This window comes from Homo sapiens, chromosome 3 (genome assembly GCF_000001405.40).
Source record: "Homo sapiens chromosome 3, GRCh38.p14 Primary Assembly".
NCBI classification, from domain to species: Eukaryota; Metazoa; Chordata; class Mammalia; order Primates; family Hominidae; genus Homo; species Homo sapiens.
This window is the reverse complement of record NC_000003.12, coordinates 102,892,074-102,964,162: the sequence shown is the minus strand read 5'-3', so window position 1 is coordinate 102,964,162 and position 72,089 is coordinate 102,892,074. Positions and strand designations below refer to the sequence as shown.

General features: G+C 34.7%; 1 long non-coding RNA gene across 2 annotated transcripts; it reads left to right on the top strand.

The window, feature by feature from the left end:
• The first annotated feature begins 38,104 nt into the window (after positions 1–38,104).
• LOC105374018 (uncharacterized) lies at positions 38,105–64,164 on the top strand. Of its 2 annotated transcripts, XR_924298.2 has the most exons (5): positions 38,105–38,146; positions 47,679–47,736; positions 52,081–52,201; positions 52,900–53,169; positions 64,043–64,164. It is a non-coding gene; the product is annotated as an uncharacterized LOC105374018 (long non-coding RNA). The 2 variants fall into 2 exon arrangements; XR_007096268.1 differs by lacking the exons at positions 38,105–38,146; positions 47,679–47,736 and adding an exon at positions 49,364–49,559.
• The last annotated feature ends 7,925 nt before the right edge of the window (positions 64,165–72,089 follow it).

The following is a 72,089-nucleotide window of genomic DNA, read 5'->3' as shown; positions in this document are numbered from 1 at the left end:
CAATCTCTAAAAACAAATAAGCAATACAGAAAATATCATATATTCATAAAAGCAGGATGTGGTGGACAAGAAGAAACACTACTTAGCAGTATCCTGGGCTGCTGGAACCTTGGTGCCAATCATCCAGTGCAATTAGAGGGAGACTAATTCTCCAGTGCCTTGGGTAAGAGCTGGTAACCCAAATTAGATGATGCATAAAAAAAGGAAAATATATTTTGTATCAGTAGATGATACCAGTCCAATTCTGAAAACTAAGTCTATCTCCCTAATAAATCTGTGCATCATTGATAGATAATTGGAGATTTAAAAAATACATAATCTGTATTAATAAAACATCAGATAATTACTGAAATGGACAATGACATAAACACTAATGAGTGGATATCAAAAATCAATAAACCAAGAACAGGAGGATGACCTACCATTAATAAGCATGCATTCAATACTCAAAACTATATTGCAACATGCAACATTTTGGTGCCAAACGGGAAATAAGTACCTGACAATATTTAATATAATTGTTCAGAAGTTGTATTAGTTTTTGTTAGTTTGTTCCTCTTTTTTTTTTTTTTTTTGGTTTGGCTTTTACTTTAAAATCCTTATATATTGTGACACAGCAAAATGTTTAGCAAGACTTTTGCCTTGACAGGGAATGGTGGACATAATAAAAATAATCCTACAGTTTCAGGTAACAGGAGTATAACTAAGGACCTCCTTAGCCTGTCACTACTGATGCACAGGAACTATCAGAAAACCTGACAACAGGTTCAGCCAATATGTCTCTGGTGCCTGAGCACACCATTCAGGGGCCTGGAGACTGACCTGCCATACCCACCACAATATGGATCCATGTGCGTCATCAGTCAGTTTGAGGATAGGCCCATCCCACCTGGTGCTGCGCCTGCCAGTGCCCATGTGCCAATGGGGGCCTGGGGATCACCTTGCTCTGTCCACATCACCGGTGACTGTGCACATTTCCAGGAAGTCTGAAGAGGGGCCCATCCAATCTGCCAGTGCTCCCACACATCATCTGGGGGTCTGGGGGCTAATTCATCCTGCCCAACCCTGCCAGCATCAATGCATTTCCCTCTGGAGCCTGAGGACAGATTTCTTGAGCATGCTGCCACCATCACTGCTGGCACTCACCTGTACATATCATTTGGGGTCCTGGAGACTGGCCCACCCAGTTTGCCATTGCTATGATTGGCACTAGTGCATACCACCAGGAGGATAAAGCTTTGGCCTATGGACACAATTATCATCGACAATGCCACACATATCACTCAAGGTCTTATAGAACTGTCCATCCACCTGTCCCATTGCTACTACTGCCATTACCTGAGCAAGCTACATAAAAGCCCAAGGATCAGCCTGCACTGACTTGCTACCACTGGTGCCTACATACACCATCTGGTGGCCCAAGGAGCAGCAAAGTTGGTCCACTGCTGTAACTACTGAAGCATGAGCACCAACCTGCATGGTGATGCCACTTCTAGCAAAGCTTCACCATAGGCTTCACTAACAACAGCAGTCTAAGCCACTGAGGAACTTGAAGGCACCACTGACACTGATTACAGCTGAAGAAATCATACATGAATACACTACTGCACTCAACCAGAATCAAAGCCAAAGTGCCCTACTCAACCAATACTATAGATATATCTATAGGAAAAAGTATTTCCTTATGAAAACTAAGGAATAAAATTGGAAGAAATTATCAGAGGCACAGATATCAATACAAGGACACAATAAATATAAAGAAGCGAGGAAACATGACATTTCCAAAGCAACACAATAATTTTCTAGCAACAGATTCCAGTGGAAGAAAAACAAATAAAATGCCTGAAAAAAATAAAATAATAATATTAAAGAAGCTCAGTAAGATAAAAACAGATTAGCAATACAAACAAATCATAAATTCAGTTAATGACCTCAATGACATGTTTAACAAAGAGATAGTTATCATAAAAAAAGAACCAGCCACAAATCCTGAGACTAAAGAATTTGATAAATGAAATAAAAAAGATAATCACGATTTTCAACAATATACTAGAGTAACTTTATTCTTAATATGGAAAAGCTAAAAGCCTTTCCTTTAAAAACTGGAAAAATACAAACAAGCCTACTTTCACCACTCTTTTTCTATATAGTTGTAGAATTCTTAACCTGAATAATCAGGCAAGAGAAAATAATGAAAGCCTTCCAAATTGGAAAAAAATAAGTCATATTGTCTCCCTTTGCAGACAACATGATCTTATATCAAGAAAAATGTGGAGACTACACCAAGAAACTCAGAACTGATACACAAATTAAGTAATTTTGCAAAATAAAAAAAAAATCAACATACAAAATTGGTAGTTTTTATACACATCAGGAACAAAGTAGCTGAAAAAGAAATAAAGGAAGTAATCCCATTTAAAATGGCTACAAAAAATGAAATAGCTAGGAATAAATTTAACCAAGGAGGTGAAAGACCTCTACAAGGAAAACTAGAAAAAAACTTATAAAATAAATTGAAGTGGTGGGCACTAACAAATGGAAAGATATTCCATGTTTATAGATCAGAAGTATTAATATTCTTAAAATGACCACACTACCCAAAGCACTCTACAGATTCGATGCAATCCTTATTAAAATAGCAATGATATTCTTTATAAACATAGAAAAAAAATCCTAAAACTTAAATAGAACCACTAGTGACCCCAAACAACCAAAGCACTGCTGAACAGAAGGAGCAAAGCCACAGGCATATTACCTGATTTTTGTTTGTTTGTTTGTTTTTTGTTTTTTGAGACAGAGTCTCGCTCTGTCACCCAGGCTGGAGTGCAGTGGCGTGATCTCGGCTCACTGCAAGCTCCGCCTCCTGGGTTCATGCCATTCTCCTGCCTCAGCTTCCTGAGTAGCTGGGACTACAGGCGCCTGCCACCACACCCAGCTAATTTTTTTGTATTTTTTTAGTAGAGACGGGGTTTCACTGTGTTAGCAAGGATGGCCTCGATCTCCTGACCTCGTGATCCGCCCGCATCAGCCTCTCAAAGTGCTGGGATTACAGGCATGAGCCACCGTGCCCAGCCTACCTGATTTTTAAATATACTGCAAAGCTATTATAACCAAACTGCATGGTATTGGTATAAAAACAAACACATCAACCAGTGGAACTGAATAGAGAACTCAGAAATCATGCCATATTTTACAGCCAACTAGTTTTTGACAAAGGCATTAAGAACATACATTGGAGGGTGAGCATGGTGGCTCACATCTGTAATCCCAGCACTTTGGGAGGCTGAGGCAGGTGGATCACCTGAGGTCAGGAGTTCGAGACCAACCTGACCAACATGGTGAAACCCTGTCTCTACTAAAAAATACAAAAATTAGCTGGTCATGGTGGTGGGTGCCTATACTCCCAGCTACTCGGGAGGCTGAGGCAGAAGAATTTCTTGAACCCAGGAGGTGGAGATTGTAGTGAGCTGAGATTGTGCCACTGCACTCCAGCCTGGACAAGAGAGCAAGGCTCTGTATCAAAAATGAAAAACAAAACAAAACAAAACAAACAAAAAAAAACATACATTGGGGAATGGACACCCTCTTCAATAAATGGTGCTTGGAAAACTGGATATCTGCATGCAAAAAAATGAAACCAGACTCTAGTCTCTCACCATGGATAAAAGTCAACACAATGGATTAAAGACTTAAATGTGAGACCCAAAACTATAAAACTAATAGAAGGAAATAAAGGTGAAATGCTTCAGAACATTGGTCTAGATGAAGATTTTATGACTAAGACTTCAAAGGTATAGACAGCACAAACAAAAATAAACAAATATGACCACAATAAACTAACAGCTTCTGCATGTCTAAGGAAACAGTCAACAGAGTTGAAGAGATACTCTGTATAACGTAAGAAAATATTTTCAAACTATTCATCTGACAAGGAACAATAATCAGAATATACCTAGAACTCAAACAGCTCAACAGCAAAAAACAAATAATGCAATTAGGGCAAAGGATCTAAATAGACATTTATCAAAAGAAGACATACAGGTGGTCAACAGGTATATGAAAAAAATGCCCAACATCACTAATCATCAGGGAAATACAAAATAAAGCTACAAGGAAATCTCATCTTACTCTAGTTGGAATGGTTATTATCAAAAAGACAAAAAATAATAAATGATGGCCAGGATGCAGGCAAAAGGAAACTGTTATACACTGTTAGTGGGAATATAAAGTAGTAAAGCCATTAGGGAAAACAGCATGGAGATTTTTCAGAAAACCTTTTTTTTTTTTTTTTTTTCCAGAGTCTCACTCTGTTGCCCGGGCTGGAGTGCAGGGCGCGATCTCGGCTCACTGCAACTTCCGCCTACCGGGTTCAAGCGATTCTCCTGCCTCAGCCTCCCAAGCAGCTGGCATTACAGGTGCCCACCACCACACCCAGCTAATTTTTGTATTTTTAGTAGAGATGAGGTTTCGCTACCTCAGGTGATCCACCCGCCGCGCCCTCCCAAAGTGCTTGGATTACAGGCGTGAGCCACTGCACCCGGCAGATTTTTCAAAAAACTTAAAATATAACTACCACACGATCTAGCAATACCATTACTACGTATTTATCCACAGGAAAGGCAACCAGTATATCAAAGAAATACATGCACTCCCATATTTTTGCAGTGCTATTAATAGCCAAGATATGGAATCAACCTGAGTATCCACCAGCAGATTAACAGATAAAGAAAATTTGGTGTATACATACCCAATGGAATACTGTTCAGCCATAGAAAATAATGAAATCCTGTCATTTCTAGTAACATGGATGAAAGTGGAGGTCATTATGTTAAGCAAAATAAGCTAGGCACAAAAACACAAATATAACATGTTCTCATTCATATGTGGGGCTAAAAATATTAATTTCATGAGGTAGAGAGTACAGCAATAGTTATCATAGGTTGGAAAGTGTGGAGTGGGGGAATGAAGAGAGTTTGGGTAATGGGCACAAACAAACAGTTAGATGACAAAATAAATTCTAGTGTTTGATAGCACAGTGTGACTACTATAGTTAGCAAAAATATATTGTAAACTTCCAAATAGCTAGAAGATTTTAAATATTCCCAACACACAGAAATGGTAAATGTTCAAGGTGATGGATATTCTAAATATCCTGATTTAATTATTACACATGCATCATGTATCAAAATATTACATGTACGCCATAAATATGTACAATATGTACAATTATTATGTATCGACAAAAACTTTTTTTAAAAAAAAGTATAACTTAGAGCTCTTTGACATAGTACTGTGTTAAACCCCGCATCAGAAGATTATTTGCATTAACCCTCTGTGTCTGTTTTATCTTCTGCAAAAAATAAAATTAGTAAAATCTGGCTTGCCTCATAAAAATATATGAAGGGCTTCGATTTGGACTGAATAAGCAAGCTTGTTGATAGTAATATGGAACACACAAAGGAGGGAGAAAAGATGTTTTTGCATCTTCCGTGGATGCAGGCAGCTTGAGAAGTTGAGGTCTGGATGAAATAAAAGTTAAGGAGTCACAAGGTTAATTCATTGGTTGTTGAAAAGTATCCATTACTGATTCCTGTCCCATGCCTAGTTTTTTCTTCTCAAAACTAAAAAGTGTATCTAAATGGTACTTAGGACCAGTCTGTGCTACCATACAAACTATTGCTTCATTTGGCAGAAACTTAAAAGCAAGGAGGGGTTTCAGGAAACTTTGCAATGAAAAAAGAAAAGATTTCCAGTATGTGCACATGGAGATTTTTGGCAGATAAAAAGTGGAAATGAGCTAACCTAAACTGGGTTATGTTTTGTGATTGGTTTGGGGGAACTTAATTGATTTTTTCGAGTTGGTCCTGAGTTGAAAGCAGTGGCAGAAATTAGAGAAGCTGGCAGTCATTGACTGAGTCCTGACTGTCCTGAAGGCATATTGATTGACTACCTTTGCTGGTTGCTGCAGAGTTTACAGGTGAAAGTTCTATTGTCATATATGATCTGGCCATTGTCTGTATATTCATCCACTCAATACCCCCTTTTTGGTCACTCTCTAACTTGAGAGAGATTGATGAATTCAGGGAAGGCTGCATCCCTAGATTTTCACCATACATGGATTGTTCAGTCATCTCTCTAGTCAACTGTATTGCAAGACTTTCTTGACCTTTTTGTTGTTATATCATCCTTGTGATCATCTAATGAGAGTAGTTGTGCAGAAGCATTTAAAACTGAATAGTGGTCTCTAGTAATTCTGAGCAAAGTAGAGAAATTTTCCTATTTAGGATATCACAATCACAAAGCTCTCCTTATTCTGCTATGAGCAAGAAAGTAGCAAGATTCAGGGTACTCCAGTGATTAACAGTAATGGGAGAGAGAGAATAACATAATCTCAACGGATTAATAAACTGGCTGAAAAAGTTTGTGTTTCAATCAGTAGTAATGTCAATACTGCATGTAGGGCCATAAGGTCAAACAGGGAACTTAGACATAGTTTAACAGAAACATTGTTATTCAGTGTCAGCTATTACCCTAAGACAAAAGGTATAAGCCTTTCCCACAGGTCAAGGGTGAGGATATAATAAGTGATAGGTTTTTAATGGTCCCCATAAAGTTTAGTTAAAATTCCACGGTTTGTCCAGGTCACTCATGCGTAGTTAGTGATACCAAGGAAGGAGTTTGTTGAAGAGTCTTTTTCAAGTTTCAGAAGACTTGTTCATGTTTGGGCCCCCACAGAACTCGGTTTCTTATTGAGGACTTTGTCAACTTATAAAGAGCTATTATAATCTCAGAATAATTTGCTCCCATTGTCTGCGATATTCAGTTAAACCTAGAAATAATCCCAATTTTCATTTTGTAATGAATCTAGGATAAGCCTACATAGTCTTTAGTTTGTCATCAGAGAGTGGCTTTCCCTCCTTAGGTAGGTTATTTCCTAATGCAGAGTATTTCAGCAAAATTGTAATGTATATTTTGAAACTTTATGTCACTTTCTGCCATTGCTAAGAGCAAGCATAGATGTTTTTAAAGATTTTCTTATTCTCTAAATAAAGTAGGAAATATTCTACATATTGTATCAAAACTGAATCACAGCAGAAATCTATCTTTTAAATCTTGAATGAGGGTGTGAGAAAAATAGGAGAGAACTTCGGTGACCCCCTGGGGAATGACTGCTAGGCATCTTCCCCAGGTATAGGCATAAAGGTATTAACTTCTGATCTAGAGGCACACGGAAAAAGGCAGGGTAAAGAAACATTACAATGAAGCAGGTAGCTTTATGTGAAATTTATGACAGGGTGGTATTTGGGTTAGGTACTGCTTAGAAGAATAACAGTTTTGCAGATGGACCTGAAGACTTGAATAAATAAACGTCTTCATCTATTTGGTTTCTTTATTAGAAGAATTAATTCTGTAGCTTTTTGGTCTGCAGGGCCACCTGTCTACCTTGGGTCATGACTTCTTTTTGCTTTAAAGTCGTTTCAAAATGTTCTGCCAGGTGTTGCAGTTCAGGTAAATGGACTATTTTCCACTCTACTCAGTCTTTTAGAATTAGATAATCAATTTCCCATTTAACTTCAAGGACAAAATTATATGAAAAGGCTGCTGTTATATCAGTACCTTCTTTAATTATTGAATGTCGTTGGGAGGTATCTTCTAGTCTATCCTAAAAAAGAAATAGCTTCATATTTTTTTTCCTGTTTTCATGACTCATTTGTGGTCCAATTAATTAGTAATGGAAGGTTTCAAGTATGGCTTTTGAAAGACTGACCGGGCGTGGTGGCAGACGCCTATAATCCCAGCTACTCCGGAGGCTGAGGCAAGAGAATCACTTGAACCCAGGGAGCGGAGGTTGCAGTGAGCCTAGATTGTGCCACTGCACTGCAGCCTGGGCGACAGAGTGAGACTCTGTCTCAATATAAATAAATAAATAAAAGGAAAGACTTTGACCAATTGGGGGGCCTTTTTTCATGGAGAAAAAAAGTTCCTATAGGTCCCTTCAGGGACCACGGTCAGTTTAACTGGCTTTTGTTATCTAGAATCTCGCATCCGACGTTCTGATCAACATGTGCACAAGAAAGGTAGGTTGTGTAACCCTAGATTATATGCATCAAAATAATTATAGGTTCTTCCATAAATAATTGTTGGTCTTATCTCGGTTTATGGAAATTCTTATCATCTCCCTTAATACATCTTGGGTCTAAGGTTTAAATTCTACAGTTGGCTGCACACCTGGCTGATGGAAAAAATGGGTCTTCAGAGCCACTGGCATTTTGGGTCAGAAGAGAGTCATTGGCAAAAAAAAAAAAAAAAAGAGAGAGAGATCTAGAGAAGACAAAAAAGAGGGAGGAGGTGATGGAAGGAGAGGGATTGAAAAGATAAGGGGAAGGCAGAATAATTGGATGTAGGGAAGGAAACTCGAAGAAAATGAGAGAAAGGATTCAGTAAAAAAAAAAAAAGTCTACTGTTTATGAAATTTTCATTATCTTCGAGTAAAGAATCATTTAGTGAAGCAACTTTTGATTCAGAATTTTGTTTGTTGGAATGTGTTTCCCAGAAGCTTATGGGTTAGAAATTTAATTTCCAATGCAACAGGGTTGGGATGTGGGACCTAATAGGAGATGATTGGCTCATGAGGGTAGAGTCCTTCTGTATGAATGATTAAGGTTGTTATCATAGGAATAGGTTCATTATCACAAGAGTGAGTTCTTACAAATTGAGTCCAGCACCTGGTGCCTCTCTGTGTTTCACATGCTCACTTCTACTTTTTCCACTTCAGCCATGGTATGACATTTGTCAGATGCTGACACCATGTTCTTGGACTTCCAGCCTCATGAAATATAAAAATTTCCCTTCTTTATAAAAATTACCCTGTCTGTGGTACTTTGTTATGCAGCAGAACTAAAGCAGGGGCTTATGCCCTTCAGTCAAAAAAATGCTGTCCATTGGGGCTGATGTAATTCCCTTTCTTTGCTAAGGTATGTCTCAAATGAATAATTGTTTTTATGCCAATGTTCCCCAGAGTGATCACTGAGGATCAAAACCATCTTTGGTGGAGTTACGCCATTTAAAGAAATACATGTAAGGACTAGGTTTATAGGAATATATATTAAAAAATCAGAACATCTTTTTTCCTGGAGGAAGAGAGGATTTAAACTTCATGGCCTGATGAGACCTGGAAACAGTTAATAGGAATGTGACATTTTGGTTTTTGAGTTTTCTTCACTCAATCTGATGATCAGCTGCCTCCAAAAGTACAGCCTACAATCTTTCCTCTCCTGGCAGGTAGAAATCTTTCCTCTCCTGGCAGGTAGAAAACCAGAGAGAATGCTCTCTCTGGATCAAAGCCAACTTTTTCCAACAACAAGAAAATCAAGATTATAGGAAAATTTCATCTTGTTTTACTAGTGATCCACAGCAAAATTTGTCCAAATGAAAACCCCAAACTCACCAGTCTGTGAAGCCAGCCTATGCAATAGGTTATAGTCTCTATGCTTGTTATCTACTCTGGGATTTTCCTTCTTATGTCAAACAACACTTTTAGATGGTACAACACAAAAGAAAGCATGAGAACAAAACTGGATGACAAAGAATGATCTCATTCCAGCAAGGATGTCAAAACAAAAATGAAAACTGATGGCAAAACTGAGGTACTAAAACTGAGACTAAGTAGTAAAGAACTCAATGCAAAGAAAGGAGTTTAGACTCAATGCTGACTTACTAAATTGACATGGACTTAACAAGCCATGAGTAGGAAGACACAAGAGGACTTTGTGGGTACCAGACGTGGTCAAAGGCTGGGTTCTATAGTGACAGCAGTGCGATTATATGTTGGTGGAATTTCCAAGAAAACTGTGGAAATGAACAAAGGCACAAAGCACAAAGGAACAAATTAGAACAGAAACTATTCAGAGCTTGTTATAGCAGAGTCAGACACCATTACCTGCTTTTGGAAGAGACTTTAATGCAAGCAGGGGAGGTGGGAAAACTCAGGTATTCTCTGATTGGTGGGTGAAGTGTAGGCAAAGGGAAGATGAAGCCTGGCTACCAAGAAGTAGGAACATTTTATCGATTGGTTTGGGAAGTATCTTAGTCTGTTCAGACTGCTGTAAAAAATACTGCAGACTATTTTATAAATAACAGAAATGTATTGCTCACAATTCTGGAGGCTGAAAAATCCAAGACCAAGGCACCAGCAGACTTGATATACGGTGAGGGCTCTCTATTTCAAAAATGGCTACTTCTGTGTTCTCGCTTGGTGGAGGGGTGGATGGGACTAGGGCCCTCCCTTTAACCACTTTTATAAGGGCACTAATTCCATTCATGAAGTAGGAGTCCTCATGATTTAATCACTTTTCAAGAGGCTCCATGCCTTACTACTATTATATTGGATACTAGGTTTCAACATATGGATTTTAGAGGGATACAAACATTCTGACCATAGCTGGAAGCATATTTGACTTTATCCAGTTGACCTTGAATTAAAAGCAAGGGTTGAAATTAGGGAAGATGCCAGTAATTGATCAAGCCCTGAACCCTTTTGGGCTGATCTCTATAGAGACTGTAGTTTAAATTCCTGGACTGGTTGCTGCGGAAGTCATGAATCAGCGTACCATTGTTATATATGATCTGGCCATTGTCCATTTGTATATTGTCTCTCACTCAGTTATAACATCTGCAAAACATCTCTTATGACTTAAAAATCTTTAACATGTGTTTTTTTTTTTTTAAATACATACATATTTCTGTGGAAGTCATACTTTTGCCTTTTTTGGTAATTCTCTTCTAGAAGATCACTTTCCTAAAGGTGTCTTCCATGACTCCCCAGTATAAATCATACTCTGCATATATACTCTGTGTTTCTGCTCCAAGGCTTAAAAATCTGTCATAGTTTCTTTTGCCTGGAGTGTAAAGTTGAAATACATTTTCATGTTATACAAAATCTTCTGAGATTAAACAATGTTCTCTCTCTGTAATGTCTCTCTCTATATAATTTTATATATATAATTTAACCCTGTTTGCACGCTCTAGGCTTAAGCCAAAGTAAATTATTTGCCAACAATCTTAGAGTGTTTGCTATCTCCAAAATTGGGTTCAAATATTCTTTTTATGTAGAATGTACTCCTCCCTCTACACAGGCATCAGATTCCTCTTTACAGTTTTAAGAATCAAATGTTCTGACCTCTACTCCCTGCTAGAATTAACTACAGTCCAATTTACATATTTGCTTAACATGTGAATACATCTAACAAGACAACCAATAGTTCAGAGCAGGTTTTCTTTTCCATACTTGCCCTTGGGATCTACACAAAGGGCCAGATTCTGAGTCTCAGTAACTCCCAGTGGCAGGCATATGGTAGAAATTTAGTAATTGATTGCTAAAGGAATAAATGGAGGGAGAAATGCTTAGCAGTATTTTGTGTCATGGTGTAAATTGAATTAATTAACTGGACAGCTAACCACTGCCTAAAAATAGCTGCACTTAAAATTTTTTTAAAAAATTGTTAGAAGAAAGGAGTTGGAGAACCAGAAGAAATGAATAATAAAGACCAGAAGGTAGGGGAGAAGTTTTAGAAAGGAAGTGAAATATTAAGAAAACAAAAAATAAAAGTAAAAAAGAAAACAAAAAAGCAAAACAAAATAAACAAAAAATCTTGTTATGCTATGCCACATTCTTAATATTCTAATCTTCTTATAGACTGAAAAAGGCACCTGGCTGTCTTCCTGTCATGCTGATGTGGGGACATTTCCTTTTCTGTAATTGTATATCCACCAAAATTATCTTTCACCTGTGAGCCAAAAGGAATTTCAGCAGCAGTCTTTTTGTATTCTGTCTATGAGAATACTATCATTACTCAGTTCCATTGTGTTTCTGAAGTACCCTGCCAAATGCCTCATCTCAAATATTACATTCATTATACCTAAATTTCACCTTTTTCTATAATTGAATGAGCTATTTATTTGCTTCTAATTTGTTGAAGAGCACTTCTCCATTATGTTAGTTGCTGTTTTCTACGAGAAAGACAGTTCAGCAGTAAACCAAGTAGCGATTGCATTATGCCTTTGCATATAGCCTTTAATTCTGTGAATGGGTTTCAATCGTATTAAATAAAAGTACTGTGTAAATCAATATATATTATTGATAATAGGGTTGAGTAGACAGGCTAGGCAAGGTTTGGAGCTAAAGCAAACATCTAATTTCTAGCATTTAACCAAATACTAATGTTTAAACTGAAACTGAACAAGAAGAAAAACTGTGGCTATAAGTTCTTTTACATAATTAGCAAAGTATTCCATGAAGTAGTACATATTATTCTAGTTCTCTTTGTTTTTGTATCAGTCCTCCTTGTTTAAAAATTTTATGATAAATAATAAGAAAAATATTATTCTCCACTTAATTTTGCCAACTATTCTTTTCCACTTCACGTAACCAACCTGAATTGTTGACGTTAACAAAACGAATGTGGCCAGGCATGGTGGCTTTTGCCTGTAATCATCCCAGCACTTTGAGAGTCGGAGGCGAACAGATCACTTTGAGCTTGGGAGTTCATGACCAGCCTAGATAACACGGTGAAACACTGTCTCTACAAAAAAATCACAACTATAGTCTCAGCTACTCAGGAGGCTGAGGCAGGAGAATCACTTGAGCCCAGAAAGTGGAGGTTGCAATGAGCCAAGATTGTGCCACTCCACTCCAGCCTCGGTAAAAGAGCAGGAGTCTGTCTCAAAAATAAATAAATACATAATAAAAAGAAAAAAAGAATTTTTTTTTTTTTAGAGACAGTCTTCCTCTGTCACCAGGCTGGAATGCAGTGGCATGATCTTGGCTCACTGTAACCTCCACATGCCAGGTTCAATCCATTCTCCTGGCTCAGCCTCCCAAGTAGCTGGGATTACAGGCACCCACCAACACGCCCAGCTAATTTTTGTATTTTTAGTAGAGATGGGGTTTCACCATGTTGACTGGGATGGTCTCAATCTCCTGACCTTGTGATCCGCCCACCTCGGCCTCCCAAAGTGCTGGGATTACGGGCATGAGCCACTGCGCCCGGCCAAAAAAAATAATTTTTTGTCACAAATAGAAAAAATAAAATAAATGTGTCAGATTCCCAGAAAAAAAGGTTTAAAATTAATTATAATATGTAAATATGTAGACCATGCCACCAGTTAGAGGTAAAACAGAATAATAATTTATTAAGCAACGACCTAGCAAGCCTCTTCATTACCTGAGTGAGTATACTTGCCTTGTTTATAAGTAACAGAAGCCAACTTAAAACCCTAAAAAGAAAGAAAGAATACTGTATTGTAATGATGTAGACATAACTCTCGAAATTTAGGGTCAAAAATTAAGTGAAAAGCCAATGGGGTCCTTGGTAATATATTTTGTGTCTCTTCTCTGCCACTATCTACTCATCTCTGGGTTTCTATTATATCCTTACAGATAGATTTTCTCTATTCATAGTATGTACAGCTAAACATGGCTGGTAAGCTCTGATGGTGCATGCCCTGGGCTCAGAAACATGAGATACCTGATTATTTCTCAGGCCCTCTTCTAACAGAAGAAATTTTAATTTGAGAAGGATGAGCGAGGTCCTGCCAATTGTAACTATGGATTTTGGTCATCCTGAAAAAATAAGGCTGCTGTGACCTGCACCTGTTAAATTGAAGGTGTGGTTAGAGAGTCTAGTTAAGAAGGATACTAGAGACATAACAGACACTCCAAATGTATACATTATGTTAGCCCTTCCTTGTGTAATTTCTGCACCTGTTCTTTCTGTATCATAATACAAAAACCTGCCTAAAGATCATCATGTATTATTTTACTTTAAGTGATTTAATACTCCTGTGATGTTTGATATCAACTGACATGTTTCATTCTTTCATTCCAATATTTCTATTCAATTAAATTAAAATGCTCTGCTAAGTATTATAGGGAATCCAAATTTTGATAAGATCCCATTGCTTCTGCTAAGTAGCTGTGATGTGCCAGGAAGATTAAGAAATATACACAGATAAAATTCATTTAAGAGGAATCAAAGTGTGTTAAATGTTACAGAAATGGAAAAGGTACATTTCAACTTGGAGGACAAAAGATGTCTTTCAATTTTCACCATTCTTTATTCCTCAGCCACATTTTTAGTGCTCCTTACTCTTTTTCTCTTTTTTAATCTTCCCCTTCTTCAAATTATACATTCATGTATGGAATAATGGAATTATTTCTCGGGGTGTTAGGTTAAAATTTCACATATATGTATGTTCATTATTTTTCAGATCGTCACACTGGATGGTTTATCCATCACAGATGCCTCTCTGAGGAATTCTCTTGTACATCTAATCTGGGCATTAACATCTTGGAGGACCCGAAGTGCCACATCTGTTAACTCAAAGAGCCTTCCAGAGTGGCCATAAGATTCCCTTATTTTGCATTTTTTTAATAGCAGACAAAGAGTACAGTTTTGGAAAATGAGCACAGAGTGGGAACAAGAACCAAATCTCAATCTCACCTGGCTCTCCCTGGGCTCAGAAAAGAAGGGAGAACAAAGAAAAACTATAAGGACGTTGAAATGTTCTGTTTACTGACAACATTTTTCCAGTGGGTACCTGAATAACCTGAGAGTCTATTTAATTTGAATGAAATTTAATTTAGATATGCATTTCTGTTTGATGCGTACATGAAAAGGGAAGATTTAGTGAATAGACTCTGGATGTGGGGCCTCTGATGCACAACTGTGCCTACCCAGATATTCTCCTCTTATTTTTCACTTAATACATATCTGATGGATCCATTCCTGTTTAATCATAGGACTTCATAGGGTGACAAGCAAAACAATAAATTTTTTAAAGAGCTCATGAGAGCAATGGTCATGAGGATGTGATAACAATGCACTGAGACCTCCAAATGTATTATTTCACTTGGAAATATCTTTGCACAACATTTGGTGTAGATTGGGTTTAGTTGTTCCGTCACTTCCAAATGCACACATGTACCTACCTTTTCTCATTTATCTTTCCATACCTCTGGGTGACCACTGCCTCCTAAAAAATCCTCATCCAATTTTAAATACCCTACTCTACAATTAAGAAGGATAAAAATAAGATCAAAACATGATTTCTTTATCAACCTAAAGGCTTAGTGGAAGAGACACAAAAACATTTAATAAAATGTAATCAGAGGTAGAGAGGGACACTGGAATTTATAGGATCTTTGGAAGTGAATCAAAGTAGGCTTCAACTACCATATATTTTATGGTGTGTGTCCAATATGCAGAAACTTTGCAGACCATAGAAACTATCAATTGTATTGAGCTTCACAAGAGAAAGAGGGCAGAAGCAGGATTTTAGTAAATGTGACATACAGAATTGGTGTAGGCCTTTTTGTAAAATCAATAATCTTATCTTAGAAGATAGAAGAGCACTGCCTAAAAGCTAAATGAGTATGGAAATCAACAGAGAGATCTGTTTTGTTTTAAGATAGGAGTGATTTACTTGTTTATATATGCTGGAAAGAATTGTTAGTAGGGAGGGGAATTTAAAGAAATAGGAGAGGGAGAGGGCCATCTAGGAGAAAAGCATCTCCTTAGAGATAGTTGAAGATAAAATCATTGACCATCTAGAGATTTGCTTTGAGGCATATTTTCCTTTGAATGGAAGAGTGTGAAGATTAAAAAGTGTAATATTAGGAAGGAGAAACTACAAAAATCTCTCTCTAGTATTTTGTGGAAAAGGAAGAAAGTTAAAGATGGAGGCAGGATATTGAAGACAGTATGATTATCATGAAAACAGTCCTATAGTAGATTATGTAGAAATAAAAATTTAAATAATAAGCGGGATGGATATCAAATGAGAAAAAGGAAAAATGGCATTACAAGGAGAAAGAAAAGTTAAATTATAAAGGCATGAACAATTATGATTGTGCAAGGGACTTCAGCAACCCCATGTATGTGTTAGTAGAGAAGAGGAAAGTAGGACATGAGTGTAGAGCAAGAAAAAGACATTTTGGGGTTAAGAGTCCTTTAAAAACCCTCTAATTCACACTCTGAAGAAACTGCCTCCTTCACCTATCGATAAGCTTCACTCTAATGATATGTTCGCTGCTCAGTCTTTTGTTAGTCCCCCTTTAAAGGCTGCATCTAAATTGAGACTCAGCTGTACAATTTCTGGTGATGAAAGGCTCCTATGAGAAGTTGTCTGATGCTTCTTTTAAGCCCAGTTGGGCCCTCTCACTCTTAAAGCTTCCAGATGGCAGTGGAGCATTCTAACGTCTGAGTTTGTGAACTTCTGCTCTTCCCATATGGGCGTTGTGTAGATCTGACATGAGCACAGGTAGAAAGGGCTTTATGAAGGCATTGGCACTCTCTTTTACCTCCCACTTCTGCTGTTTCTGAGGCTTTGTTTAAGCATTCGCTTTCAAAAGATTGTACAATAAGAAATGCAAGTCCCAGGTACTGCTTCTGTCAAAGTGCCAGTGTGAGGTCAGTGTGTTAAAGGACCCACCGCCCCTTCTTAACTGCATTTTCTCATGGCTTTTTACTTTAATACGATAGAAAAAGCATATACAAGCCCTCCATGCTCCAGGTTTACCATAACGTATTTCTTAAGTAGCAAATCCTTTCAAAAGTATTACAATAAAAAACGTTTTCAATGTGAAATAATGGCACACACATCTTTTACCGAATTTTTCTCTTTCATACTACCAAAATGACTTCATGTAGAGGCAGCTGTGCCCTATTCAAGTGAAAGATTTCTGGTAAAGTCTGTATGTTATAACCTCAATTACAAAATCCATTCCACTCTCAATATTTTGGTCTTCGAATTTGGTTGCTTAACACGCAAATTTACTTGCATTTGCTGTCCATGAAATGGCATTTCATTGCAACACAGCTTGGAACCTATATTTTGATGCTGTAACTAGCACTGTGTCTTGCCATCTGCTAGCCAATAAAGTAGTTGCTTATCACTTTATGTATGACACCTACTCAGAAAGAGATATTTAAGGAAAAGCTCTTGTAAGTATAGTATTTTCTCATCTAATTTGTCCAAACGTATAATATATTCAGATATATCTTTTCTTCTATTGGTAAAAGGGAGATCTTACAAATAAATTGAAAACCCATAACCCCAATATCCACTTGAAAGTGATGAGTATGATTTGCATTTTTCACTTTAGGAATCAGAAATTTGCAATGTTACATTCAAGTCTATACAGAGAACTGTAAAAGGATTTATTAAATGCCAGGATTTAGCTGCAAAGAGATATGGGAACAATCAGTAGAGGAGATCTGTGCTGAGAACGAGGACAGATAGAGAGTTCTATCTTAGACCCCAGAAGCGAAACTCTGGATGTTGAGTCAATCACTTTATCAATATGTAAGTAAATAGGCTGGGCGCGGTGGCTCACACCTGTAATCTCAGCACTTTGGGAGGCTGAGACAGGCAGATCACCTGAAGTCAGGAGTTCAAGACCAGCCTGGCCAATATGGCGAAACCCTGTCTCCACTAAAAAAATACAAAAGTTAGCCAGGCATGGTGGTGGGCACCAGCTACTTGAGAGGCTGAGGCAGGGAGAATTGCTTGAACCCGGGAGGTGGAAGTTTCAGTGAGCCGAGATCGCGCCAGATCCAGCCTGGGTGACAGAGCAAGACACTATCTCAAAAAAAAAAAAAAAAAAAAAAAGTAAGCAAATAAATAAATATATAACCGTAGCATTTTTGCCGCCATATTAACTAGTTTTTATGGGCATGGTATCTAAGTGGCTCACAGATACCAGAAGCAAATTCAAGATCGGAGTCTTTACTACTTGATAGGTTTGTTGATGTATTTAGACCAAATTATTCAAAATTCTTTATGTACTCTAAACAAATTACGCAGATTCAACAATTATTTGGATTTTTCTTCATCTAACCTTGCTTATTCCCTCATTTGGAAGTATATAAAACAAATCCCAGAAATCATGTCATTTTATTCTACTTCAGTGTGCCTTTCTAAATAATATACATCTTTCTATTATAATCATTATCGCACCTGACTAAATTAATGATAAATCTGTGGCCAGTTCATATTCAAATTTTCTATTTCTCTTAAAAACAACTTTTTAAAGTTATTTATTCAAGACAAGACACACCTGAAGACCACATATCCCATTTTGTTATTACATATCTTACGTTTTTAAAATTACAGGTGTTTCTCCTTCCTTTTTGTTTTGTCTAGCATTAATTCTTTACAGAAGCAGAATGAGTTACTTTCTGGAATGATGTACATTCTGTATTTGTCCATTTGTTTCTTTGAAATGTTATTAACTTGCTTTTTGACCCCCTACATTTCCCATAAATTTAACCAAGCTATAATAAGGTAAAAGGATTTTGACAAAAATGCCTATAAGGGCATTCCAGCTGCTTTACATTACATAATATTAAGAGAAAGACGATGGGTGGTCGTACAAGTTTTAGGTATACAAAGATTTCGGTGGGTGTAGGTGATGACAGCCAGTCCCTTCCACTGTAAAGTCTCTTATTATTCTTTACCCTCACAGTGTCATCTATTGATGATTATTATGTGAAAAAGTTAAAGGCTATAAAATAATGGCTTGTTAGCTAGAATCCTGCTGTAAAGAAGGAGCTTCCTTTAACATTTATGGCTGAGTAAACCTAAAATATAATTTGCATAAGATATTCAGGATGAATAATTAATAATTTCTTCTAAATATCCAAATACCAGAATATTCTTCAAAAATCAAAATACCAGAAAAAGCTATTATCACCCCACTTAGTTCCAACCGAATCTAAAGAGTTTGGTTTGAGACTTTGTTGTTGTTGTTGCTGGCTTTCTCATTTGATCTGAATAGTATTTTGAACAATTAATTTATTTTCAGTATACTGAAATATATTCTCCATTATTTTTGATATTCTCACTTTTGGCCATTAAAAGCTACTTCTTTTTGACATGGTGCATTGGGTTTCTTTTGTTTGCTTTTGTATTTTTAATATCTTGCTTGCTTTCTGTCACACGTAGAAAGCTGCTCTTGTATTATTATACATATTTCCTGTCTCAGACCTGAAGCTAGCCATTCATTCAAGGAATTCTACTTCTTTTTAGTGGGGAATTGCAGTTAGAGGACATAATCTGAATGTTAGGTGTACATTACTGTTAAATACATCCAATAGAAAATGGACCGTAAATATTATCATGGTTTAATACTTATAATCATCTGTTCAACAACAAATATAAGCAAGTTCTTCCCTAACAGTCTCAATTTTTTTTTTTTGAGATGGAGTCTTGCTCTGTTGCCCAGGATGGAGTGCAGTGCCATGATCTCTGCTCACTGCAACCTCTGTCTCCCGGGTTCATGCCATTCTCCTGCCTCAGCCCCCCGAGTAGCTGGGACTACAGGCGCCCACCACCACGCTCGGCTAAATTTTTGTATTTTTAGTAGAGACAGAGTTTCACAGTGTTAGCTAGGATGGTCTCGATCTCCTGACCTCGTGTTCCATCCGCCTCGGCCTCCCAAAGTGCTGGGATTACAGGCGTGAGCCACCACGCCCGGCCCTAACAGTCTCAAATTTTAAGTCATCTATGTTCTTAAGCTAAAACAGAAAATTTTATCCTAACAAAGTATTTGTTTGCTCTAAAGAGTTTTTATTCACCGCTATAACATATCTCACAAAATAAAAATCCAAATGTCTTTATCATGTTGTATTTGCTTTATCTTGAGTTATTGTTACAGTTATTGCCAGTGCAAAATTATAACTAATATACAACTGGTCAAAACAACAGAATGATAAACTTTGAAAAATAATTATGCAAAAAAGTTATTGTAAATGCACATCTTCAAGATGTAGATGATAGCAGAGCAGTTTTGGTGACTTGATTAAAGACACTATGACACTATTTTATTCAGTGTACCCTCAGGAGGCAATGCACTGTAATAAGTTTCAAGATGGTTTAGAGTAATGTTTCTTTTGTAAAGTGGGAGAAGAGAAATTGGCAAAGGGCAGAAAGGAAAAGTATTAAACCTTTCCTCACAGACTCCTGGCTTCTCAGTCAGATAGATTAGTATTGAAGTTGGGTAAAAATGGTAATATTATTTCCTTAAAATTCTCCAACTTTCCATAGATCTTGAAAAAACTTTAGTGTACCACAGAGGTATGAAAAGTCCGGGCTTAATACTATTGGTCAAAGTCCTAAACATAGGAATAGAATAATAATTAGCAGCCATAAAAAGTGAGAGATTTGTAAGGTAACATTGTTAGTTGTGGATAGGAAAATGTATTATGAATGACAGTATTCTCTATTTCATTTTTAGACTTAATCTTGATATTCATCTTTTCACAGATGTCCATTAATGCTCTGTTTTTCTCCATTTGTCACATATTTAAAAGACAGGGATCCAATAACATGGAGAAGTGTAAAGGAGTATCTACATTCTTAAATACTTCCCTTATTTCTTTTTTTAAGAAAGAATTAGGGAAGAAGTGAAGGGAGAGCTGTCATTTAGGGTTGCAGAGAGGATGCAAAAACATATTTGTTCTTTACTTTTAGATTATATGTTTGGATAAATGTTGGTCCATTTAGTGACTATTGAATATGTGAGCTAAACTGGTTTTATTTCCATAATTCCTTAGTAATCCACAAACACACTGAAGCATTAGTCTTAATTTATTCTGGAAAAAAGTCAGTATGAGATTTTTGATGAAGCAGCCTAAAATAAATGGCATTGATTATTCCTCCTTTCTTTGCTCTCTCTCTCTCTTTCTCTTCCAGAGCTTATTCTTTTTAAAAGATCATTCTCCATTGATCTCATTTAACGAAGTCTGTCGTTCTAATAAGAAAAAAATACACTATATCTTTGGAGGGAAAAACTCCCAAACAAAATGCAATCATAACAAAAGTTGGAATTTCCCTTAAATGAACTACTGCTTTGATACTTACAATAGCGAACTGGCTGACAATACATTCTAAAATATCAGGTTTGAACTGATTACAAATCCAAGAGGACTCCTAAGATACGAGAGAATAGCTTGAGTTGGGCATTGCAAGAGGGTTTCAGGGAGGAAGAGGCTTGAGCAATCCTTGAAAAACAAATGAGTTTTGAATCAACAGAGAAATGTACAAATCTTGCCTTACCATTGCATTGTCAGAATCAGATCACAGGTTAACAAATGGCCTATAAAGATTCTTCAGCACACTATACAATGTGCCAGTGAATATTTTGTATTTCTTGTTCTTAGATACAGTCTCTGAGAGAAAATTAGTTTATATATAGTGTCATATCTTTTTCATCACTTGCCTTGAGCTCCTTCAAAGAGATGTACTATGGAAATACAAATTATTCCTAGTCTGCTTCCCTCATAAATTTATCTATTTCTTTTTCCGCTCAACTTGTCATTGAATATATCAAACTAAAGTTTAGCTACTTCATGGTCTGTGGCTAGATTTTTAAGAATAATACATTATGTGAGGCTGTTGAAATAAATAATGGCATTTTTTTCTTCCCTTTCCTTGGCTTCTGATGAATTCATATATAACCATAAAAATAAATTTCAGTAAAAAATGGACCTGAGAACACAGAATGTGGCTGACTGATACACCCTTGAGTGATCTATTTTAATATATTGAAAAGGTCATTATCTGAAAAGTTTTTATCTTGACTTTTCAAGGTCAAAGGGGAGTTCATGACTTTTTAGAGTAAACATATGTCAAGCATCTGAAATATCATAAATGTAAATCATGTACATAGGTCATAAATGTAAGCCTTTGTATTTCCTATGTTCCATTATATAAAACTAGTTAATGAAGATCAATGAATTTTCATATCATTTCTATAATTTAATGCGTATAACAATTTTGCCAATTTTAAAGAACACAGAATAACCAAAGATGACACATATATTAATTAGCAGCTAGTAGTCATTTTTCATTACTTTTTGTCATCAGTTTTATGGAATCTTAAACTCATAGAAAGAAAAGATAAGCTGAATGCATCAGCTTAACTAAACAGAATACACAGAGTGATTTTTCTAATCAAGTTTGAGTCTATTTCTTGAGAGTTTAGTTACTCTTTTTATTATTTTTGTTTTTGAACAAGTGATGGCATTTCCACTGGTGTGTATTAAGTATAAAAAATTCTTGAGCACATATAAGCCAATTAAAGAATGCAGGAGGAATTTAACTGAATGATCCTAGGCAAGATAAATAAACAATATTAGCTTTGATATGTATGACTAAGACAACCTTAAAGGCTAGAGATAAATGGGGATAAAGGATACCGAGACCTAAAGCTGAATTCTTTATTACTTCAGCAGTCAGAATGCTGAGTAAGTAAAGGAATTGAAAGACAGAATTTTAGGAGCTCACCATCCTAACTTTTCATAGAAGCAAATCTAAACCATTGTAACCACCAGATAAACACAGTATCTTAAAAAGACTAACTCTTAAGGCAAACACACAAACTCTGAGAGTTACCCTTGCCAGTGTTGCCGTCTTTGGAAAGATAACCTGAAATAAAATTCACAGTTTTTGAGTTTATGCTGCCATCTCCTATATCCTTCATGAACATTGACAAGAGTTAATAAGCAGCTAAAAATAACTAAAAGTACTATACTAATCAACACTCTATATCCCTTCCTTTCCTCAGTGGTCCAACAGTCTCCAACTGGATGAATAAATCAATGTGGGTGTATCTTTAGGTGGTTTCTGGAGTCGACATTCTTTAATCATTGTTTTCATCTTCCTGGTTTAGTGTATCTGTGAATTGTAGTGCAGAGAGTACAGATTTGAAGGAAATACAGGCTACATTTAAATACCCAAGTGATCAATTTTTTAATTGTCTTATCTGGGGAAAATTAATAACTTTTATTCACCTCAGTTAATTCACACGCAAAACTAGAATAATGCAAAGGCCTGAGAATATTGTTCAAAATTTAATGTTACTGCTGTATCCCTTTAACAGTGCTTCTTTCACACTCATTTATACCATAGTTCATTTAAGAAGTCATTTTTTATATTCTTAGATTTTTCCTTAAAATAGTTTATCTTCATGCAACCATTTTGGCTGCCTCATGTATTTTATATTTTTTCAATTATTCTCAAAACACGTTTTGATCTCCTATGATGTGCCAAACAGTCCCAAGTTCTGAAAATATAATACAAACAGAATAAGATACCACCCCTGCTGCCATGCAGTTTGCAGTATATTAAGGGAAAGTTTAAGAAAAGAAGGATTATAAGTGCTATAATAGATATATGATTAGAGTTCTTAAGAAAGACCAAAGGAAGAGGCTAAATATACTAGAGGTGTCTGTTTACATTTTAAAAAATAATATTCGGACCAGGCCTTAGTGAATGAGTAGCATTACTCAAAGAGAAAAACAGAAAACAGAAGAGAAGGAAATTGCTTGCACAACGGACAGCCTATGCAAGGGCACAGAAATGTGAATTATCAAGCATATGAATCTTAGCAACCATACTCTTCAGTCAATTGTAAATCTACTGCTACTTACCATATCCTTGTTTCCTCAATACACATTCTATGTATAATTTATAAAGTAACCATTTTACACGGGTATCAATGTTGATTTTACATCTACAGAGGACAATTATTTGGAAATAAGAATACCTCAGCTAATTTAATTGCATCTCTATGCTGTTTTTAAATTTTAATTTCATAACACATTTTTGCATAGATAGTGTATTAGTCTGTTCTCATGCAGCTAATAAAGACATACCTGAGCCTGGGTAATTTATAAAGGAAAATGGTTTAATGGACTCACAGTTCAGCATGGCTGGGGAGGCCTCACAATCATGGTGGAAGGCAAAGGAGAAGCAAAGGCACATCTTACATGGTGGCAGGCAAGAGAGCTTGTGCAGGGGAACTCCCATTTATAAAACCATCAGATCTTGTAAGTCTTACTTTCTACCATGGAAGATTATGGGGGAAATCGCCCCCATAATTCAATTATATCCACCTGGTCCTGCCCTTGACATGTGGGGATTATTACAATTCAAGGTGAGATTAGGGTGGGGACACAGCCACACCAAATCAGATAGTACAGTCACATGATTCCAAAATTGAAAGGTAAACAAAGCTATACATTGGAAACTTTTTGGTTGCAGTCACCCATTTGTCTACTAACAACACAGGTAACCATTGTTATTAATTTCTCTTATGCATCCATAGTTATTTTGTAGACATACTAGTAAGTACTATTATATGTTCTTTTACACTCTACAATAAATTTTGAGATCTTTCTATGACAGCACAAAAGTTTATTTTTCTTATTACTGTACTATATTTAAGTAGTCTAATGACAGATATGTAGGTGGTTATCAATCTGTAGTATTTGAACAATACTAAAATGAATATCTATTTACATATGTTTTTTCACTTGTGTGAAATGTATCTGTAGACTACATCTAAAGAAATAAAGTTATGGAATCAAAGAACCAAATTTGTTTATAGTTGTGTTTAATATAGCCACACTTTGTGTGTGTATGTGTGTGTGTATATATAAACATATATATGTATATATACACTCAAACACCATATATGTGTGTATAGAAATATATATACTTAAACACCATAAACTGTGCATACATATAGTTTTGTTTTGCATTTTTGGGGGTATCATATGTAAGAATTAGCCTAGTTCTGTTACTTTAAGGGTTATTTTTTATTCCTTTTTTATGAGATGCTTATTCCCAAATGTTCTCTTTTTATTTTAGGTGTTGGTCTTTTACTAATGTAATTGTAGGTTTTTTTTTTTTTTTTTTTTTTTTTTTTTGAGATGGAGTTTCTCTCTTGTTGCCCAGCCTGGAGTGCAATGGCGCAATCTTGGCTCACCGCAACATCCGCCTCCTGGGTTCAAACAATTCTCTTGCCTCAGCCTCCAGAGCAGCTGGGATTACAGGCATGCACCACCATGCCTGGCTAATTTTATATTTTTAGTAGAGATGGGGTTTCTCTGTGTTGTTCAGGCTGGTCTTCTTCATATGTTAAAGTTAACCACATAGTTTTGCTAAATCCACATAGCAGAATCTACTGTAAGTTGTCAAAATATAAATTTAAAATATGGAAAAATATTTTGTTAAAATTCCAAAGGTCTATTTTCCTTCTATTTCTAATTTTTGGAGTACTCTGCAGTCAAGAAAGATTTTCCTTAACACCAATACCCATACTCATAATTTCCATATGTGAAATTCTAACAGTAAATAAGTGGAAATAGCAAGAAAATATGGTATAAATCCTTAAACCCAAACCTGAAATTAGTGTTATTAATTTTTTACTACCTAAAAGAAAAAAATTAATGAGTGTCAGTTTTCATGTAATTGATGCTATATTTATATAGATTTCAGTTTTAAGAAATGACATTTTAATGAGAAGTGTGTGTGAATCAGAAAAAATATACATTTATCATGAGTACATGAAATGACAACTCTTTTGCAGAGCCTTTTTGGAGGTGGGGGCCAGGGCAATAAAAATTTTAGTGTGCTGATCATTATCTTTATAATATTTTGTGAAAGCATCCTCCTCATCTTCAGATGATATGCAAGAAGAACATGTCAATTTAGGCAAAAAAAATTTTTGATATTTTTCAGAGTACTTACCTCTACCAGACACTGTGGTCATAATGGGCAAAACAGGTGATAGCAGCATGAATACCAGAATGAAAGATGACCTCACAAAATTAATATAGTTACTTTAGATCCTACTGTGAAACACTAAGCAGTATGATGGTGTAGTATTCTTTCCACATCAAGTCTCATTGAACTCAATGGTGCAGCCATCTCGTTCATTTCCTTAAGACATCTTTACTGATTTAATTTTAAATGTAAATACTCCACATAACCAATTTTACTGCATAATAAAAATGTTTTAATACAGCACTGAAAACTCAAATATGCTTTAACAACTTATTTTTAAAGTATCCTAAATTGATAACATGAAGAAACCAAAAAGTTTTAAGAGGACATGATTTGAAACAGACACGGCATGACACCATTTGAAAATAATAAAATACGGGGCATAGAAATGCCATTAAGTAAATCATAAGGTTTTTACATGGTACTAATGATATACCCCGAGCATGCTGTTCAGTCATTCTTTACTGGATGCCAAGAGCAAGTGGACGCCACCCTGCTGGATGTCAAATCCTTGGCCAAAGCAGCTTCCAAACACAGCGAGAAATTAAAAGCTTTACTGATTGGATTACTAAAATACATAATGGTCAGAATGCACTACAAAATGGAACTATTGCAGAAATACACAGTTTTTCTGAACACAAAACTAAGAAAAATAAAATACATTAGACAATCAGGCCATTGAAAACAGTCAATTCTTTTAAATACACATACATAACACAGCAATTATTTCTGTGTTTGCCTTGAGTCTTTTCTATAAAGAAAAGCAACAGCAATAGTAATATTTCTATTATTTTCTTGCTTTACTCAAAGGTGTCAAGAGTTGTTACCTACATGCTTTCATCTGTAGCACAAAAACGAGAGGTAAAATGGAATAACAACAAAAAAGACAACTATCATTGTCCAGTATTGATAAACAGGTTAGAAAAATCCAGTAACTTGTTCACTTATCACTTGCTCAGCCATTATCCTTGTGAATCCTACATGAGCATATATTTTATCATGTTTCAAAAGTGAATAATTTTTGAAAATATAATTATAATTATTCTTATAGTAATTCTGTGAGGCAAAGACTATTTTCACCCTCTTTTACGGATAAAGAAATTGAACCGTGGAGAGAATAAATTGCCCTGCTCAGACTGGCCAAATGTTAACAGGCAGTGCAAAAAGTAAAATCCAAAGCATGTATGATCCCAGAGTTCTGACTTTAAACTTGTTTTTCTCCTTCTCTGGTAGATTCTAAACATCTATATTAGTGATCACGCATGCCTTCAAAGGTAAAATAACTATATTTTGTTCCCTGTACTCTACAATTAATGTGGGGTTTTTTAAAAATGTAAATTAGTAGACTGGGTAAATTAAAATCTACTCATATACCAATGATAACTCCATGTGAAACCTTTCAAAAATATAATTATAAACTTTGGCAGGCTTCCTGAAATGTAATGTAGGTTGAAAACAAATAAAATAAAACTTCTGGAGGTTATTTGAATATGAAACTTTTTCAAATTCATCACATGAACAGGTGTTTTGTACAAAAATGACATTCACCCCCAGAAGTAAAAGTACTATATAAATAAAAAATACACTTAAACTCCAGTTTCTTTTTTTTTCTTTTTGCTTCTAAGTTTGTACCAGACTATATTTACTGCCAAAAATTAAACTTGAGATATTACAATGGTAATAAAACTGTCATGTAGGATTTGCTTATGCACTTTTAAATGATATTAAAAGTGAATTGTAAACCGGACTGTATAAAAGAAAAAATGTGTACAGCTATTGATCTTCCTTAAATGAGAACGTTTTGCTGTTGCTGTGGTAGGAAGGCTTGCCACAGGAATGTAGACAACTCATTAATGTCCAAACTTAAAGATGAAGTGACCTATTTTTAGACAATTAGAGAGTTGAAATACTACATGTTTTCTCATCTTATAATTCTACAGAATAATATTACAAGGGCCATTACACATAATTAAGTAAATCTTTGCCCTTAAAATTTCAGTCAAATTTATACAAAGAAAGCAAAGAATAGGGTTGGGTATATATCTAAGAAATTTCCCTAGTAAGGTGAAATATGTAGAGACCACAATGCCCAAATCTATGCTTTACTCAAGTGTCATAATACTATTTTAAAAAAAACCTTCAAATTATCCCAACTTTCCATTTTCATTTACCTATGTAGACATAACCCAAGAACTATTGGTCAATTTCATGTAGTTTACAAAAGCATGGCAGTGAATATACTTCCAAAAGTTAATTTTGCCATGATGTAGGTGAAGAAAATGGTTTTTATGTGATAAATTACTCCTAGATTTGTTTTATCATTTCGTTGTAAATAAGTCATCATGATCTTTCTTTATATAAAATTATCATTCCCAGAATATGTAGAGAAAATATTTTATAAAACGATGTGTTTAATTAATTAATTTAATTTTTGAGACAGGCTCTCACTCTGTCACTCAGGCTGGAGTGCAATGGCACAATCACACACAGCTCACTCAGCCTCAACCTGCTGGGCTCAAGCGATCCTCCTGCCTCAGACTCCCAAGTAGCTGGGACTACAGGCACATGCCACTACACCCAGATAATTTTTAAAATTTTTTAGTAGAGGCAAGGTCTCACTATGTTTCCCAGGCTGGTCTTCAACTCCTGAGCTCAAGCAATCCTCAACTTCAACCTCCCAAAGTGCTATGATTACAAGAATGAGCCACTATGCCCAGGCTTGTGTCTAATTTTAAATGAAGAAGTATAATGTGTGTTCCAAGCAAGTAATGCAAATCTCCCAAAATTCTCAAAAGAATAATACCACAAGTGTCTGATTTTATTGCTGAAGCTTAGAACAATTTCTGCCATTACACATGCCAGTTCTGAGGTTGGTTTATTGTGTTGTTTCTTTGTGAAAGATGACCTCATGGTGATTCTCAATATTTTATACTTCTGTTTGAATTATAGTTCTGATATTAATCATTTGAATTTTATTATAAACACAATAAAATGAGTTTAGTAATATTTATATTTATGAGATTACTATACAGGCATACCTCAGAGATAATGCATGTTCGATTCTAGGCTACCAAAATCAAGCAAATATCAACAGAAACTGAGTCACATGAACTTTTTAGTTTCCCAGTGCAGGTAGAAGTTATGTTTACACTATACCGTAATCTATTAAGTGAGCAATAGCAATAGAACAATGTCTAAAATATAATGCACATACCCTAAAAAATAATTTATTGTTAAATGCTAACAATCATCTGAGCCTTCAGCAAGTTGCAATCTTTTTGCTGATGAAAGATTGGATGTTGATGGCTCCTGACTGATAAGAATGGTAGTTGCTGAAGGTGGAGGTGACTGTGGCAATTCCTTGTAATAAGATAACAGTAAAATTAACTTCAACGATTGACTCTTCCTTTCATGAAAGATTTCTTATAGCATGGATGCTGTTTGATCAAATTTTACAATGAACTTCTTTCAAAATCGTGATTAATTATCTCAAACCCTTCTGCTGCCTTATCAATTAAGTTTATGCAATATTCTAAATATTTCGTTATCATTTCAACAATTTCTACAGCATCTTTATGAGGAGCAGATTCCATCTCAGGAAACCACTTTATTTGCTCATCCTTATGAAGTAACTCCTCACCTGCTCAAGTTTTATCATGAGATTGCAGCAATTCAGTCACATCTTCAGCCTCCACTTCTAATTCTAGTTCTCTTGTAATTTCCACCATATCTGCAGTTATTTCCTCTACTGAAGGCTTGAACCCCTTGAAGTCATCCATGAGGGTTGGAATCAACTTCCTCCAAACTCCTATTAATGTTAATTTTTTACCACTCCCCCACCAACCCATGAATCACAAATATTCTTAATGGCATCTAGAATGGTAAATCTTTTCCAGAATGTTGTCAATTTACTTTGCCAAGATCGATCACAAGAATAATGATCTATGGAAGTTATAACCTTACAAAATGTAGTTCAGAAATAATAAAACTTGAAATTTGAAATTACTCTTTGATTCATGAGCTACCAAGTGGATGTTGTTCTAGCAAGCACTAAAACACCATAAATTTTCTTGTATGTCTCCATGAGAGCTCTTAGGTAACAAGATGCATTGTCAATGAGGAGTAATATTTGAAAGGAATATTTTATGCTGAGCAGTAGGTCTCAACAGTGGGCTTCAAATTTTCAGTAAGCCATGCAACAGATATACTGTCATCCAGGCTTTGTTGTTTCATTTCTAGAGCACAGGCAGTGGATATTTTGCCCATTTTAAGGGCTCTATGATTTTGAATATGGTAAATTATAATTGGAGTTAACTTAAGTTGCCAGCTCTATTAGACCATAACAACAGAGTCAGCCCATCATTTGAAACCAGACATTAACTTCTCTGCTCTAGCTATGAAAGTCCTAGGTGGCATCTTCTTCCAGTACAAGGCTGTTTGGTCTACATTTAAAATCTGTTGTTTAATGTAGCCACCTTCATCAATGATCTTAGCTATGTCTTCTGGATAACTTCCTGCAGCTTCTACATCAGCACTTGCTACTTCACATTGCACTTTTAAGATTTGGAGATAGTTTCTTTCCTTAAACCTCATAAACTAACTTCCACTAGCTTTAAACTTTTCTTCTGCAGCTTTCTCACTTCTCCCCACCTTCACAGAATTGAAGACAGTTAGAACCTTGCTCAGGATTAAGCTTTGGCTTAAGAGAATGTTGTGACTGGTTTGATCTTTTATGCAGACCATTAAAATTTTCTCTATATCAAAAGTAAGGCTGCTTTGCTTTCTTATTATCCGTGTGTTCAATAGAGTAGCACTTTTAATTTCCAAGAACTTTCCCTTTGCATTCACAATTTAACTAACTGTTGCAAAAGACCTAGATTTTAGCCTATTCTGGTCTTCGATATGGCTTCCTCCCTAAGCTTAATCATTTCTAGCTTTCAGTTTAAAGTGAGTGACATGTGACTCTTCCTTTTACTTGAACACTTAGAGGCCTTGTATGGTGACTGACTGGCCTAATTTCAATATTGCTCTGTCTCAAAATAGAGAGGTCAGGAAGAGGGAGAGAGACAGGGGATCATCTGATCAGCACAGCATTCACACATAAACAACATTTATCAATTAAGTTTGCTGTCATATGAGTATAGTTCATGACACACCAAAACATTCAAATAGTAACATCAAAGACTGCTGATCTACAGATCGCCATAAAATATGTAATAATAAAGAAAAAGTCTGAAGTATTTTGAGAATTACCAAAATGTGACACAGCATCACAAAGTGAGCAGATGCTGTTGCAAAAATTGTGCCAATAGCCTCACTTGATGCAGGGTTGCCACAAATTTTCAATTTGTAAAATATTCAATAAACTGAAGCACAATAAAATGAGCTATGTCTGTACACTCTCCCCAGTATTTATAAATGATAAGACTCACGGCTTCTATTCTCAGAGTCCTCTGAATCGTGCTGCAGTTTGGGAAATTCTTCCTCTGGTCCCACATTTGGGATAAAGATAGGATCTTATTCTCTCACTCTTTGACCCTCATTAGTCTCTACCCTCCATTCTTCCTGGTTCCAGAAAAGAATCTCCTCTCATCCTTTTCATCTTCAGTGGGTGGCCTGTTCTTCATGCTAAATGGGTGCTGTTTTTTAGTGGGTGCTGTTCTTTAATTTGGCCACTTCAGTATGGCTCACAAAGACCTTTAGAGCATTACTGAGAAAAGACTCCGTTCTTTCTTGCATTCATGCCTCCAGGACTCATGCACTAATTTGATCGACATAACATACATTTTCATCACTTTCTACTTCTCAGAGTTAGTCTTCTTTCTGAATTCCATGCCAGACAAATCCAATCTGGAAATGCCCACCATCTAGGCTTTACTCTGCTTATATCCACATGCATGACACAGGAGAAGTCCCCTCATCTCTTTAGACTGCATTTTCCATCTATAAGACAATGAGATTATCATGGGACAAATTTTGTAGCTCATGGGCCTTAAGTGTTCACCTGACCATAGATTACTTATCGTCTCTCTCTCTATTTAATATCGTGGCTTAACTCAGCCTATTGGATTTATTTGTGGAATAATTGCTATATTTTAAATAGATATTTAAAAAATAGCAATTGACATAAAAATAGCAAATCCAGTTACTTAAATATGAAAGTAAATATTAGTCCTTAGTTGAACAGGTAAACCAGGGAATGCTTTGATCAGTGAAAGTAAAATAAAACTCAACCAAGCATTTGCCGATAATAAATGTTGGCTCTATTATTGGAAAGAAGGCTTTTCTATCATTGTGTTACAAGTTCTCTTGCTTGAACTTCTGAAAAACCTCTCTAATTGATAGCCTTACTTGCTAGATGACTTATCAAATCAGAGAAAGTCAAGTCACATGCTAGAGAAGTAGCTCCCAAATCCTATATACAGATTTGCTATAACAAAAATACCTACAATGTTAACTTACACAAGATATTTCTGATTACTTTTCATGGCTTGTGGAAATAGTATGAGCAAATAAGAAAAACAATCATCTATAATTTAACAAATACCTCCAGAATGCAAGAAATGTTATCTCAAAGAATATTATATAAAAATTCTTACTTCCCGTATCTTTAAAGAGTCATATATTCCATGGCCCATAAATTGTCAGATAATAGATATTTCAATAATTTTCATGAATTTAAATCCAGTAGACCAATAATCTGAAAGAGCATCTCTTGCCAAATAGCCTTTATGCATACTTGACAGATTAATTAAAGAAATGCAATCTTCTGTATTCTGTTTTATGAAATGAAGATAATACGTTTTCAAATTAATATTATTTGCAAAAACATACCATGGAATATATTTACAAATCTACATAAACTATGCTTATTTTAAACATTAAAATTAAATATTTTAATATTTAATTAGAAATTCTAAGACTCTTATTTGGATTCTACAGAAGTCAGGTTTTTAAATATTCTTGGATAAGTAGTTGTTGCACCTGGCTTTCTTACTATACATAGCACATGCCACAATGTCAAAAATCATATAAGTAAGAATTATGGCTGCAAACTCTGTGACATAAATGTTACTAATGATATATACTCTAAAAATCTTAGATGGAGTTGAACTACTCATCTTTGATTGAAAAGTGAAAAATATCAATCCATGATTGTCTTATCTACAAAGAACAACATTAAAAAATTGGCTTTCACCTGTTTTATTATAAACTTGATCTGTTGTTTCAAAGTCATAACAACTCATATAATTATGTTATTGTATACATTTAATCTAAGAATTATGTGTCAAAATAGAAATATGCTAAATTCAAAGGTCTTCCTAAACAATTATTTCCACAATATTTAATTGATATTAAAGAAACTGTAAAGTAGATATTAAAACTCTCCCTCACAAGAAAGTTAGACCCAGAATTGGTAAACAATTCATCCTACACTGCATTGCAAACTAAGAAAATTGAGAAAATAAGATTCACATCTGACCCAATTTGCTCCACAGTCAATGCTATTTGGACTACAATATGCTCTTATGATATAAAGACAATTCCAACAGGAATCCTATTTTCAAATGCATATTGTTCCCTTGTATAGGAAAGATTCCTCCTCAGGCTGTGTCATCTACTGCTTGTGGTTCAGATTTATCTGGGCATGTGTTTCAAATTGATGGCTGAGAGCCTATTAGAAACCTGTCTATATGTGTGTCTCTGCTAGATAATCTACCTTGCCCATGAAAAGAAATCTCAGTTCCCAGGATTGAACTGAAGCCACAAAAGAAAGTCTTAGTTGTTTATTGCAGACTGATTCTGAGTTCAAGGATGTGTCTGCTTTTCAAATCCATTTTTATCCCTAATTCCTGGTCCCATATTCAAGTCCAAGGGAGAAAGAATGTAATAACTAAAAATAAAGCAGTTGTTTCTTGTCAGGTATAGACAATGCTACCGTATGATCCTTATCTTGGGATGTATACAAATAGGCAGGAGCTGTTTTTTGTCACATTGATATAGACCAGAATTCAACTTGGCCTTTCTGAAAGACAGAGACAGTCAAGGGAGTCTGGCTCTGACCAGGACAAGAATTCTGCGAAATCATCTGGTAAAATAGCACCAATTAGCAGCAGCTGTCACCATATTTAAAAGACCAGTGGTGACCACACACTAGATGATAGCCACCTACAGAAAGAGGTACTCCTCAGAGGAGCATGAGTCCTGTGGGAAACCGGTTATAATAAGGAAATACATGCCAGTCTCCTCTGAGAACTCTCAGAAATATTCTTTGTGGGTGACAAGCAGAGGAATTCAGTTATTATTGAAGTATATTAACTTATCCTCTTTTGAATCTACAGTTCAGTAAGATCTGGTGACACTGGGCCTAACTGGTCTTGTAGCTATCTATTTACATAAACCTTTCCCATATTAACCTACTCTCTGATTGACTCTTCCCTTCAACTTTAAGAGACATGTAGTAGGCCCATTTTAAATTCTAAGAGAAAATCCCAAAGCTAGTATCCAGTGAGTGGTAGAACTAACATTGGAACCAAGAATTGTGTCACCTCAAAACAGTATTGTTTCTTCTACACTGGTGCATACAGAAAAGCTAAATTGGTAGCAACAATTGTTGTTTTTGAAACATCCTTGGGAATTACATTAGGATGCTCTCTGATCACATTAAGTATTGTATAAAAAAGGATTTAAAATAATATAAAGAATAAAACTCTCAGCTTTTCTGTTCTCCATTGTATTGCCAGTGTGATAAAATAAGAAAAACAAATTAAATATAAAATGATTGGAAAGGAGGAAATCAATTGGTCATCATTTTCAAATGATAGAAACATCTACACAGAGAAGCAAAATATTTTGAAAATTATTATAAATAATAGCAGTATGTGCAAAATATTAAGTAAAAATCAATGTACAAAATTCAATTGAATTTCCATGTACCAGCAAAGATTTAAAAAAAAAATTCTAAAAAACATTTAAAATAGTTTCAACATTTTTTTAAATCCATAAAAAATACAGAAAAAATGCCAGATCTACCTTCAGAACATTATGAAACATCAATGAAAATCAATATAATAGGGATAAATTAATGGATATATTACATGGGCATGGGTAGGAGGACTTTATAATGTTAAGATGGCAATGCTACCCAAATAGATGCAAGGATTTACTGAAATGTCAGTCGGAACCATTTAGCAGGGTTTTAATTATATTCAATATGTTCTAAAGTTTATATGGAAGAGTAAATAAACCATTTACAAAGATGATTATAAAACTATATTAAATACAATGCATGGCAGAGCATAGATAAATTAATAAATGGAACAGAATAGGCTAGTTAATGAAAACATATGCATACAGATTTCTGGTATCTGACCAAGATAGAATGGCAGATCAGAGAGAAAAAGTGCCAGAAAAAAATGTTCTTTCACATGAAAAATTAAAATTGAATTTGTAAGTCCTCTGTGTAATAAAAAAGAAAGAATGAATGAAAGATAAGAAAAAGAAAGAAAATCAATTCTAGATACATTCAGAATTTAAATGTGAAAGCTAACTTTTGAAACTTTAAAACATATAAGTGAAATTTTCTAATCTCAGGGTAAGAAAGGATTTCCTAACCAAGACAATAAAATCTCTAAGTTAAAAGTTAATAACTGATATATTGGTTTGCATAAAGATTAAGAATGTCTCTTTATCAGTTCCCATCTTAAAAGTCAAAAACTACACTACAAGCTTGAAGTAAATATTTGCAACACAAATTGACAAAATATTTTATAAAATATAAAATGACTAAAAACTAGTAAGGAAAAAAGAGGCAAATAACCCAATAGTTCAGAAAGCTATTTCATAAAAGAAAAAAAAATACATGGACAGCAAATATATGAAATGAGTTCAAAATAAATAATTTGAAAATGTAAATCAATACTAAAATGAGACATAAAATTAATTATTTCAAATAGCAGACAGTACAGATCAATGTAGTAATATAATAACTGATACATTGTGAAGGCAACTTCCAGTTAGTTAAAATACACTTAGGAAAACTATTTGATGTTATCTTTTAAAGTTTAACCCTCATACACTGTGATAGATTATTTAGTGGCCTCTAATCCCTCCCTTCCGTCTGTATACTCTGCTTTCTCCTATCATGCACTGGAATTAATTTTGCTAGTCTTGCAGCTATGTTTGTTCACGCAACTATGTGATTTGTTTTGACCACTGGGACACTGACAACCATGGTGCAAGCAAGAAACTTAAAAAGCAGATATGCACTAGGGCTTGACATCACTTGTTATTCCAATACCACTATTTAAAACACCTTGTCTGTTCTTCTTGGGGATGAAAGATCACATAGAGAGAGACCCAAACAACTAGAGCCCTAAACACCAGGATGAGGGATCTTCTTAATATATCCAGCCTAAGTTGCAACACTAGGTGTCAGAGGAGCAAAACAGCTGAACAGCTGAGTTCAAGCCAATTGCAGACCCGTAAAATCATAAGCAAATAAAATAGCTGCTATTTTAAACTATTATATTTTGATTAGAACTGATACACTTAAATAGGTAAATGAAGAAAAAAAGCCTTGCAACTGGAATGACCATATAGTCAAGTTAGTGTGGGACAGTCTAGGTACATGTTTATACTAATAACATTTTTCACTCTCAAAAATGTTGTGGTATAGAATAAAATTATGTCATACCTGTAACCCCACAATATCCCTCTTAAGCTATCTGAGATATATATTCAAGAGAAATGCTTGAACACGTATAACAAGATGTATGTACAAAATGTTAATGGCAGGCCTGTTCATAATAGCAAATACCAGGAAACATGCTGAATGTTTATACACAAGTGAATAGATGTTTCATATGTGATATCTGTACACAATGAATATTATACATCAGTGAAAACAACAGCATAGTTTGATTTCATTAACTTAATATTCAGTGAAGAATGCAAACTCCAAAATATTACACATGGGTTTTGAAAATATTTTACTAAAATGTAGATTCTGAGACAGATATTAATGGCAAGATGTTTAATAAGAAAATAGCTTTGGGAACAAATGTTTTAGAAGGAAGAGGAAGAAAACAATTGTGCAAAGGGATAAGTTAATGTGTGATGCAGGTCAAGTCAAACTTTCAATGGTGAATCTAAAATGCTTCTCAGAGAAGTTCTAAGGGGCCAAGAGAGATTTTTATCCTACATAATTAAATAGCTATTAGATGTCACTGGATATTGGATGTCACTGGTCATCTTCTGTGCTGCTGAAGCAATCCTTGAAGCTCTTACAGATTATGATTACCTATTGACAACACTCTAGCAGCTTGGCCAACTTATTATTTAATGGATAAGGGGTTTGCCTTGTACAATACAGTGTCCACCAATTGGAGATTAAGCTTAATATTTTTCTGTACTTCCTATCACCATCAAAGCAGATGCTGATGATCTCCAGAACTCAAAGGAAATCCCCCAAATGAAAGTGTAAGATACAGTGAATTTCTCTAAATTTCTCTTCAAAGGTTTAGCTCGTTAACTTCCTTGTTGTTTGTTCTCAAACTCAGCTTTCTTGTTCTCCATGCCTCCTTGCCTCTAGTTACTGTAAACAACCTTCCTGTCAGCTCTAATCAACAACTCACATCTGTTCCCTTGGCTACCCACTCTGCACTATACCACCCTTTGAAACCACACGTCCCACCATTGTGACTCACACATCCCCCTTTCCTTCCTTATTTGGGAACATATTCACCAATAGCCAATTGGGTCAGTTTATGTTGTGCGGTCTGACCCCAGCCCATGGGGGAGTGACACAGAGGTGGAGACTCTGCATTAGAAATAAAAACCCTTTCCCTCCTTTATTCAGTGTGCTATTTAGGTTGTGATTGACATGAGCAGCATTCTTCTGCAGAAGTAAATTGCCTTGCTGAGAAAATTTTTGCCTGAGTGCTGGTTTCACTTTGCAGCACTGAGCATTTACTTCCAACAAAAGCTAGGCTGGTCACCCAAGTTCCAATTTTTTTTTAATTTCATGTTGGCGATTATTTCCTTTTATATCAGCTCAGCAATTCATTTATAATAAATTTTTGCAGATATTTTACAATAATTTAAATTCTTTGATTTTGGAAGGACATTAAGATACATGGTATTTCTAAAACCAAAAGTTCAGAATGCTATTGCCCTTTCTATAGTCAACGAGAAAAAGTGATGTTATGAATAAATTACTGTTCATTTTTTAAGAGTACTTGCTTTGGATGATTTATGTTTTTCTAATAATAATATATGAGAAATATGTTTAAAAATCATTCTAACATTACTATTTAGAATGGGAATGACAGTTAAGCACATAATTATGCTATACTGAGGTCATGACAATTGATGGTGTATCTCACAATTTTACTTACTATCTAATTGTGACTTCACAGTGTTTAAATGGAAAAAAAACAAAAACCAAAATCAAATACTTCTGGCTTCAGATCCAACATGTAAAGAGCTTAGAAGTCATCACTACCATCTTACAGTAAGTGAAAGCTAAAGAAAATAAAAATCAACAACTTTTATGTATCAAAGAACCAAGGTAACACAGTAAACTATTATTCTGAAATCTAGAGAGACAGATGTATCTAGAGAAATAAAACTGCTAATATTTGCTTACCTAGAGCAGAAGCCACCGGAATCCTTAAGCTGGTAGGAATATTCAGATGGTTGTTTTATAAATTGCTTCAGACTGAGTGTAGAATTGCTTGAGAGTGAGGAATTCATGGGGGCTGCATTAGAAAGGGCCCTCCTACATTTACAAAGGCATTCACTCTAGGAATCCCACTGTAATCTTACAGTGCAAATCTGTTGAAGATTCGTAAATCTAACTTGGAGAAAGGAAGACTAGCTTTGTGAATCTCACCCAGACTCATTTTCCGAGCAAACGCCTGGACTTTAGGGGAAAGAGCAATTCTAAAACTTTATCTCAGGTAGGGGAAGGAAATTCTACTCCAACTCCACCCTTTTTGTCTAAGGTATTGTTAAGGTAAATAATAACAACATTAATAACAAAGTGAACAAGGGCAGGCAGTCAGGGGAATAGATAAGCAAAGCTGCACACAGTGAATGAAATAAGGGACAGAAGGAGGAAAGCTATAACCGTGGGGTAGGGACAGAAACATTTATAAATGCCCTACCCATAAGATGCAGACTTTCTAAAAGACTGAGACATAATCAGAAGATTGCACAGCAGTACCCCTCCAATACCCACTAGCACCACACCAGTAAGTCCCAAATGTAATGTTAAAGCAAACTAAATATGGCCTGAGAAGGACTCTGTACTTCTATTTTTGAGTCCTTGTGGATGAACTGCAACCTAACTTAATAGATAGACAAGATTGAAAACCTAATTTAGGAGTATGTGCCTGTAACAATCGCTGAGTCTTACCCAATCCCAGCAACCTTACTTCAACCAGTCATACACTGCTGAGGGTTCACAGCGTTCAAATAAGTCAAATGTGGAGCTATAACAAATCCAACTGTTTCTTTACCTCACTTCCAGTTTCAGTACATCAATTTACTTTTTTTTTTTTTTTTTTTTTTTTGGGCTATAAATTTGTTCTGACCATGAGGCAACCCTGGAATCCTTCTGAATCTGCTGTGATTCTGGGGGCTGCGTGATTCACAAATTATTCATTGCTCAATAAAACTCTTTTAAATTTAATTTGGCTGTTTTTCTTTTAAAAATAATAACAATGGATTAAAGCTGGAAAGCTGCAAGACACAGACTCTTTCTGAGGAGCAATACAAACAGAAGTCCCAAAGACTAGACAGGAGACAAAAATGAAGACACTAGAGGAATTTCTTCTGATTCCTAGAGCTATAACAATTTATAAAAACAGCCAAAATCCTAGCCAGATTGACTTAAATCTTCACACTGAAGGCCTATTTACCTGACATAATATTATTGGCTTTGAACAAAAATTACAAGTCATTCTAAAGCCAGGAAAAAGCAGAGTCTGAAGAGACAACAGAAACATCATATCTAGACTCAGATATGACACAGATGTTGAAATTATCAAATAGGAACAATAGGCAACATGTAAGACCAGATGTATAATGTTATTAGAGAGATGGAAACTCTATAACAGACTCAAAAAATAAATGCTAAAACTAAACACACAGTTAAATAAATGAAGAATAGATTGATGGGCTCATCACTAAACTCTACATAACTGAGGAAAGAATAAAATCAATAACTTGAAGACGGATAAATGGAAACTCCCCAAACTAAAACACAGAGAAAAGAAAAATAATTTAAAAAAAGAACAGAATATTTAAGACCCTGGGAAAATATTAAATAGTATAATATATGTGTAACTGGAATATAAAAAGGAGAAAAAAGGCAAAAAAAAACCACATGATTAATATTTGAAACAAAAATGGCCAAAATTAACGACACACAACAAACTACACACCCAAGAAACTCAGAAAACACCAAACAAGATAGTTTTTTAATGACATATTATATTCAAACTACAGAGAAACTTAAAAGAGAATACCTTTATAAATACCAGAGCAGGGGGAAAATTTATGTATAGAAAATCGAGGGTAAGAATTGCAATAAACTCATCAAAAACCATGCAAACACAAAGGGAGTAGAGTGAAATATTTTTTAAAAGCATATATTACAGTTAAAGAAAAGAGGTAAAATGGACCACTTATGATGCCAAATTCATTACAAGAAGGCAAAAAATGATGGAAAAAATTACAAAGTATTAATGAAATGAATACTGTTTTAAAAAAATAAAAAATAAAAAAATAAAAGAAGTCTCACTCTGTTGGTGTTATCCAGGCTGGAACGCAGTGGCATGATCTCAGCTCACCACAACCTCTGCCTCCCGGGTTCAAGTGATTATCCTGCCTCAGCCTCCTGAGTAGCTGGGACTACAGGCATGCACCACCATGCCTGGCTAATTTTTGTATTTTTAGTAGAGACGGGGTTTCACTATGTTGGACAGACTGGTCTCGAACTCCTGACCTCATGATCTGCCCTCCTTGGCCTCCCAAAGTGCTGGGATTACAGGCATTAGCAACTGCACCCGGCCTGAAATGAATACTTTTATTAAAAGTGTAGATATTAATTTATTGTATCAGTAATCACTCTTAATGCACATGGTTTAAGTACATTAGTTAAGAGGCAGATGATCAGATTGAATGAAAACTTAACCTAACTATATGCTGTCCAAAAGAAACACAACACACCTTAAATACAAAGTTTCACGTAAGTTAAAATAAAGAGATGGAGAAACATACACTATACTAATAATAATCAAAAGAAACCTGTAGTAGCTATTTTAATTTAAGGAAAAGCAAACTTCAGTACAACAAATATTTTCCCAGATAAAGATAATATAAATAATAAAGGGGTCCATTTTATAAGAAGTCATAACAATTCTAAACCTTTATGTGCCTATAAACAAGGCATCAAAATAACTGAAACCAAAAATAACAAAATAAAAATAACTAAATTCACTACCATAGTTGGAGACATAAACATTTCTATGCAAGTAATTGGTAGACAAAGCAGGCAGAAAATTAATAAGAATTATATGACATAGCTCTGCGAAGCATACACAAGTTTCAGTACTCAAATTGATCAAGTGGAAGAAGGGATATCAGAGATTGAAGAACAACTTAATGAAATAAGTGGAAATAAATAAGTTATTCAAAAACAATGACAACAAAGACACAATGTACCAGAATCTCTGGGACATAGCTAAAGCAGTGTTTAGAGGGAAATTTATAGCACTTAATGCCCACAGGAGAAAGCAGGAAGGATCTAAAATCGACACCCCAACATGACAATTAAAAGAACTAGAGAAGCAAGAGCAAACAAATTTAAAAGCTAGCAGAAGACAAGAAATAACTAAGATTAAGGAAGAACTGAAAGAGAGACACAAAAAAATCCTTCAAAAAATCAATGAAATCAGGAGCTAGTTTTTTGAAAAGATTAACAAAATAGACCACTAGCTGGACTAATAAAGAAGAAAAGAGAGAAGAATCAAATAGACACAATAAAAAATGATAAAAGGGGTATCACCACTGATCCCACAGAAATACAAACTACCACCAGAGAATACTCTAAACACCTCTATGCAAATAAACTAGAATATCTAGAAGAAATGGATAAATTCCTGGACACATAACACTCCCAAGACTAAACCAGGAAGAAGTTGAATCCCTGAATAGACCAATAACAAGTTCTGAAATTGAGGCAGTAATTAATAGCCTACCAACCAAAAAAGGTCCAGGACCAGATGGATTCACAGCCAAATTCTACCAGAGGTACAAAGAGGAGCTGATATCATTCCTTCTGAAACTATTCCAAACAAGAGAAAAAGAGAGACTCCTCCCCAACTCATTTTATGAGGCCAGCATCATCCTGATACCAAAACCTGGCAGAGACACAACAAAAAAAGGAAATATCAGGCCAATATCCCTGATGAACATTGATGCAAAAATCCTCAATAAAATACTGGTAAACCGAATCCAGCAGCACACTAAAAAGCTTATCCAACAAGATCAAGTCGGCTTCATCCCTGGAATTCAAGTCTGGTTCAACATACACAAATCAATAAACGTAATCCATCACATAAGCAGAACTAATGAGAAAAATCTCATGACTAACTCAATAGATGCACAAAAGGCCTTTGATAAGATTCAGCACCCCTTCAGGCTAAAAACTCTCAATAAAGTAGGTATTGATAGAATGTATCTCAAAATAATAAGAGCTATTGATGACAAACCCACAACAAATATCATACCGAATGGGCAAAAGCTGGAAGCATTCCCTTTGAAAACTGCCATAAGACAAAGATGCCCTCTCTCACCACTCTTATTCAACAAAATATTGGAAGTTCTGCCCAGGACAATCAGACAAGGTAAAGAAATAAAGGGTATTCAAATAGGAAAAGAGGAAGTCAAATTGCCCCTGTTTGCAGATGACATGATTGTATACTTAGAAAACCCCATTGTCTCAGCCCAAAATCTCCTTAATCTGATAAGCAACTTCAACCATATATCAAGATACAAAATCAATGTGCAAAAATCAAAAGCATTGCTATACACCAATAATAGACAGAGAGCCAAATCATGAGTGAACTCTCATTCACAATTGCTGCAAAGGGAATAAAATACCTAGGAATCCAACTTACAAGGGATGTGAAGGACCTCTTCAAGAACTACAAACCACTGCTCAAGGAAATAAGAGAGGACACAAACAAATGGAAAAACATTCAATGCTCATAGATAGGTAGAATCAATATCGTGAAAATGGCCATACTGCCCAAAGTTATTTATAGATTCAAGGCTATCCCCATCAAGCTACCATTGGCTTTCTTCACAGAATTGGAAAAAACTACTTTCAATTTCATATGGAACAAAAAAAGAGCCCACATAGCCAAGACAATCCTAAGCAAAAAGAACAAAGCTGAAGGCATCACACTATCTGACTTCAAACTATACTACATGGCTACAGTAATCAAAACAGCATGGTACTGGTACCAAAACAGATATATAGACCAATGGAACAGAACAGAGGTCTCAGAAATAACACCACACATCTACAACCATCTGATCTTTGACAAACCTGAGAAAAACAAGCAATGGGGAAAGTATTTTCTATTTAATAAATGGTGTTGGGAAAATTGGCTAGCCATATGCAGAAAACTGAAATTGGATCCCTTCCTTACACCTTATACAAAAAATAACTCAAGATGAATTAAAGACTTAAATGTTAGACCTAAAACCATAAAAACCCTAGAAGAAAACCTAGGAAATACCATTCATGACATAGGCATGGGCACAGACTTCATGACTGAAACACCAAAAGCAATTGCAACAAAAGCCAAAATTGAATTGACAAATGAGATCTAATTAAACTAAAGAGCTTCTGCACAGCAAAAGAAACTATCATCAGAGGGAACAGGCAACCTACAGAATGGGAGAAAAATTTGCAAACTATCTATCTAACAAAGGGCTAATATCCAGAATCTACAAAAACTTAAACAAATTTACAAGAAAACAAACCACCCCATCAAAAAGTGGGCGAAGGATATGAACAGACACTTCTCAAAAGAAGACATTTATATGACCAACAAACATATGAGAAAAAGTTCATCATCACTGGTCACTAGAGAAATGCAAATCAAAACCACAATGACATACCTTCTCATGCCAGTTGGAATGGCGATTATTAACAAGTCTGGAAATAACAGATGCTGGAGAGGATGTGGAGAAATAGGAATACTTTTACAGTGTTGGTGGGAGTATAAATTAGTTCAATCATTGTGGAAGATGGTGTGGTGATACCTCCAGGATCTAGAACTAGAAATACCATTTGACCCAGCAATCCCATTACTGGGTATATACTCAAATGATTATAAATCATTCTACTATAAAGACACATGCACACATATGTTTATTGCAGCACTAGTCACAATAGCAAAAGCTTGGAACCAAGCCAAATGCTCATCAATGATAGACTGGATAAAAAAATGTGGCACATATACACCATGGAATATGATGCAGCCATAAAAAAGAATGAGTTTATGTCCTTTGCAGGAACATAGTTGAAGCCAGAAACCATCATACCCAGCAAACACAGGAACAGAGAAACAAACACTGCATGTTCTCACTCATAAGTGGGAGTTGAACAATGAGAACATATGGGCACATGGAGGAAAACATCACACAGCAGGGCCTGTCGGGGGTGGGGGGCAAGGGGAGGGATAGCGTTAGGAGAAATACCTAATGTATATGACAGGTTGATGGGTGCAGCAAGCCACCATGGTACATGTATACCTATGTATGAAAGATGCATATTCTGCACGTGTATCCCAGAACTTAAAGTATAATAAAAAAAAGTATTTAAAGATTTTACTGGTCAAAAAAAGTATTAAATAATTATGTTTCAATTGGTTATGCTACTTCAATCTGACATATATATATGTCAAACCAGATTCAAGTAGCATATATATATATATATATATATACATATATATATATATGCTATATGTGTGCTATATATATACGTATTTTTTTCAGTTGTTTACAGTGGTGGGGATTGTAGCAGATATTATGAGAAATTTATCATTAAAATGAATAAAATATTTCCTTTAACTCTTTTGGGGGCTTCTGATTAAACTAAAATGTCTTCAACTAGTTGAATTAAGGTGCTGTCTCTTGTAATCATAGAATTGATACAATGCCTTACAGATTGTAAGTTAATAAATGCTCAACAGAGATTGCATTGACTTGATACGAGCCTCTAGTATGCATGAATAAAGAGTACAGCTCATCACAAGATTTTCAGTTTATTGAGTAAATTTTAATGCATTTTAGAAAGTTTACTTAGCACCTTGTAAGTGCATAACATTAAGCAATATATCCTCTAGACATATAAAACTGTAATAATTTTTGTACCTTAAGGAAGTTTATAACTTCCCTGTGAAAAAAAATACTAAGATAAGACAGACCAAACAAGAGAAGCCACTCCTGGGACAGTACACAAAATCCTGCAATATTTAATATATATATGTCAAATTGTGCCTGCACTAGCAGTATAGTAAGGAAAATGGAAGCCACAAAGAGAAGAAAGTGTAATTAAAAAAGAATAATGTAGCACTAATGTCAGGATTTGTCTGGAAGTTGTCTATCTTCAAAGTCCATACACTAGGGGTTAAAAGGGCCACATACAAGAAAAATGGATAAAAATTAAGCAGGAGAAGAAAGAGTATCAGCTCAGAATTCTCCACATAAGGCCAATATTCCTAAAGGATAACATACTCAGTAGGTGAATTAGGAAAACAAACAAACAATCACCAAATACATACTACAGTAGTATAGGTGACTGATTTGGCCTTGAATTGGGGCTGAGTAGAACGAAAGTTAAAAAGAAAAAAATATTTTTAAAGCATAAACTCGTAATCACACAACCTTGTGTCCTGAAATCATATAACTTGTTGCCTTAAAAGCCTAAAAAAAAATTAGTCTAATGCAGCCCCATATTGGTCTGTCCATAGGGATTTGGAGAAAAAATAAATAAATGGAAAATATTTTAAACAAAGTCCTCAAATTCTTTCTATTAATAAAATTCTAAATAGCAACCTGCATTCAAAATAAAACCATCAAGAATCACAAAACAATGAATAAGCACAAGCAAGAGTAAAACTAAAGCATCAGATTCCCAAACTGTAGACAATGGAATCATCACATAAAAATATCAAATAAATACATTTACATGTAAAGAAATAAAGAAGGTAATTGAAGTTATGTTAAACAATAAAACATCAATTTTTTTCTGAATTTTGAAATTAGCACAAACTTCCAAAAATGAAAAATATACTATATATATTAAAATTTTTATACAAATAATATTGACATAAAATAAAAATATACTACTACTAAAATATTTAATTTTAGTAATTAAAACTTCACATTAAAAGCAATTAAACACAGCTTCAGAAAGCATTAGTGAAGTAGAACATAGTTCTATAGATAATTATTCAGGAAGACAGAGATAAAAACTATAATCAGGAAGGATAGAGTGAATTTGCCCAAACTCTCTCTAATCATATTTTCAAAAGTGGAGAATCAGAAGATTAGGGAAAGGCCATAGTCAGAGACATAACAGTAAATAATATACCATGTTTTATAGAATATAACATTCTTCAGATTCAGAAAACTTAAAGAATCTCAAGCAGAATAAATAAAAAGAAAATACACAGCCATGCCAGGGCAAAATAGCAGAGCAGATGAATAAACAAAACACAAAGAAAAGGCCTTCAAAGCAATCCAAGAACAAGATCAGTTGACCTACAGAAAAATAACAGTCAGACTATTTATTTCTCAACGGCAAAAAGGGAAGCCAAAAAGAATGAAATATCTCCATAGTGATAAGAAAAAATATCTACCGAAGTATAACTATTTTTGATATGACTTTGTTTTCTTCATTCTTTTTATTTTTTAATTAAAATAAATTACTAGTTTTAATGTAGTTAAAATGTTTTATATTTTTCTTTATGGTACGTGCTTTTATGTCTTGTTTAAAAACAAACCTTTTTTATCCAGAGGATGTGAAGATAGCTTCATATATTTTCTTCTAAAGAGGTTTTGTTTTATTTAAGTCACGTAGAGAAGATTTTGCAACACACTTCTGAGGAAGGATTATATATAATCTCCTAAAATTAACTCCTACAAATAAATAAAAATAAGACAATGTAACAGAAACTGAGGAAAAGCCATAAGGAGATATTGCACACAAGAGCTTTAAAATTAATGGTGATGATTATATTTAAACTATAATGGATATTAATTTTTTCCTACTCTTTATTGGCACATACAAATATTTTTCTGCCTATGATAAACTTCATAAAGAAAATATTTATGATAATTAATATGAAATCAGTATAAAGTGAAGTATAATTAAACATCTTTATAATTGCCATAGGAATTTCAAGGAAAGACAGAGCACAGTGAACTTAGAAGAGTTGTCACATGCTTTTAGGAGCAAGGGGTTGTATTGGAAAATTTCCCTGAGGAAATAAAATGAAAGGAAGGAAGGGAGGGAGGAAGAGAAGACAGGGCCAACACAATGCATAGAAAAAGCTAGTATTCGAGGGTTGGTCAACCAATCTAAGTAAACCAATGTATAGCTGTAGCAACTGTTTTCTGTTACTAAATAGGCGTTTTTTAAGCTGTTCAGTTTGCCCTTGAAATATGTCAAATGACTCATTTCAGGTTTACCTAGAGAGTATTGTCTTTGTGTAACTCCATCCTCTTATCCCAGAAACAATCATTCTTGCATGTCATGGTTACCTCATTTAGTGCCCTTTGAGAGCTTTTGCAGGTGGGCAATATTTCACATGCAGTTTGGTTTGTATGCTGTAAACATCACTGAACAAAAACAAAACCATCAGAAAAATAACACTGGAAAGATTGGAAGCTGCTAAGGGTAGAATCATTCTCAGTTATGGGGTGGTCTAAAGGTTTGCTTTCTTGGAATCCCAAAGGGAAGCTGTTTTATGAGTGACATAAGGAGAGCACACACAGGAATGAGCTGAGGCAGAGGTAAGTTCGTATTTATGCACATTTAAGAATTGTGATTAAACGTTGATTATATTGTGTTTTACTGTAATTTTATAGAAAACAAATGGCTTTGTTAGGTGTACCTGTATACTGTAAACCATGCATATCAAATCAACCATTTACAGGCTAATTTCACTTTTTAAAAATATCAGTTAATTCTCAACAGATTGCCACAAAATTAACAAAATTAGATTATTCCTATATCAAAATAACCAATAGTTATTTCAGTACTGCATTATTCACCTGGCCTGACAAATAGCCACACAATTGACTTGGAGGGTAATACTGTGGAACACCAGTTTGCAATGAGAACAATAAATGTGTCTAATAAAGCTTCCTCCTAGCTAGATGGGCAATTAAGGAATACTGCTCTGCCAGAAAACTGTCACAGATGCAACACCTGAGCCATGTCTCTGGCTTCCTCAAACCTCTATCTGGAGAGGAAAAGAGATGATTCTTCCAAATGAAGCCTTGTCTTAGTAATCTTCTTTTCTAATGAGATCTGATAACAGCCATTGAGTCCAGCTTTTTGGCCATATTGAAGCAGTTAAATTGGCTGTCTACTTAGGCTTGAAAAAATCATGTAAATCAAGTCAACCAAAAAGATGTAGTATGCATTCTCGCACTTTGCTATGAACACTAAAACTAGGGAAAGACAATGGATAATCCAGAAAAGTCCCAATCAGCTCTGACAAAAAAGCAGCACCAAAAAAGCATTAGTTGTAGGACTAGCATTTATTAAGATAGTTAAAACTAGTTATTAGGAGAGCCATCCCATAAGAATTCATAACTCCTTTTGTTTACCTGATATGGCTTTCTCAGTCAATAGATTTTATAGATTTTTTTTGCTTCAAATTCCATCTAGACTAAGGAAAAATTATGGCCTATATTTTCTAGTAACAGAAAAAAATTGTTAATTTAAAACTTTATCCTATGTAATAGATATTTTATTCCTAAACAGGAATACTGCAGTACACACAACTAAATGTAGATTTTAACTATGTACAAATTGCATCAGATGTGTTTTTTAAAGTGTCATCATTTTATTATCCATAAGAGTACCTTCTGTTCCCTCTCCCTTTCTTCTATCTCTTTCCTTTCTCCAAAATCACTCTTGTTATCACACATACAGACTGTAATATGGGTGGGTGTTAGGATTGTGAGGACAGAGGTGCTTTATAACAATACATCACAACACACTTATGAGTTTTATCAACAGCAAGTTGGAACAGACATCCACTGTCTTCAATATCCACTGGCCCACAACACTCACTTTCATTCATTTGATTCAAAACTTTGTTTTATGAGCTGGAGGTTATAGAGAAAAGAATACGAAAGAAAGTGGTGTCACATACATTTTAGGTTTTATGATGTCATCAGTAAGTTATTGTTATGTTAATAGAAAATTCTACCATTATAGTATTTAGAACTTGAAGTTAAAAATTTAAAAGTTAATATATGAAATTTCTGAAAATAATATGTGATGAAGAATAACCTAATAATCCTAAGACACTATACTAATTCTGTTTTTTTTTTTTCATTACTCAAGTATAGTGAAATTGGTACATGAAATAATGAAGAAAAGATGCACTCATTGGTGGGAATTGAATCTAGTTGCCCTCTGTAGGCCCAATTTCTCTGCTGCAAAGAAGGCTCCTGGTATTTACAGCCATTTAAAAGAAAGGCAAGGAAATGTCCATAAAGGATTTTAATGGATTCCTAATAACATTAACTTAGCTCGATACTCTCTGCTCCTCTTAGACTGATTTTTAAAAGTTTTCCTAGAATGTGAGCAGTTCCTCAGTGTAAGTAATGATAATAATAATAAAAGTTACAATTCTCTTCCAGGAAGAAATCTAATATGGCAGTTTTTAGACAACAATGACTTACCTGACATATAATATCTAGTTTGTAGTGTATACAATGAAAAACTCTAAGAATACAATAAAGGATTTTTTTCATATTAAAAATCAATTTTACTCAAAGATTATAATAAAACTTTGGAATTTTGATAGCAAAATTTATTTTCAGACTGTTGTATAAGTCTCCTGACCTGCATATTTATAGGTTTAGTAAGGTATGTTTGTCAGAGTTACCATTCCTTTTCCATTTGTACTTATTTTTCTGGAGTAAGTCTCTCTCTCTCACTCCTTCCCTCCCTCCTTTTATGTATTCACACATATTTCTTATTAATCAGTAAACTGCATGCACACACACACACACACACACACCCAAATCCACTATCAAAATAAATAATTTCATGGTTTTATAAAACTAAATTATCTAAAGGAGGAAAGGTAAGTCAAATTGTGGTCTCATGAGCTTGTCCGAGTCCTCCAGGTACTATTATTATGTGGTGCCTGAAGATACATTTGTTACACTCTTTGCAATGTCTAAAATTTTAATTTTCCGCTATGAAGCATCTAAGGTCTGTCTGGGATAGTCGGAAATGTGTTTCTAATTGCTTTTTCCATGCAAAAAAGATACAATAGATTACCAACAACAGGACTATTAATCATCCATCTAAGTGCAGCTTCTCTTCTGCATGCAATATTTATAAGTGTTTATATACTCGTGGCTAATGCTAACAATCAATGCCTACTTGATGAGCCAACCTATATAATTGTCAAATGGCTGAAACTCACCAGAAGATTAAGTTTATCGTTGGCTTCTGTTCCAGATTGGATTTGTGATTAAAAGAAAGAGAGAGAAAGAAAAGATATCTTTTCGAAGTTTCTATTAGGAATGGAAAAGTAATCTAGCTGCATTTTTCTTGTAGATAGTAGAATCCTTTTCACCGTGTATTTTCATATATCAACTATAATAACAAAATAAGTAGAGATAATTCTTCCTGACTCTGTATTTGTGAAAGACATCTCAATGTACAGTTTCTGTGATGCTGAGATTAAACACAAAATCCAATTACTTTAATAGTTTAATTGAGAACTTTTAGGCCTTAGAAAAGTTATGCTTAGCTTTCATCGATGTGCAAATATGGTTGTGCTGCATGCCTTTTGTTATTTTTGCTATTTTGTTATTTTTGTGAGGAATATAATTCACACTCTCATAGTGATGTTCATTAACTGCTAGTCAACTTATTTTTTTCTTTTACTTTTTTTGTGTTAGTAGTAAAACTTTTACAGAGTAATGCAATTCAACCTAGGGTATTAAATTTTTTTCTTTTGTCTACTTAAATATCAAACAAGATATACAATTACAAATTTATAGTTATATTTTACATTTGATATTTTGTCAATTATTTTATTTTATTTTATGTATTTAATTTTTTGAGACGGAGTCTCGCACTGTTGCAAGGGCTGGAGTGCAATAGCGCCATCTCGATTCACTGAAAACTCTGCCTCCCAGGTTCACGCAATTCTCCTGCCTCCGCCTCCCAAGTATCTGGGATTACAGGCACACACCACCACACCTGGTTAATTTTTCGTATTTTTAGTAGAGATGGGGTTTCACTATGTTGGCCAGATTGGTCTCGAACTCCTGACCTTGTGATCCGCCGGCCTCGGCCTCCCAAAGTGCTGGGATTACAGGCGTGAGCCCTGTGCCCGGCCATCAATTATTTTACCTTATTGTGTAGAGCAACTCATAAATATGTTTATAAACTAGCATAATTTTAGTACTTATTGAACTCTTAATATGCAATTGCTTGGTTATTCAACTTAATTTTTTTATCCTAAATATTTATCTTCAAGACTCAAACCAAAAGAGTTTTGAAGTCTGTACTCAATCAATAATTTATATTTTATGTATAGCATGCCATGCCAGATTCTACAAATGATAAAAAGAAGACTCTAAGTTAAGATCATTTATCTCAAAATGTATGTTTCTTTAGGGAAAAAAGACACCTATGGCAGATTCAATACCAATATGCAAACACTACATAACTGGTCATTGAGGAAGGGCAATGGAAACTTACAAAATTATTACTGAACAGTATATTAGGAAGATAGGATCTCAGAGAAGATGGGATACACATTGCATCCAAAAAAGTTGATAGGATTTGAATGGGCCAAGGGAAGAAGAGGGCTCAGATGAGAGGGATACTGTAAAGAAAGGCTCAGAGTGGAAATGATTAGCATGGCTCAGTAGGCAGATCAAAGAGGGGGGAAAAAAGCATTTCTTTTGGAATTGCTGAAATAGCTGGAGATACGTTTGCAAAGGCAGTCAGTGAATAGATTGTATAGAGAGGATATAGAATTTCAGACTGCAGAGTTTGTGTTTTACCTTGTAATTGAAATCCATTTTAAAGTAACCCACAGAAGGTGACAGGTCAGAATCAGAATTTTACAAACATTTTTCTAAACACAGTTACAGGTTAAAAGAAAGAGTTGCCCTCCCAGAGACAAGTTAGACTACCCTCTAAAGAGTGCTGTCAAACCAATACTGTGCCAGGCCACAGGAGAGACATCCTGATGAATGCTGGAACTTGGTGAGGATTGGAGAATTTTGTTTTCCTTTTCTACTTCATCATTGTTGGAATGAGGGAACACTGCAAGGAGAAAAATTAGACTAACTAGAGCTTGGGGAAGTTACTTATTACTTGAGGAGCCTCTCGTAGGATTCTGTGCTCTCAAATCCCCAGAGCCTATTACCGACACAGATTTGTATCATTTTTCAGGACTAACATATGTGTGTTTGTACACACACACACATATGTATGCTTATATATATGACACATAGATCACACACTGGTGATGTATGGTGCTCTTAGAGTGGAGGCAAGGAAAATAGCATAAGATCACACATGTGGCCATTTCTTTTATACCCCTTAGAAATTCCACATTGTTCTCTTTCCTTCTGCTTATTGTCTACCCTCATGTCTGCCCCCAAACTCTTCTTTGCTTCTCTATTTCTCATTTTATCATCAGTTTTTATCTTTTGCCTATCTTCTCCACTTTGCTTTTGGTAAAAGGTTCAATAGAGATTAACAAGAACAGAAACAGCAAGGTAATAGTGAGTTACTTACTTCTAGAAACCTTGGAGCACTTGTGGAATATATGGATGCCTGAGAATTTACAGACTTAATTAGAACAATTAGTGAGGAAAAGTGGTAATTACAAAAAACAAAGAATGGCATTTCCTGAATAAAAATTTTCCTCTTTCTTTATGCTGTCTCTCCATGTGCAGGCTATTGCTATCATGGTTTATAAGCATAACAGATAGCCTAGACACTATGGATGGAAGCTTGGAATATCATCGGATAGAGTGGCACCATCAGAGGAATTCCTGGTATTACCAAATGAAGTAGGCATGGGAACAGTTTTTGTGACAAATATTTTGGATGTCTTCACTCTACCCCTCACCCACTGTAGGGAAGTGAAGGCATGAGAATTTGAACAGAAGAGACACCCTACTACCTGTACTTCCTACACAAGACCCAGTGACCACAGGCTCCCAGTGAGTATGATACAATCTGTTACCATTTCTTCTTACACCTGACCCCAAATTTTATGTATTCTGTAACTCTTCTGTAAATCTTTCTGGAATAGACAAATTTAAATACTACTAATAAAATACACACTGCTACATGCTATACATTCTTAATATGCACGAATGTTTACACAGATATTTTCATTTTTCTCAGGTGGCTATTTATTTTGGGTGTATTTCTAAGACATTTTGTTTCCTAAATTCATCTGATAACCTTGCAGCATAGACCATTGTTTACATATACTATAAAAAAACTAGACTCAATTTAAATTTTAAGGAGAGAAAATATGATCCCGTGAAGAAAGACTCCAAGATTTATCTTTCCATGCAAAACTTAGAATGTTTGCCACAATTTTTAAAAGTAGTACATCCTCTAGCAAGAGGTTGTACTTACCGACTGAGCAAAATCTTCAGAGATTTTTCAGCAAAAGAGTCTCCTACAGTATTTATACATCTGTTCACTATTGTTGCCAGGTATGTAGCCTTACTGATGGATAATAGAAGTTAATTAAACCTAGCACATGTTATATTTACAATATTTTAAGAATAGTGTTTGGCACAATTCTGCTGGCATTTCTTCTTCAAAAATATTTACAATTTCCATTTTGGTGGGCTGTTTAAGTATTAAAATCAGAGTTCTACTCTCTCATTAAAGTGTAAAGGCATTACCCCAGAAAGTTCTCATTGCTTAAATGACATATAAAACATCTTGGGTGGAAATAAACTTGTCCCAAGCTCTCAAAGGCAATTATGCCCATTAGTTGCAATGCTCCTTTAAGAGAGAGAGAATAATCTAATTGAATGGCCATATGCACTATTTTATTATGTTGATGCTTTGCATTTTAGCATAGTTGGCATTTGTGAAAGGAATTCTTTTGCATGGAGAAACTTTAAAATGCCCAAAACAGACAATATATCATCTTGATATGCCCTTGCTGACTTTTCATATTATGAAAAGATTTAAAGCAAGAATGCTGCTATTTGAGTAGTGAGCAATTTTTTTAAGTATAGATTTCTATCACATAGTTTCACATGCTGAAACCGAGTTGTGGCAATAGGAGATTATCAAGAGTACTGAAAAAATCATTCAGCAGTAAACAAAGCTTAGGTTAGGATAGGACAAAACTAAGTTAAATACCACCTAATGTCAGATCAAGAGGCTGATTTTCATAGAGATTATCTATAAATTTTATAAGAACTATGAAAGTGAGAATATCAAAAGGGAAAGAAGGAGGCACAGCTATTTTAATTTATTTTATGTACTATAAATCAGTTGTGGTCCCTCTGATAAAGTGATTTCACAGTTAAATTTCAGGACATAGCTAGGATGTTTAGCATAGTAATATAATATCATAATCTAATTTGTACAATAGATCCCTGAATAAATCAGTGAGCTTACACTTATTGTCTGATATTTAACCAATACAGTTTCACCAGCAAAGGTCCATGATATTGGGAAGAGAAAAGCAGTTATGAGCTATGTTTGTATACATTTTTGAAAATTAGCCATGATTATAGGAAAAGTGTGAAGTTTCTGGTTAGGATTTCTATTCACTATGAAAAATTCATAGACGTATACTTTTCTGAAACATTTCATAATAACCTTTTTTTCCACAACTTAAAATGTAATTTTAAGAGCCTTGAGAGAGAAATGTAGTAAATGATTTTTCTAGGGAGTAAAGGACTCCAGTTCAGAGTTCTCTTAAATAAATTTCTAGAGAGTTTTAAAATACCTTTTTATTTTGTGAGCTGAATTGTGTCTTCCCAAAATGTAAACACTGAAGCCCTAATTCCTAATGCCTCAGAATGTGACTTTGTTTGGAAATAAGGACTTTAGGGAACTAAGGTAAAATGGGTAACTAGGGTAGGCCTTAATCTAATATGATTGGGTTCCTTATAAAAAGAGTTTGGAACATAGACACACAAAGAAAAGACGACGTGAAGACACAGGAAGAAGACTGCATCTGCAAGCCAAAGTGGTAAGGCCTCAGAGGAAATCAGCCTCAGCATTACCTTGATCTTGGACTTCTAGCTTCCAGACTGTGAGAAAATAAATTTCTATTGCTTAAGCCACCCAGTCTGTGGTACTTCATTATGGCAGCAATAGCAGACTCATGTAATCATCAATACTGCACATTCAGTTTTCCTTGGCAAGATTCCATACTTGACTAGAAACTAGACTAAAAGAAGAGGATCATCTTCATAAAAAACTTTTTAAGAAGAACACAAATTTCTCTAGAATACGGATCCTGAAAAAAATTAGTAAGGAAGACAAAATAAAACTATTGTACTCTGATGAAATAGTATCCATTCACTTTATCCTCTATATGTTTACTTGCTCATTTTATAATGCATTTGAGCATTCCATCCACCACTGTGTGTGCTCACCAAATTTTTGTTTATTGATTGATGGAAGCCAATGGAAATATTACCTTCAGGAAAATAAAAAAGCTTCCTTGGCATCTTTTAGATAGATAACACTTTTCTAAGTACGTTAAGGAGAGTGAAACAATTATTTTGATTAATAATTCTTCTTCCTGCCTGAAAAAATGTAGAATATACTTGATAGAAGTCAGTCAACCTTTCTATAATAATAAAAATAACAATAATATGTTACTGTGTTAACGATAAATTATATAATAGTTATGAAATAATATATTTATAGTGGCATATATTTATAGTGGCAATCATCTATTAATAATTGACTATGTCAGGCACTTGCAAAGTATTCTAATATGTTGTAGCTAATTCTGTATAACTGTTTGAGGAAGGTAAAATTTTTTCCATTGAAAGATACTAAATCTGAGGATCAGAGGAGAGTAAGATGTCCCAGATCACAAAACATTCAAGAGAGAGAGCCAGGATTCAAACTATGGTCAGAATGATGGGGTTGGGAGATTCTTTATCAATATCCAATCTGCATTCCCCAATTCCCAACACATTTATTTTCTGTTTTGCTGTTGTTGTAATTTACTTTTTTCCTAGTGGGGGCAGTCATTTTTGAAAAATATGTATTAGTAGATGATTCAATGTCACTTATCTTCAGTTTATAAAGGCAGAATTATATGTTTGGAAGAGTTTCGTAGAGTTTTGTTTGTTTACAGTCCTCAATATCTGCTCATCATCCTAATTGTATTTGGTTTCCTTTTGAAAACAGTAGCTCCATCTTTCCTGCTGCCATTTCTGGTGATTGGTGCTTTCATTTCAGATCTTTCTCTCTGTACTTTGGAAGAAGTGAAGTGATCTTAACATGGCTAATTGGATTTTCTTTCTGTGACTTTGTATCTTAGACTGAAAGAAGTATAGAATAAATGACAGAATCCACTTATTTTCCATCAGGAAACTTGGGCATGACTCTCAAACTGTTCCACCTACCAAGAGTATCAGGAATAGCCTGGATTCCATTGTTTTCAAATTTGTTGTTTCAGTTTTGCTTTGTGTGTGCTGTTTTTATTGTTTTGTGTGTGTGTGTCACAAAATTCCTGTTATGATGGATTTTTTCTGTTTCTCATAATGGCATAAGTCAGTGAAAACAGAAAAAGACAAGCAATAGTCGGAAGTGGGTGTGTGTGTGTGTTGTGTGTATGTGTGTGAGAGAGAGAAAAGGAATGAAAAAGTGGAAGCAAGAGAAATAGCTTCCAACTCTTGACTGCTTAAAGTCAACTGATCATTTGTATCAACCACATATCTTCTTGATTCCAATTCAGGTATTTATAAAGGACCTTCTCCCTCAACTTTCTTATGCATTTTTAAAGTTTCTATAAAATTAGTTTAATACAGGATATTACTTTTTGTCTGGCAGGGTATTATCTCTTCCACTTATCGACATGAATTATTATGATAGGTGACTGGGATACAGCTTTTATTCCCTTATAAGTAAGCCCAGATAGCACTTTAATATCATTTCCATTGCCAGAGACACCACAAGAGCCAAAGTAAATAGGGCCCAGGAAATCTGTGAGAATGTGTTCTAATGCTGTCAAGGCATGGCAAATGTATTCCTGGAATCTAAATTAGAGCTTGAAATTATTTTCACTATAGTCCCAATATTAGACACAGTATTACAGGGTGATTTTTTTTCCAACCCAGACATCTTATGATTTTATTATGCATCAATGTATGATGATACACAGATCCAGGGTTTGGCCTGACAAGCAGACGCATTTAATGTATGTTAAACATATTCAAATAACTCATATCCACATAAACTTTTTGGGAAAAAAATGTGTATTAACATAAGGCCATCTACTTTTCATGTTTGTCCTAGAAATGAATAATCATTGAAGTAGTAGTTTTGCAATGACAATAATGTACTTATTCTGTAAAAATTTTCTTTCTACACAAATACTGTGTAGTAACTTTTTCTAGATTATTGGAAGTTTCAAGAAACAAATATATATAATAAAGACACAAAAATGGTTTGCTTACAAGTTTATTTTAGTTTGTCTATGCTATCGAGTTAACCAAAGAGCATCACAAAGCATTTTTTTTCAAGCTAATAGAAAAACTTAGCTGCCCTGCTTGTCAACTGCAATAATAATCCTGACATTCATCCCCACCCACACCACCAGACACTGTAACTTCTTAAAAACTAATTGTAAAGAAAAGTAAGGAAGTAAGCTTTGGATTTTATAAGAGAAGGTCATTTTACTTTCTGTAGTTGTGTATATGTGTGGGCCATATGCAAAATGCTTGTATTTATCTATCTTTATCAGGGAGCATTAAAGTCCAATCAGATATTAATATTTTCCTCTAACACTGTGGCAGGGATTAATAATGATATTTTTCCTGGCTCAGGCTTTATCGGTAGACTTTCTAAAATTCTGACTGTGCTCAATCCCTACTAGTCAAAGACATCTTTAAGGCTGTCTCACATGTGCACTCAAATAGTCATTACTGTCACACTCTTCCACTTTAGAAAATCTGTCCGTTCATGCATGTCTATACCTGACATTATGAGTGAGTTTATTTATGAAGAATGTTTTGGTAATAACTTCAGCCATTGTTAAGAACCATTTCACCATGTGATCTAATATGAAATGCTGTAGAAAGATGTTTGACTTTACCCTCATTTCAATTGCATTACACTCTTGTATAAGTCAGAGTGAAGGGCTATTTGTGTTCTTATTGCTTAGGTATTCTTCAAAAAGTTCTGCGCAGTTTCTGAGAGAAAGAGGAAAATATGAGTGACATACAGAGGTTGGAACTCTTACACATTGCTGATGAGACTGTAGAGTGGCACAACTCTGGAAAACTCATTGGCAGTTTCTTACCTTATCTCCCGGCAATTCCATTCCTAGGTATTTACCTGAGAAAAGTAGGAGTGAGGAGAATGTGTCCTCAAAAAACCTGTGAAAGAATAATCACAGCAGCCTTACATATAATAGCCAAAACCTGGAAACAACCCAAATGCCCACAAAAGGAGATTAGATAAACAAATTGTGGTATATTCATACAATAGATACTACCCAGAAATAAAAAGGTATGAACTGCAGCTATAAAAAACAACATGAATGAATTTCTAAAACACTCTGTTGAGAAAAATAAATCAGACACAAAAAGTACAAAATGTAACCTCTTAATGAAGCAGTCACATATCTTCAATATAGAAAGAAAGATATCTCAATTAAAGAAAGGCTTTAAAATTATTTTTACTTTATTCTCTAGGACAAATAAAAATATATAATTTCAGACAAAAATACAATGAGGTTTTTTTGGAAAATAATAGGATTATCATATAGTGGCTAAAAACATAGGTCTTGGACATAAATAGATCAAAAAGTTTGACCTACCATTTAGTAGCTGTGTGTTATCTAGAAAGTAACAACTCTAAACGTCTCATTTTCTCAGGATAGGGTTGTGATGACAGTCAAGATATTTATTCCCTCTTGAGGTAGGAGTTATTAAGAAATTATTTTAGGCAGAGAGAGGAAAAAAGGGGTCCTTGGAAGATTTTTCGCAGCTCTTGTCTAGTATGAAAGCCTTGGGTCTTAGACCCCGGCAGGCAACCTCTGATTAGCAAATACCAGCCATTGGAAACTGGGTCCACCCAACATGGCGATTCCCACCGTTGTCCTCTTGCCCTTGCTCCCACATGTGCCTGGCGACAAGCCCGCCTCCACACATCCCCACGTGTGTGGAACATCATAGTGCTCTACATTTGCATATTAAAAGGCCAGGGTGGGAGGGCCAGCTTTTTCGCGGGCTACGTGAATGACATGCCTGGTCAAACCAATCCCCTGAGCCCTATGCAAAGCAGGCAACATCTCCTCCAGCCATCAGATATAGGTAGTTAATATTACCTGAAGGCGGGGTTCCCTCTGTTAGATATGAGTTCTAAATTTCTTTTCAAAGAATTAATGTCATTATGTTCAATTCTTTGCCTTCTACTTTTAAACTTCCTCCTAAAGTAACCTTTTTCAGTTACCTACTCCACCCTGACTCATCCCAATTACCTACTCCACCCTGATTCATTCTGATCACCTGCTCCACCCTACATTGCAATCACCTGCTCCACCCTACATTGCAATCACCTGCTCCACCCTACATTGCAATCACCTGCTCCACCCTAACTTATTCCAATTACCTGCTACCTGCTCTGCCCTGACTCTCGCCAAAGCACTCACCCCATTATTCTCTTTAAATTAGCCAACTGGAATTAGTTTAGCCTATGCGGTCTAACCCTAGCCCATAGGGGAACCACACAGCAGTAGGGGCCATGTGCGTAAGGGATAAGAACCCCTTCCCCTCCGTTCTCCAAGTGTGCGCTCACCATTGCTCCATCTGTAAGGGTGCACCCTTCTATAGAAGTAACTTGCCTTGCTGAGAATTAAAAAGAAAATTTTATATTCGAGTGCTATTTCCTTTGCGGCACCGAAACTTTATATATAACACCTCTCGGCTTTGGAGCCACCCTCCCTCTGTCTCTGTACAGGGGAGCTTCTTTCTTTCTTCCCCCTTCTTTCTTGCCTATTAAACTCCCTGCTCCTTAAAACTGCTCCACGTGTGTCCATGTCGTTTCTTCTAATTCAACTGGAGATGAAGAACCCTGTTGTCTCTCCACTCATCGGAGCCCTATTACTATGAGGAGGAAGGCATTTTCTTTTTCTGTAATTTTCGTCTTTACACATCTTTAAATATAACTTCGTTGGTTTTTTTTCCTTCTATATGTGATGCACATCATTCCAATGAAAACAATTTCAAGAAATATTAAATAAAATTTAAATATAAGTTTTCTATTTTTCAACTCCCTTCTCCTGAAATAACCACAGTTAATGACGCTACATTTATTAATCCACAGTCTTTCACACAGCACAGAAATACATATATTCATATGTAATTGTTTTCCCAAAAGATGAGTTCCAAAACTTCCTTTTTCTATTTAATTCTGAGTATTCAAATAGACATGCTTCTAATTCTATCAATAATTTCCAAATTTAGTTCACAAAATATTTTGGGCAATTGCAGAAAAACGGAAATAAATGCACAACATCTTGGATAATAAAACTGAGTGAAACAGTGCTAATGTGATAGATAATATTCTGACATGTTTAGTTTAAATTCAATTATGTTAGTATTTAGCCAGAAACTGTTTTTAGTATTTAATAGAGGATTTGAGTATTTTGATAGGTAGAATGGAATATGTCAAATAAATGCCTTTGACAGATAGAAATTTTTAGACCCAATATATTTTTGTTCATTTATAACCAATGTTTCTGTGTTAAAAACGTAGATAACTCACTGTCTGTATTAATACACAAAATTCAGTAGATAATGTTGGCCAATCGACAACCAAAGAGTGAGATAGTTTCACATTCAATCTAACACAGTGATCTTTCTCTTTGAAATAAATGAATAATCTAAATGCCTCCTTAACAATCTAGTTCGTAGTACAGCTCTGAAAAAATGGAATTAATTTTTCATTCTATAATCTAAAAGTATACTGCTCAATATTATGAAGTCACTCCGTCTAATGTCTCCATTATTTCAAAATTTAAAATAATGCTGGAATTCAGGCCCTGAACAGCATAGAGATTATAGCAACAACTGCATTAATCTAGCGTTCATTGTCCTGTATGAGAAGGCTTATTTTAAGCTGCATGAAGTTTACTAGTTTATCGGTTTTTAATTACATTTTATTAAAATATGACTCTGGGGCTTCTTTTATAACCATAGAAGAACATTTGATCTTCATTTAAAAATAAAACTCTCATTTCAAAATCCCAATGCTTATGGGAAGCAGAATTAAATGCTCTTATTTTTTTCAAGTTTTTATTATAATTGGGATTAAATACCAATAAATTTATGTCTGAATTTTATAATCTCCTCATGCAATATAGAACGCAAGCTGAACTCTTTGTGTCTACTGTTAAAATTACTTCTTAAAGTTAATTCCATATCCATTATTCTTTTTCTTCTAATTGAGTTGCCTTAACTTCAGTAAATTGCCCTGATGACCAGATTTCATTAGCATGTGCATAAATTCTCAGCTGCGTGTCTTGGCAATTTATCTATACTAGTAATTTCTGATTTCTAATAGCCCAAGAGAATACAATATGGTTGTTGTCTTCTTTGTGTTCTAAGTGATCATAAAATAAGACTCATGGTTCAGCCAATGGATTAGAGGTTGGAACTAATAAGGATTGCTTCCAATTTTGAGTTTCTTGAGATAAGAGACTCTTAGTTAGATGTGTATTTTTCCATAGTGCCTATATAGTGCATTATACTCAGACAACTAATACACTTTGAATACTTGAATTGAAACATAGTTAATGGAAAAATATAGAGTATTATTTAGTGTAATATGTATCTAAAACCTTATATTCCCAAATGGTAAGCAGTCATGTGGTTAAGGGAGCAAAGAAACACCCACAGGTAACTAACATCTTTGAGCTTTGATACCTTATTTTTCTCCCCTATAAACAAGAATAATAGAAATCATAGAAACTACTTCATAAAAGCATGGTGAGGATTAAAAGCAACACCATAAATGAAGCCATTCAATATTTTCTGATACATAATATGCACTCAGTAAGAGTAAGGTATTAATAAAGTATAATGACTCTAGGACTTGGGAGAAGAGGAGTAACATAATATTTTTTGAATCCCTGTTATAAATGTAAAGCATTATGATAAGTGCTTTCTTAGGTAACTTATTTTTTCCTCATTAAATAATCAAGGATTCATATTATAAATAGAAATTAGAATTCACTAGAGTTATTGTTGCTTACTGAGATGTGGTTAATAGTATAAAGTTGATGAGGTTCCAGACATGCTACTCCAAAATATGGTATTTTCGCATTTCAGAAAATAACAAAAGCAGGAAAGCCACTCTCATCTTTTTCTGGTCCTTCTCTTCTGAAGCAGTTTATAAAATCTTCATTCCAGAGGTGCCCACTCCATACCCAAGGAAAAACAATATCCTAATCTCTGAAGATAACAGAGAAGAATCTGAACAAATAGGCCCTTCTATGTTCCCTCCAGTTTATTACCATTTGATTGGACCTCATTTGTCTAATCACACTTCTCTACAACTATCCATTTCTTCACCAAACTAAATGTAAAAAAACACAGGTTTCCCTGTTTATTTGGGTCTTGATTTCTGAAGCCTCCCAAATTACATAAAACTTATATAAAATAAATGTCTATGCTTGTTAATCTGTCTTTTGTTATAGGTGCCTTAGCTATGAACCTAGTAATGAGTAGGGAAAGAAATCTTTCCTCCTCTACAGAGTTCAAACCCAGATCCTCTGAGACCAGAGAACTTGCTCTTTCCTTGATACCTTGAACCTAAATGCTGACACTTGAGGGCATGAAGACATAGAGTAAAAGGGAAAGAGGTGATGATGCATGAGTCACTAGCTTCTATTTTCAAATTCATGGTGGATTGTCTGGGATGTTCATTTTTAGACAAATTTCATTTGTAGGTGGTGGGAAAAATCATTACAAGTTCAGATGCTGGCTTAAATATCAAACAGTATCTATTTATACACACCATGGTAAGCACTTCACATTAACTATTGCTACTATTTATAATGATGTGATTGAAATGTAATTATTTATTTTATAATTCTGAAAAAACCGTGAAATGGTTACAGACTGTTGAGGTCAGTCGTCTCACTATAGTGCCTTTGTACCTTCCTTCCCTTCCACTGTTGCTCATGATAATGGCAAACCCAGCTGACTAAAGTCACAGATGAAAAAAGGCACTGACAATTAATAATAGTAAGAACTCTGAAAATATTACATTTTATGAAAATTCTAAATTGAACAGTCAAACCTTTATGGTTGAGTACAATAGACAGGATACTCTCACCACCTAATGTAGTCTCTAATCTAGTAAAAAACAAAAATTTCAGCTATTTATAAAAATTACTTACAGCACTTTAATTTTAAAGCTTTCAAAATGCAGAGACCCACTAACAAGAATCATTTTTACTTTAGAGTGTTCAATGTTATATCATTTAATGCGACTCCTGGGTTTTTATATTTCCTTTTCGAGTTCCTAACATGTGAGAATCTTATGACAAAAATATCATTCTCACACTTCTAGTCAGCATGTTTTTTATATGAGTTTACAGTAACACAACAGCAAAGGTTAAATTTCACATTAAACTTTCTTTGCTAGTAGTTTTTTTAAGAACTTAATCTTATGTCTACTTAGAGCATTACATTTCCTTATAGAGAAAGATACAGAAGACACAAAGTTTTAAGTGAATATTTAGAAAGTTTTAGATTAGGAAACTCTTTTTCCAGAGATACTCCTAATGTTCTTTGAGGATCCTCAGTAACCTAACACATTCAAGATTTTGATTCTCATAATGTTGTCTTAATTCCACAGACAAATGAGCCAGGCCTCTGCTTATTCTTCAACACGCATATCACATCACCCTAGCAAGAAATGGATTTCCTCTGCATTATTGTTTATCTGGAGAGAATAACAGTTCACAAAGTCCAATCAGATCAAAGCAACTTCATGATCGAATTAAGCCTCACATGGATTCAAAAACACTTCTATTGAGTACCTGTGACATTGCATAAAATGACTACAGCTTCAAGCACAATGTCAATGAAATAAAAGTTATACCTTGTGAAATAGATTGTAATCTAGGTACAGATATTCATCTTTCTTTTATGTTCAATGGCCTTTGTGCATCTGTGTGTGTGTTCAGTTAATACATATTTATAAATGATGAAAAGGGAAACAAGTCATCATTATTTTTATCAACTTTTGTTAAAAATACATATCGGTTAACGTTGCCAGGTAACATACAAGATGCTCTGCTGAATTTGAATTTCCAATAAAAAAATAAGTAAATTTTTTAGCACAAGTGTGTGCCAAATATGGCATAGAGCATATTTATACTAAATAGTGATTATTTGTCTAAAAATCTAATTTAACTGAGTGTCATATTTCCTTTATCTTTTTCTAGCTTTATTGAGATATAATTATCAGAAATTATATATACAGCCGTGTGTTCTTTAACAAAAGAGATGCCTTCTGAGAAACACATCATTAGGTGATGTCATTGTGGGAACACTATAGATTATAAACCTAGATAATATAGCCAACTACACACCTAAGTTATATGGTATAGCCTATTGCTCCTAGGCTAAAACCTGCACAGCATATTACTGTACTAAATACTATAGGCCATTGTAACACAAAGATAAGTATTTGTATATCTAAATATATCTAAACATAGAAAAGGTATAGTAAAAAATACTGTATGATAATATTATGGGACCACTATTGTATATGTGGTCCACTGTCAACCAAAATATGTTAATGTGGCACATGACCGTATTTAGGAGTACAATGTGACATTTCGATGTATGTACACATTGTGAAATGATTGCCAGCCCCAAGCTATTATAACTGGCATACCTGTCACCTTATATCATTATCATTTTTTCTCTTTGTGATGAGAATACTTAAGATCTGCTCTCCTCACAAATTTCAAGTATACACTATTATTAAGTATAGTCACAATGCTATACATTAGGTCTCCAAAACTTATGAATCTTGTATCTGAATGTTCATACCCTTTGACCAACATCTGCCTATTTTCCTCAGTCTCTGACCTCTGATAACCAGTCTTCTATTCTCTGTTTCTCTGAGTTTTACTTTTTTAGATTCCACATATAAGTGAGATGATGCAGTGTGTTAGTCTGTTTTCACACTGCTATAAAGATACTACCTGAGACTGGGTAATTTATAAAGGAAAGAGCTTTACTTGACTCAGAGTTCCACATGGCTGGGGAGGCCTCAGGGAACTTACAATCATGGTAGAAGGTGAAGGGAAGATAGGCATTGTCTTCACAAGGCAGCAGGAGAGACAAGGAGTGAAGAGGGAATTGTCAAACACTTTTAAAACCATCAGTTCTTGTGAGAACTTCCTCACTATCATGAGAACAACACGGGGGAAACCACCCCTATGATCCAATCGCCTCTCGTCACATCCCTCCCTGGACACATGGGGATTATAATTTGAGATGAGATTTGAGTGGGGACACAGAGAAAAAGCATATCATGCAGCATTTGTCTTTCTGTGCCTGGCTTATTCACTTAGCATAATGTACAGCAGCAGCATCCTGTTGTTGCAAATGATAAAACTTCCTTCTTTATAAAAGTTGTATAAGCCACTTCTCAAAAGAAAACACAAATAGTCAATTAGGATATGAAAAAATGTTCAATATAACTTAATCATCAGGGAAACGCAAATCAAAACTACAATGAGATATCACCCCGCATTTGTTAGGATGTCTATTATCAAATAGGCTGGAGAGAAGTTTTGGCAAGAATGTGGAGAAAAGAGAACGCTTGTACACTCTGGGTGGGAATGAAAATTGGTAAAGCCATTAGGATAAACTTCATGAAAGCTCTTCAAAAATGAGAATTACAACCACCATGATCCAGCAATCCAACTTCTGGGTATATCCAAAAGAAACAAAATTAGTATCTTGAAAAGATTTCTTGAAAAGAAAATGTCTTATATTTCTTATTTGTCAAATCTGGACACCCTAATATAGGTACAAGCTTTCTAGAAAACAAATGGCTTAGGACTCAATTATTTTATTTATAGAGATCTAAGAAATACCAAAAATGCATGCAAAGGTGTACAAAATGCACTTATGCACTGAATATCTATTTCACACATTTTCTAGGCACTGGAGATAAATCAGAGAAGAATACAGTAAGGCATTTGCTTCATGGGGCTGACATTTTAAGAGAAGACAAAAAATTAAAAGCATAATAAATAAATGAATAAATAATAAAGTTTCAGTTCCAGGATGAAAATAAAACCAGATAAGGTGATGAAGAGACTGAGGAACTACTTTTTATTGGAGGCTAAGAGAAAGCTTTATTAGAAAAGTGATATTTAATCTTAGAAATTAATAAAAAAAATAGTGGCCAGCCACTGAAAAGGGAAAGACATATCAAATTTTAAAAAACAGACATAGAGGTTATACAACTTGGCATATTAGGGCAACAGCAAGATAATGAAAAGTGACAATGAGACTTGTGTCAGCAAGTGCAACAATTGTCGTATGAGATGAAGTCACAGAGATATGCAGGGTCTAATTCAGGATCCAAAGGCTAGGGTAATGAATATAGATTTTGTAGTAAAAACAACAGGAAGCAAACAAAGTGGGTTAGTTAAATGAACAAGTGAAAAAATAATAATTTCTGTTTAAAAATAGTTCTACCAAGTGATTTGTAAGCAGTCAAGCATGCAAACTAGGCAATGAGTGAGAGTAGGAGAGATGAAGAGGATTACAGGGATTGGGAACATGATGAGTTTGAACTGATAGGATTTGGGGTACATTGGCTGCCTAGCTTAAGATAAGAGAGGAATCAATGCCACCTCCTTTGTTTTTGGCTTAAGGAACTGGGAGATGGTGGTAACATTACTGCAGTTGCATCATCAAAAGAGTATGTGGACCAAGAGTTTATTTAGTTTAGTTAGCTTTGAGATATTTATTAGAGACTTAAGTGGAGATTTAAAGTAACAGCTGGTTGTGAGTCAGGAGTTCAGGGACAAGATCAGGACTAGGGATATTATTATTATTTAGATATGTAAAGCCATGGCAATGGATAAGATTTTCTAGAAAAGGGAATAAATCCTGAAAGAAACGGAAACTAATTTAAGTCCTGAAATATCCAGAGATCTAGAGAAACAGCTCAGCAAAGAAAACTGAGGAGGAGCAGCTACGGAGTCAGAAGGAAATACAATACTGTACAATATACAAGAAGCTTAGAATAATATTAGTTTTCAGAAAATGCAATTGTCAATCTGCATAGAATAGGCCTAGAGATGAGGTCATTTGAGAGTTGAGAAGGGTTCACTGTATTTGAAAATATGAAGCTCATTGATGATTGGGTAAAAGCAGATTCAGTGGAGTGGTCAGGAGCAGAAGTCTGGCTGAACTTGACAAATGAAAGTTGAGAAGTGGATATGAAGTTACTGACAGCTTTTATAAGAAACTATGCTGTAAAACAAATAGGAAAATGTGGCTATATTTTTTAAAGCAGAATTTTTTAATAGATGGAAGAACCCAAAGAATGTTTTATGTTGATGTAGATAATACAAGAGAGAGGGAGAAATTGTTGGTGCCAAAGACAGAGAAATTTCAGAAACAATTACCTTGAAAGATGAGACAGAACAGGATCTGGAGCACAAGTGGAAGACTGGCCTTTCATAAGGGTAGTAGGCACTTCCTTAATTGTAGCAGTGTTGAGATAAAAGTAAGCAAAGAAGGAAATAGATAGAAAGCTTGAAATCACAAAAGGAAATACTTAATACTTTGAAATATGAATTCAACTTTAAAAATCCAAGAACTGAGAAATAAATTCATATCATATAATATAATGCAGCTGTTAAATTTGAATATTTTCATGAGATAGAGAAAAGTTTATTAAGGTAATTAAAAAGGAAGATGAAAGCTATGTATATATAGTATGATATTAAGTGTGTAAGAAATATATAAGAATAGAAAGACCTATGCCAAAATTTTATATTTCATCCCTAATGATGAAATATAAATACGAGTTTTATTATTATGAGTAAGGATTATTTCATACTTTATATGTTTACATAGTCAGGGAAATAATTTTAAAAGATATTTCACAATAACCAATTAATAAAATATGAAAATGGGTTTTCTATCCCACTTCACAAATCTTGCATTAGCAGACTAATTTTAACACTAATTAATACTCTTTTTAGAAATTTCAGATGGAAGGCCAAGTATTAAATGATTTGTGCATAATCAAAGACTGCTTCTATTTCTGAGTTTTCTAAAGAAAAACCCCATAGAAGAAAAATAACTGGTATCTAGCATTTTAAAATGATACATTCATCTTGATGCTTTTTTTTCACTTAAGAAGAAGAAGTGTAAGAGTTGATAATGCACAAACAAGGACCAGAAAAATATGATGTAGAACTAAATATATAACCAAAAGCCACTTTAATCCCCACAAGGGGAACTATAGAAGGGATACTGTGGAGAAAATTTGATTTGCTTAAGAATCAGCATTCTGCTGTTGTATTTAAATTATTTTTATATTCTGCTACATGGTCTCATTCTTATAGCTTTTAATTCAGCGAATACAGATCTTCAGGTTGAGGATTTTTTTTTAATTATAGGTCTCTTCACTGAACATGTCATTAATTATATATTAGTAAAATATATAGTTTTCAATTATAGTTAGAAGTTTGCTTGTTTCTGTATTAAATGGTGAAAGTGACCACTTTCTTTTCAGTACATTAATCTAGTAGAAGCTTCCACAAAATTGAATATATGGTACAATTTTGGTAAAAACTTTCAAGTAAGTGTTTTGTTAAATTTTTTAAATAATAAGTAAAGATCTGTCATAGGGCATGTGATACTCTCTGGTGCTTTTCTTCTTAGTTGTTCATTTCATTTAATAGATTATGAGACCCTGGCAGATAAGAAACAACATCTCATTCATGCTTGTATTCTCAGAATGCAGCATGGTACCTGGAATATGTGACCAATATAAGTGCCCAATATGTTTGCTGAAAAAGAAAATAAAAAGAAGAAGGGAAGGAGAGAGGGGGGAAAGTGTATTCTCCAGAGATCTTATAGTCCCAAAGGGTGCTAAGTATTAAAAGAAAATAAAATACTGTTTTTTCTTTTCCATGCTTTTGAAGAAATCATTCTTCAAAACAGAGTTGGAATTTCATGGAGTGATAACACTCCTTGGCCAGTTTTAGGGATTTGAGAGGCCATCAATCTTTAAGGCTGTTTGTTGATCTGCAACATTTAATCAAATACAAGTTGTTTTGAATATTAGAAATGAAAAAATAATCCTCTGTGCTACCCTTAGGGGACTTATTTCTAATTGATTGAACATGCCTGAATGCATTCTTAAGTCTTTGTAGAAGTATTAAAATAATATCTCATCTTGTAGTGTATAATAGAGAGCATGAGTTGTAAATATAGAACAGACTGCCACTTGTAACCATTATGAATATATCTAAAGCAGCAACTGGGCCATATTTTAAAGTGACTTATAGTAACAACCCAAAACAGGGGAAAATGGTTTCTTCAGAATTTAAGCACTTATCTAATATTTTTTTCTACCTCTCACACATGATGTTGTGATAGGTAGCAGCACAGAATGAAAAAATAGGTGAATTAGACAATGCAAATTGAGAGAGGACTGCAATTATCTGACCATTAAGATAAATTTATCTTTTACATGGGGAATCAATAAATTGCCTGAATATTTTAACAAAGCCGCTATTTTTAAAACCACAATTTTAGTATATTACCTTATTTAAGAAACCTGGGCAGCATTCTGAATCATTATTTTTGCCTTTGCTGTCTAAGATATTGAAAATATATAGTTATCTTTATCCTATTTCCATCTAGATAGAGATCCTTTAGTAAAGCTTGTTGTAAATAAGATAAAGCCTTAGTAAATGATGTATTGACCATGTGCAGCATGATGTTTTAAAGTATGTCTACATTGTGGAATAGTTTAATTAACAAATGCATTACCTCACATTATTTTTGCGGTGAGAACACTTAATATTCACTATCTTGGCACTTGATATTCACTGTTTTTTCAAGAATATAATATATTGTCATTAGCTATAGTCACCATGCTATACAATAAATCTCTTAAATGTATTCCTCCTGTCTAACTAAATGCACATCATTTAGTCAACATCTCCCCATTTTCCTCTCCCACCTAACCACCTCAGCCTCTGGTAACTACCATTCTACTCTCTACTTCTGTGAGATCAACTGTTTTTTAGATTTTACATATGAGAGATATCCTGCAGTATTTGTCTTTCTATGCCTGGCTTATTTCTCTTAACATAAGTTTCTCCAGGTTCATCACAAATGACAAGATTTTATTCTTTTTATGGCTGAATAGTATTCCATTGTGTATATATACCACATTTTCTTTATCTTTTCATCCATGGATAGACACTTAGGTTGATTCTGTATCTTGGCTACTGTGAAGAGTGCTACAATAAACATGGAAGTACAAATATATTTTTAACATGCTGATTTTATTTCCTTGGGATAAATACCCATTAGTAGGATTGCTGGATAATATGGTAATATGATGGTTCTATTTTTAATATTTTTAGAAACTTGCATGGTGTTTTCCATAATGGCTATACCAGTTTATATTTCCCCTAACAGTGTACAAGGGCTCCCTTTATTCTACATCCTCACTGTACTTGTTATCTTTTGTCTTTTCGTAATAGTCATTCTAACAGAAGTGAGGTGATATCTCATTGTGGTTTTGATTTGCATTGCCCTGATGATTAGTGATGCTGAACATATTTTCACATACCTTTGGCCTATTTGTATATCTTCTTTTGAAAAATGTCTATTCAGATCTTTTGCCCATTGTTTAATTGGGTTATTTGCTATTGAGTTGTTTGAGTTTTTATATATTTTTGGATATCAACCCCTCATCAGATGTATACTTTGCAAATATTTCCTCCCATTCTGTAGGTTGTTTCTACACTCGGTGAGGAATCTTTTTAGTTTGATGTAATTCCATTTGTGTATCTTTTGCTTTTGTTACCTATGCATCTGAGGTCATATTCAAAAATTATTGCCCAAACCAACATCATGGAGCTTTTCTCCTATGTATTCTTCTATGTTTCATAGTTTCAGATCTTATATTTGGGTCCTCAATCCATTCGAGTTGATTTTTGTATATAGTGAGAGAGAAAGGCCCAATTTCATTTTTTTTGCATGTGGATATTCAGTTTTTCTCACACCAGTTTTTGACTAGACTGTCCTTTTCCCAAATGCAGATCAAAACCACAATGAACACCATCTCACACCAGTTATAATGGCTACTATTAAAAAGTCAAAAAAATAACAGATGCTGATGAGATTGTGGAGATAAGAGAATGCTTATATACTATAGATGGGAGTAGAAATTAGTTCAACTATTTTGGAAAGCAGTGTGGTGATTCCTCAAGGAGCGAAAAACAGAACATCTATTCAACCCAGCAATCGCATTACTGGGTATATATCCAAAGCATTATAAATTGTTCTATCATAAAAACACATATACACATAGGTTCCTTGCAGCACTACTGACAATAGCAAAGACATAGAATCAACCTCAATGACCATCAGTGGAAGACTGGATAAAGAAAATGTAGTACATATGCAGCTGTAAAAAAAGAATGAGATAAAGTTTATAGCAAAAATGTCAATGAAGCTAGACACCATTATCCTTAGCAAATTAATGCAGGAACAGAAAACCAAATACATATTCTTACAAATAAGAAAGAGCTAAGTCATGAGAACACACAGACACAAAGAGGGGAACAAGAGAAACAGGGGCCTACAAGAGGGTGGAGGGTGGGAGGAGGAAA